Source organism: Xenopus laevis, chromosome 2S (genome assembly GCF_017654675.1).
Source record: "Xenopus laevis strain J_2021 chromosome 2S, Xenopus_laevis_v10.1, whole genome shotgun sequence".
Classification (NCBI taxonomy): domain Eukaryota; kingdom Metazoa; phylum Chordata; class Amphibia; order Anura; family Pipidae; genus Xenopus; species Xenopus laevis.
In genome coordinates, this window is record NC_054374.1 from 68759413 (window position 1) to 68817267 (window position 57855).

Consider the following 57855-nt stretch of genomic DNA (forward strand, 5'->3'; position numbering starts at 1 on the left):
GGTAACTGCCTGGACGATTACTCTTTGAGTGCCTGCTGAACAACAACAACACAGTGATAACTTATTTTTCTTCATGGTGTGCACAGATGTATGGGTCTTTGTGTGATATCTGCTTTGAATACTTCAGATTCTCAGGTAATGCCTTCCTGCAGAAAACATATTATTGACAATTGGCTTCTGGATAGTGAGATCTATTCATAAAATTGGCCTCCATTATAACTCCAATAAACCATTAAATTACAAATTCTTTTGGGTAATATTTCATTGTGCCTAATTTATTCTACTATGTACAGCGCTGTGTGCACTGTCAGTGCTATATTTCATAACAAAAGGTATTGGTTTTATTCAGCACACAACGAAATGCAGGATAATCCAACATCCCTTCAAAAATGTAATGCCTTGTTTCCCCCCTTTCCCACTAGTGTGAAATATTACGACAAGTTCATAGGTTTAGAGGAACAGCTCCTCCGTTAGAAACTGTGTTTATTCGCCAAATAAAATCCCCCAAAATAGGGATTTTCGGCATGTTGCATCATGTTCTTTGGAGGGATATTCTCCAGAAGCTTGCCAAGGCAGCAGAGTCCTAGGCGTCAGTATATAAAGGGTGCAAATATGAGCAAGAAGTAGTGGTCAGAACTTCCCTTGCTTGAGTTTGTCTATGTGGTGAGAGAGCTTCAGGGCAGGACCAAGCTTGAGACCCATGTATTTCATCATAACATCGCTTCTTAAGAGGAGCAAGGCCTTGCCATCAATTTCCTGCATCCATGGAATACAAAATAAAAAATGTTAAGTGCTCAATATTCTAAATGGCAGATAAAAAGAGATAAAAAAAAAAGTTACTAAAGTCGCTAGTAGATCATAATGGTGTTTGTGGCCATATACTGTCAGATTTTGTAATTCAGTAGATTTATATAACATTCAGGACACTACCAGTCAAAGTTTTTGAATACCTCCTTTTTTTTAACATTCTCAGTATAATTTCAACCAGTACACCCTTAAATTGCATAATGTAATTTAAGAATATGTATTTGTTAAGATTCAGTCTGTTTTTGTTTATTTAGGTGATGTTTGTCACTTATTTTATACTTTTCAGAAATTAATTGCCATTCTGAAACCTTCAGAATGCAACTTTTAATTAGGAGAAATTGCTGCTGTTTGAGACAACATTGACCACCATCTACCCAATCAGGAAAAAATGGAGGGGGAGGTGGTTCTGCAGCTGCTGAAGTCTCAAAGTTTGTTACTGGACTACACCATAAAGATAATAAAAAAGCACAATTTACACTGTGGCTAGTGGACACATCTAGAGGAATTTGAAAAATGTTGAATTGTTAATTGTCCAACTGTGTTGCATTTATAAATAAATATAAAGGGTAAAAACATACATGTTTACGGAAAAGCTCGGCATGGAATCCCAGCTGTGGGTCAGCATCTCTGACAAACTGCATGACATCCTCTGTGTTCCACAAGGATGGGTCACGTGGTGCCCTCCGGCCACTTGAGTACCTCTCTGACTCTGGAGAAAAACAAAAGGAGAATATGTTTCATTGTGCATATTGTGGGGTACCAGTGGTGTTTTTGTACTATAATAAAACCAGGCTCTCACTTGGGGGACAATATGTTCAGGTGGGTTTAGAGTGCAATGATTTGATAGGCAAGAACAAAACAGTATTTTATAGTCTACTGACCAATTTAGTGTGCAGCAGTATTATCGCATTTCACCATGTCTATAGATTATAGTATATTACCAGGTTAAAATCTACTAAATTTATTGTTACCTCCTGAGTTCAGCCGTCGCACAGTTCCCTGGGAAATATTGCTAGGTTGGTGGACGCTTCGATAAGAGGGAGATCGATACTCCCTAGATACCCGGCTAGTGTTGGGGCTATGCGGAGAGTCTGCAGTACCCAGATGCTGCTCCAGAGATCCTGGGAGTCCAGCATCAAGCATGAATGTCTCTCCTGCAATTAGAGTGCCTCATAAGAATGAAAATACAAGTAACTGGGAGGTTGTCCCAATATGCGGGACTGAACTTACCCTCTGATGCATGGCAATCATTCTTTGGTAACTTGGGACACAAAGGGGCGTTATAGGGGGGAGTTTCACTGGGATATCTCTTAGAGCCTCTTCCTGGACCATGGAGACTGCCCTCACAGTTACTCCTTTCTTTAGAGAAAATTTAGAAAGATGAGTTTGTTGTGTTATGCCTGCAGGGAATACTGGGCAATTTGGACATGGTGACACTGGCCATTACGCTTACCTGCCAGATATCGGTCACTGTCACATGAACCTGTTTGCAATGAAGGATTCTGGGTAAACGGTTGGTTTCCAAAAAGATTCTCAGTGCGCAGGTTCCGGCAAAGCTTTTCAAGAAAGCGGAGGACATAACCAATACTGTTCACTGCTGGTAGATTTAGTGTGTGCTGCTCCCTCTCAAACACAGCTAAAACAATAAATACTTCCACATTACTTATTTCAAATTTCTTATTCTAAAAATTTACAAAGTAAAGATGGCTCAGCATGGGGTTATTCCTTATATCATACATTGCATTAACGGCTGACCAAATCGTACTGACCCGAAGACCGGAGTGTACTAGAACTCCTGCTATCTGTGGCCAAAGGTTCCTACACACCCATTCCTTGGACACCAAAGGAGTATTAGCTGGCCACTTTGATACAAAATACTTAAAGTCCCACTATGTCATTTTGGGTAATGTCAAAGAAAAAACATAGCTAAAGACATACAGGGAATATAGATGCTGTAGCAATCTTTTATACAGTTCTATGGATGGTAATAGCCCCTGCAATTTAAGGTTTGTTGTCATGGGTTGTACTGATGGGGACGGAGGGTAAGCTAAATGCATTCCATGAGTCTGTTGCAGATCTGTCCTGCAACTAATTCCAAAAGCTAACAGGGAACCTTTTGGTAAGGCAAGAAGTATTTACATGTCCGCTTATCGCCTTGTTTAAAGAGGTTATTAGTGCTCCTCTTACTAAACCACTGCCCAGTTCACATGCAAATTTGGTCATATGGGAGCAGGGTGCAAATGGATTGCACACTGCAGTATTACATGCAGATGAAAGATGTAGACAATGGTTTTATAGGTCAAAATATAGGTTTTGTTTCTCACCAGATATGACTTCCCCACCATGGCCCTGCTTCAGGAAGCTGAACACAGTCTTTTGATGGTATGCACAGTCTATGCAAGCTTGCACTGCTTGTTGTAACACCACAGAAGCTCGTGCAGGTCCAAAATGATCTGGTAGATGTTGGACCTTCTTACGATCTAGGTGAGGGCCTGAATCTCCATTCTTGTTCAGGTAAATACAGACTGTGAATGAGATTAAATATTTGTGCATTGGTATATTAAACTGGAACCTATATGTTTCCAAATTAAATGTATGCAGCCATTATACAGAAGTGCTAAAGTGCTAAAAGCGTTACTGACATTTTTTAGCCTACATTGTTACCTCAAAATGACTAGATTTACTGAAGTATATGTCTTTCCACTGTACTGTTCATTGGTACACATGAAACTCTGCTTTGAACTCTCTGATGGAATAGTAAATTGATGTGTTACTGATTTGGTGACACATGATGAAGGGCAACAATGGCTAAAGGAAAACACAGTAAATTTTTTTGTGCTAATGTTGCAAACAAATGTATAATTAATGGGGGTCCAAAATAGCCCATGCATTCAGTAATCATATACACCAGTAAGATCATCAGCTAACCAATATTCCTTATCTGTTTACTCTAGAAGAGATACAGAGTGGAATTTTTGAATCATTTTTGGTTCAAGCTAAACTAGCCAATATTATTAGGGCTTTTGTGGCTGCTACTTACACACATAAATGGTAAGGGCAGAGACACACGCTGTTATTTCGGGAGATTATTCGCCCAGCGACAAATCGCTTTTTCTTAGGGTGACTAATCGTTTAGTTTTCTGAAGTCGCCCAAAGTTGCCTCACAAAGAAACTTCAGGCAACTTCGGAAAGCTGAAGCGATCCGAGTGCCATCCCGCTGGCGATTTAGATTCTACCCGATGGGAAGGCAGTTCAGGGAGATTAGTCTCCCGAAGAAGAAGCTGGGCGACTGTAAATTGCAAATCACCAGGCACTTAAGAATTTTGTCAAACTGAAAAATACTATGTAGCAAGCCAGCAGGAGAACACAATGGATCTGATGTTCAAAGATAGGTGTTAGATTGCAGTTATCTATAGTAAGTTATTTATAGTATCCAATGGATAACAAGTTTTGGTCAGATTAGTACAAGTTGGAAAATGTACCGTATCTACGTACGTGTAACTGCACTGGTGCAATTTAACATCTATGTTAGTAGATCAGGACCAATATACTTTGCTTACATGCATTTGCATCAAAGCAAAGTAAACTCACTGAAGGACAGGGAATGCAGAGAAGACTGCTAAAATGAATAGAAAGAGAGGGTGCATGAAAGCCTAGAGGAAGATCTAGAATAAAAAAACAAACTGAAGAAAGTGAAAAACACACACATTCTTATATATAAAATACATTTTCCGTATTCTTCCACTTGGATTTATCTTTCCTTTAGAAATAACTGTAATATTCAGGCCAGTTACACATTTCATGCTAATCACTTAATGTGAATGTGATTGTACAGTGCAGAGCAAGTCCCATACAAGCATGCTGCCCCAAGCGATGCCACTACAGTGTTCCAGGCATATGTGTAGTGTTTTAGTGCTGCACATCTCTGCATACTTTTGTGCCCTCTAGCAGGTGTGGTTCAGTTTGCTTCAAGGGTAAATAAACATGGGTGGTTTTGTTGCTTTTTGACCTGCACTGGAGTACCATGCGTTCCACTGCCCAGCAACAAGTGTTACTTGCACATAATCTGCCTTACTGGCCTGTACCAATGGTAGAGGACAGTGTTGAAAACAGAACTAAAGACTATTTTAGTGCATTCCGAGTTCTGCTCCCTAAGGTACCGACCCATATGGTAGGCTAATATCAATTAACCCTTGCATCGCAGTGTGGCTGCATGCGTAAATCTTCACAGCACATCAAAATGCTTCTTGTGTCAACTGCAGTAAAATTAGTTACAAGAAATATTGGTTTATTTGGATTATTACACGTAAAAGAATGCACTTCTCTTTCTGAAATCCTTTTTGCACAACCTAAGTCATGAATGCACACTCAGCCAGCATCACTGGGAGCCTGGCTCAGTCTCTCTTTGCAGATGAGTTATATGAGCTTGTCAGGTAAGCAGTGCCTGGCTGCAAGGATAGGTATAGCTGCAAGCTTTTTACTTGTGAATGCTTTAATCGGCAGCATTTGAATTTCAGGCTCATTTCTTTGTCAAGTGCACTATGCAAGATGCAAAAAGTACAGTTACATTTTATATTATTTTGGAATGCAAATCCTTGGCAAGAAAGTACTTATTTATATGAAATAATACTGTTTAATTTATCTGAAAAAGGTATTGCACTATGCCCTAATGATTAGAATACGAGAGAAGTAAAAATGCCAGTTGAAAATAATTGTGTGTGTACTTAGTACTGTACTGTTATTACTTATTTATCAATTTTCATTTACTTTATTTAAAGCGCCAACATATTCCCGATTTGTGCACAAAAGGATCATTTACAATAACTGACAAAGTCAAACCAAGGCAGTAGGTAATTGGGTCTGTGCCTGAAAAGAGCTTACAATCTTTCATAAGTCGTACAGGAATAAGTGTTTTCTAAACATAATGGCTTTGCAGATCTTTCCAAGGGAATAACAAGAAACAAGACACGGAAGTTTTAGGGACCTGACTTACCCGCCTCTTTCTTAAGAGAGAAAGAGGAGGGAGCCTCGAAAAAATGCATGTATACTTGCATTTTCTTTGTACGCAAAGAAGGAGTCTGGACTTTTTTGTTAATTATATAATTTGTCCATGGATATGGACTAAGTCTTGGACTGGTAGAGGGCTCCACTATAGTTTGTATGGATATACTATATATATTTCTAAAAGAGAATACTTAATAAGCCAGTGTTTTACGAATGTGAAATCAAAAAAATATTTAACACAAAGTACCTGTTGGTGCCTGCATGGCGGCACATGGAATGGTTGCAGCATCCTGTGGAACTGTGCTGGTGTCTGGCTCTGGGGTGCTGTTGGTGGGGGATGTAGGAATCTGGTTTAGCAAAAGTCGAGGCTTTCTCTGCATAAATGAAATGCAAATAGCAAGTAACTGTAAGTAAACAGCAATGCACATCCCAATGTTACCGGCACGGATTAATGGGATGCCCAAAATTCACTGATTTTCACAGCTTATTGTTAGTGTGTTTGTGAGTGAGTGTGTGTGTGTGTGTAAGTGATTGTGTGTGTAAATGAAAGCGAATGTGTAAGTGAGTGGGTGTGTGTGTTGTATGAATGTATGATATCAAGACTGTATTTGTAAATTTAAGGCATATGCCAGAAAGGAAGAGTAGTAGGTGAATGTATATTTTTTTAGTTGTTTAACAGAAGTGATAGGTTTTAAGCCTTATTTAACAGGAAGACGAGTAGCTGCTACTTGAAGCTGGACAGAAAGTGGATTTGGTATATCATATCAGACAACTTGGCACACACACATGCAATGAACACATATATCTAGTTAGAAGTGTTAGCTATCAACTTTCCTGTGCAATATAAGCCTACCAGAAAGTGGTTATATAGTACATTTACTATAGTAATGTGAACCATATCAACCAGATATCATGACTCAACCTGCATTAGACTTGTAGAGCTTTTTGCAGAGTGGCTGCTACTGGTAATGGGGCTTATAGCAAACTATGCTGTTACTATATAATCTCAATTTAAAAAAAAAAAAAAAAAGTCCCAATTGGCTGATTTTTGGACAAATATCGGTTTGGTAGCCCCATCGTGGTGTTAGATCGGGTCACAGACTCAACTTGTAACTGAATCTGCCTACAAATAATTAGTCACGCTGTATTCTTACATCTGACTTACTTAACCTGTTGATCCAGTAGAAGAGCTAATTACTATGTGATACTTTGCTTCCGTTTATCATTATTCTACATGAACCATAAGCTGAAAATTGGATCTCAAACTGTGATGTGAAAGGTTGGCTCACAATACATGGGTATCTACAGCACTTCTGATGATGAGATATTGAGATATGAGAAACAGCTCAGCAGTACTGAACAATATAAGCAACGCTAACCCCAGAACGGTCATCAGTTCTATATCTGGGGCAATAAGCCTGATGACCAGTGTCTCTACCCTCACATATATCTTTTCCCACAATATAAATATGATACTGCACTTCACAAATTCACTATTTACTAAGATTTTATACATGTAGATTCAATTTTTCATAGCTAATACTTCACAGGCATACATGTTCTCTGGCATTATTAAATGGTTTCTCACCTTACTTCCTGGCTTGGGGCCTCTTTTCTTGGGAAAGCGAAAGGGTTCACAGAGTTTAGAGGATTGGCTGCACAACTGATGGACTAGAGCTTTTGGCAGCTGCCCCTTCTTCCTCCCTGGCTTTCTGCGCTTACGGCCAGGAATAACCGGAAGCAAGTTCTTTGGGCCCCTCATCATTGATGTGGCTATTCCAGCAGCTGGCAATGGGCTCTTGGGAATGACCACTGCGAATAAGGTCAATCAGTGTTAGAATTGTACTGAGGGAAAGCCCACACAGCCCCATGAAATTATGTAAGCCGTTTTGTACCTTTGGTCCCTGGAGGCTGCAAGTTATCACCAGTAAGAGAGCACCATCCCACAGGAAAGATATCGCGGGAATCATATCGACACCAGTAATCAAATGCTCCTCTCCAGCCGTCAAATGTTACAAGAATCTCACTGCCTCTCACTTCTCCTATGGTAGCGGGGCAGATAAAATGAGGATTCTTTCTATCCACAGCCTCCAACTTCATCCCAATTTCAAAGTAATTCTGGGGTGGTGATGGTGGCTCCTGAAACAGAGTGTCATGGTGGTTCATTTAATTCAATACATACACATTGCCATGGAAACTTAGAGTCATTATTACCTTGTGGAATATTTTGGCAGGTGCCATCTCAGCTCCATTTAGAGTCTTTAGAAGGAACATAGGCCATGAGGAGGCATTGAGCCTGAAGCCTATACATTAAATAAAGATGATAAATATATAATAAGTGCACTGTTCCTTATAATGATCCTGAACATTTGTACATGCCAACAAGAAACACAATACATTTGTAAAAGGACACTATTACTCTCTATCAGGAAATATTAATTAGAAGTTGTAACTGCACAACCATAAGGTTTAGTATCTCAGTGTAATAAATTAGGGCTTTTACATTCTATAGCACTAGGCCAATAATATTAAATATTGCTCTATGCTTTTGGTTAAGGGATTGGAGCAAGCATTGCCTATGTTATTACATAAGCCTCTTTGTAGAATCCACAAATGCAGCCTAATTTTACCCTAGAGCTGCAAACAAGGGTGATAAATTTGCAACCCTTTTAAACAAGAAATGTTTCACATATTATGGGCCATATTTGAGGTGCTGGTCTATGGCTGTAGGCAACTGCTTAACCTTGGAGATGTTATAATATCACATTAATTCTACAATGTAACTTGGACTTCAGCAGTAATCTCTATGGACAACATCCCTGGTAGTTCACAGCTGCTTGCATACTGTACAGCTGTCTGCCATTGCTTCTGCATCACTGAAACAATCTATATTAGTTAAGGTCTCTTTCCACAAATTTATAGCGAGTGGTCACAATACAAATATTTCCCTAATTTTCAAGCCTAGTGCCTCATATCTGAACATTTTACAAGTCTGTGTCTGTTCATTTCTAGAAAGGTATGTAAACTTTATTAATATAGCAAAAATAGTTTTGGTAAATCAACATAACAGTAATTACTATATATTGTAACTTTTTAATTTCATTTGCCTCACCTAGTGGGGGCTGTAACATGCCCCCACTCTTCTCACAAGTCCCAATAGGCTGGATCTCAGAAGAGTCCACCAGTCTCCAGAAATCATTCTTGTTGTCACTGCCATCAAGCCGCAGTCTGAGCCTGACTCCTGTGAGACCCACTACAGAGGCAATGCAAGTGGATGTTGTGTTCCTTGGATCTTGGGCCTCCAACTTCATTCCTATTTTATAATCGCTGGAGGGAGGTGAACATGACTAAAATAGGAGAAAATAGCCAATGAATAAGACTGACTTGAAATAAAAGAGATACCGAATTAGTACTTTCTAGTGAGAATTGAACTATTTGGAATACCAATATAGCAAGGAGTGAGCTAACAGACATTGGAGTATTACTGAGCTACTTTCTCCTTCCACTCCATTGCTTCAGCACATTTAGTCTATCACTATTCTATTGAAGGACAGAAGTATGATGTTTTTATTAGGCGTGAGGGACAATACTTTACACTGTACTTATTGTCCATGGTGCCTGTTTCTGCTTTGCACCCAAGTCCCTATTGCTCACCTGCCCGAAGCAGTGAGGGGGTGCAGGTTGGGACCCCGTTTCTTTTAAGTATTTCTCCCAACTGAAGTGACCTGCAAATGAAAATAATGTGTATTAACACTAAGTCTTATACGCAAAATATTCAATGATACTTTAAGATATGTCAAGTTGTCTATGCAGATTTTCATCTATGTCTATGATACATCTCTATAATTTTTTCAAGTCATATAAAAAATGTTTTAAAAAAACATTTCTTACTACACCCCAACACGCATCAGCAAAATTAGCGGTAATCCAGAACACGCCACTTGCTTCAGAGGATGTGGGGAACAGGGATCCTTCTTACACACGTGGTGGTCTTGCCGGGTGGCCCAAGAATTCTGGAAAATGGTAGCTTCTCTGCTCTCCGAGGTTCTACGCAGCACTGTTCAGGCAACCCCACACACATTTCTCTTGAAAATCCAGTCTGTAAATTCTAAACCTTCTCACAAATTAGCTACACATATCCTGACAGCAGCAAGATCTCTTCTAGCAGCACATTGGAAAAGACTGCAATTACCAGGTCGACAACCACTAATAGCCAAAGTAAACTGGACCCGATGGAAATGATCAGAGACAAACTGTTAGATAGGAGCTATGAAGGGGAGCTGGAGTGGTATCCGTGGGCTCAATATCTGGAAGGAATTCAAACTGATTCTAATATCAATGATCCTAGAACTACCTGAGAGGTGCAACAGATGAGAGGATGTCTGGTAACAATAAACTGAAGCTAACGTAACTATGTCATCCTTCTATGTCTTTCCCCTTTCTCCTCCATTCACCCTTTCCCTCGAGATTCCCCCCCGTGTCATCATACTGCCAGCTGCAAAATAATGGCACTGAATATCCTAAGAGGTCACTGGAGGTGACCGATTGTGTAGGGTCATACCTTAAGTACGCATACAATAACCAGACTAGGACATGCATGCAGCTGGATACTTGTTGTTGTAATTTATTGCATTTATTATTTGTTACTTTAAAAACCAATAAAAATTTCAAATATAAAAAAACAAAAAACATTTCTTCTCTGCAGATCTGTATTTAGAAATAGGTTGGTTGCAGAATCACACCATGCAGAAATGCAAAATTATTTCCTACACAACTGACCAAGAATCTTGAGAATACATGCCAGCATATGTTTGCAATCAGCTATGTAACTGCCGACAGCCCCCTAGGGAAAGATTTTAATCTGTATAAATTGCTGGATTAATGGGTTTGCTGCCATAAAATCAAGTGGAGAAGTATCTTACTTTTTAACACCAAGCATATAAATGCATCAAATTGCCCTTCTATAGCAGAAATTACATATTTTGTTGGAATTATTACAAGCTACAGCCAAACAATGGCAATCAAAGGATTCCCAAGCAACCATAGTGTGAGTATAGGCATCTTTATATGTTTAATTTTGCTGTAAAGGGGATCACTGATTGTTTATTTGTCATTTATAGTTCCTGAATTAGACATTCCAATGTGGAGATCCTTTGTCAATTGCAAATGTATATTGTATATTCACAATTATACAAATTAGTGGGAGATGTCATGGCTTTTTAAAATTAATATAATTAATAGGACTTGTGCTGACCATAATTTTTGCATATTGTTAAATAGGAAATATCTATAGTTTTTGTTTTTTTCTTCTCTAAACAGGGCAGGTTTCATCTGAAAATGTAACTTAAGGATAGTGCCGTGTGGGGGCTTAAATCTGGCTGCTGATATACAAAAGTCATATACGGTATTCATTTCATCTCCTGCCTGCACCTTAAGGGCAGAGACACATGCTGCTATTTCGGGAGATTAGTCGCCAGCAACAAATCGCTTCTTCTTTGGGCAACTAATCTCCCCGAACTGCCTTCCAGCCAGCTAGAATGTAAATCACCAGCGGGAGGCACTCAGAATGCTTCGTTTTCCGAAGTCGCCCCAAGTTGCCGCACAAGGAAAATTCGGGCGACTTTGGAAATCCAAAGTGATATGTTTGGCTTGGCGACTAATCTCCCTACGTGCCATGAGCCTTAGGGTAAGGGCACATGGGGACTTCCCTGTGGCTGGCGGAAAGGTAGGGGAAGGCAGTTCGGGGAGATTGTCGCCCAGAAGAAGAGCTGATTAGTCGCCGGGCGACTAAATCTCACCATGTGCCCTTACCATTAGGGTGGTTGCAAACAGGGAGTTTAGTCACCCAGTGACAAATCTTCTCTACTGTGCGCAACTAATCTCCCCGAAATGCCTTCCTGCCGGCAAGAATGTGAATCACTGGTGGGATGGCATAAATATCGCTTCGGAATTCCAAAGCTGCCCAAAGTTTCCTCATGAGGCAACTTTGGGTGACTACCGAAAAAACAAAGCCATATGTATGCCATTTCGGGGAGATCAGTTGCACGCAGCAGAGAAGTTGTCACTGGGCAACTAATCTGCCCGTCTTCACCATTATATATACAGAAGAATCTCAATGGATTGCTGGTTTGTTTGACTTTGCTCTTTAGGATCAGGAAGTAGAATGCGGCTTTTGCTTTATTTTCAAATAAAATAAATATTTTGCCCTGTTTAGAGCAAGAAATAACAAAAACTATAGATGTTTCCTACTTGAAAAAAGTAGACAAAACATATGTACAATACACATACCAGTATCAACAGAAGAACAGCGTCATCAAAAGATGCTGTTCAGGCATGTAGCATGACAGGTATGATAGATATGTATAAATACATATATGCTGAAATATGATTAGTGAATAGTATCCTTATAGTTTACAGCTAATGAAATGTATAATACATGAACGATAAACATTACCTGTATATGGTATGTATTTTCTTGCTGCGTCATTGCTATACATTGCCTACAGTAGCTTAGAATAAAGGCATGAAGAAATTACTATTTTCTGCTGCAAAAATGTAAATGCAAATATATATATACCCTGATTAGTGTGAGTGTCTGATGGCCGTCCATGCCTCCTTCCATCCTTCCAGTCGGTTGCTAAAAAGAACAGAATTAAATATTGATTATTGATTTGATTATTACTTTTGAAATGAAGCATAACAATTTTTTTTTTCAAAGCAAATTACCTTTACATCACTTTTATGCTTTATATAAAAAGTATTACCCTATAACTCAACTGGCTAACAAGGTACAAGATACTTTAACTTTTACAGGTCAGTTTCTAAACCTGTGCACTCCATGCTGCCCACATGTTTAGTCGATGGAGGTCTAACCACTGCTGCTTCTGCTCTAACCACTGCTTAAGCTAGGTAATTAAGAGAATGTCATAGACAGATAGTACATAAACTCACATCCACCTCTTCCTTAAATTACCTCTCAGATGTCCAGGTTTTCGCATGATCCCAGGCTGAGAAACCACCAGAGAATTTACAGATAAACTGAAGACTCCACTGACAGACAAGAAGCAGTTGAATGCTTAGCAAACAGTCAGACAATGGTAATGCCAAAGAACTGGGAAGATTCTGCAGCCAGTCGGATGGCAGCAGTCCAGAGGGAGAGATAACCTGCCTGTTAACAGCATGAGAGAGGTTCTGTTGACCTGTGTAGGCTCTGAGGGCAGCCAGGTGGAAGCTGTGCAGATAAGGTGAGGTTTTCTTTATTGTAGACACTACACAAAAAATGGAAAATGAATAAGTGAGAAACAGTACCTGTACTATTTGGCAATGTTAACATAATAGTTGTTTTATGGAACTATAGAAACCCATGAATGTAAGTGGTTGGGGGATGTGGTCAAGGAGTCTTGACAGTCACGGGAAGACATATTACTATATATTAAAAGTCATATATAATTGTAATTATTGGAGAGTGACATGATCATTTTCATAAATCTGTAACCGTGTTATAATCTAAGAGGGCCCAATGTTTTGGGATCTCTGAACTAGGTGGTTCCTGAAGGCACATAGTGGAATTTACACATGAGACGGATAAGTCCCTTTTCAGAGGGATTGAAATATTCAATCACCATATACATTTATCAACAGATATAACCAATGTACTTTCTATCAGCACTGACATATTCTGATTTCTGATTATTTTGGCACACAAAAACCTTTGCAGGCTATTAAGCTTTAACTGTGTAACCTCTATTATAGTTACATGCGAAGTTACTTCAACTTTACTATGATGTCAAGTTGCATTTCAGCTGTTAAAAATCTATGCCACAGAAGTCCAACTTGTTCCCCGTCTGCTGTCCAATAAAACTACAGCAGACCTTGGGTGTGAATGGATTCTGGGAGTTGTAGTTCAAACATTAAACAATATACAGTTCCTGGCCCATACAGAGAGTAAATCTTACACATGACTGTAGCACTTACAGTAACAAACTGAACAAGTGTAGGAAACAGGAAATGATGAATAAAATATAGCATAGGCAACGTAGAAAAAAAGAAAAGAATTCAACAGCACCCCACACACAAACACTGACAGACACATTACAGAGGATTCCGTAATACACAGAAAGGCACACTTACAGGCCAGACAGGAATGTAGTCAGATAAACATATACATTACAGGAAGTGCAGCCTTACCCAAAGACAGTCCAACAAAATACTAACAAAGGTTTGTCAAAGAGAGAAAGGAAATGCATTGCTACTCAGCAGAGCTTACACTCTAACATAATGACATCTGCCTGTCTTCACTTCCAGCTTCTCTTCCTCTCTGTCTTTTCCTGATCACTGCCTGTGCTCTGTTCCTCCTCCCCCTCTCCCTTCCCCTTAGTCCACAACCCAAACACAAACAAGTATATAACAGCCATTTCACTCCTCCTGCTCTCTTCTCCTTCTTCCACTCCAAAGGCAGCTTGTAACCATCCTCCCTCCCTGCAGGGCCCAGTAGGATGGTCTTAAGAGACCTTTTCTCTCACTCATGCTGCTGACTTTCCTTGCCACAAATCACTACCACTACCGTCCATGCTTTCTCTCACATTGAATTGTCTTTGTTACTTGGCCTGGCATATGCTTACCTCTCTTTTTGTGATTTTTTTTTTCTCCCGGGCTTTAATACAGAAGTGAGGATCTTAGTCTCCGTCCGCCATGATCTTTCATACGCAAACAGACGTAAAAACAGACACCCCCTCCCTCTCTCCACTCCTCCTTCTCCTCTCCTTCTCTTTCTTGTGCCCAAAAGGACACCTAGTGCCTTAACCCCTCCATTACACAGAAATAGGAATGTACGGATACCTCATTGTTTTAAAGATGGTCTCTTACTGAACAATCTGCAGTCCTACAAAGTAAGAGTTGCTCTGTTAGATGATAAAAAGGGACATGGAGAGTTTTCACAGGCTTATCTAATACTGGGTATCATTTACCTTCAAGCATATATACAATTTACAGATCAAGTAATTCTTCCACAAAGACAATATAGTCACAACATTATCCAGCTAAGCTATCAGATATTTTTTTAGAGAATTTTAATAACAAAATGCAAATTAAATTACAAAAACAAACAAGAATAACCTATATACAAAAGTGTTCAGATTTCTTGCATGAAAACAACCATGCCAGAGAGATATCTGTAGAAGACTTTTTGTATAGATGACGGAGGTCCAAGCTGGACTTCTTATCTTTATTGCAAAACTACAGTTCCCAGCAGGCTCTACCAGCTTAGTAGTTGGAGGGTATCATGACAGATTTGAGATTTCTGTACTAACTAGTGATGGGCAAATTTATTCGCCAGGCGTGGATTTGCGGCAAATTTTCACATATCGGCACACGTGAATTTTTTTGTGAAACAGCATTGAAATTCGCTGTGGAAAATTCACCACGACAAAAAAAGAATTGTCACGCATCAAACTTTTCCGGACACCCATTAACTTCAATGTGTTTCGCCAATTTTTCTCCATTTTGTGAACTCTAAGCGTACCTTCCTCTGTGTCTTCCCTGGTCCAAATGAATCAGGCTTAAAGACTTAGCATCACATTAAACACGGTATCCTAACTTCTGAACTTCCATCTACTGATAAATCAAAATTATTAGTGTTCATTTACAAATACTTCAGTGCTTAAAATTGCTTCCCTTAGAACCCATAAACAAACTACTTATGCTGGTAAGGTGCAGTTGTAGGGTGCATGCTGTGTTTGAATAAAGTGCTGTCAAGTGCAAGGGAGTTTAGCCCCTAGCTCCAATGTCATTCTGATTTTTTTTCTACACTACTTTGCAGTACTGGGGTTCTGAGTTCAATTCCACCAAGTGCACTGCTAGGAGTTTATATATTCAGTTTATGATTAGTATCAAGAAAGTATTTCAGTTTTACTCAGCTAATCTGGCAGCAACAGGCTATATTAGCTAGGCATAATTTTTGTATTCAGAACTGATATGGAACCAAATCTGAACTTAATTTGGATATTCAAATTGTAAAAGAATACAACGTTATCCAAATTGCTGCTTTCAGTGGCCCAGAGTTTTAAAATCCATTTACGGATTTGTGACAGGAGCATGACTATGCTGCAAAAGGGTTTTGGAAAACAATTTCTAGCAACACATTATTATATAAACTGAAATCTGTAATACAGAAACACCAGAGACTTTTAGGCTGGAGCCAGGTGACACTGTTTCTCCGCAGGCCAAGAACCCATTCCTCTGTTGTTGCTCAGAGTGCCTGCACCTGAATATATTGGGGCATATTTATCAAAAAGGTGAAGTTAGAGATCTCCACAGTCTGCTAGAGTGAAATTCCTCCAATCTCCATTCATTTATATGGGATTTTGAAAGGAGTATTTATCAAAGGATGAACTTTCACTTTCACCCATTGATTAATACTCTTTTAAAAATCCCATAGAAATGAATGGAGAGTGGAGGAATTTCACTCTACCAGATTGTGGAGATCTGTAACTTCACTCTTTCATAAATATACCCCATTGCCTCAGCTTGGGTGCAGACAGATCCACTGCCCCCTGTCTGCCTCGACATTGCATGTGCCTGCACCCTTATATATTTAGGGTGCAGGCACATTAAGCATTAGAGGAGCAGTGGATTTTCGGCCTGTCTCTCTCTGCAGGCCAATATTTGCATCATCTGGCACTAGCATTAGGGTAATGACACATGGGCCTCTTTAATGAGGCAAAACAATAATAATGGTATATAGCTTAACCCAGAGCAAGTATGTTCCTTAATGGACCTATGCGGCCTAGTGGCTCCCAAAGGGAGTAGTCGGGACCAAGGAGAAGTCGCCAAAGGGTTAAACAGGAGTCGTAGATGAGTCACAGGCAAGGGATCACAAGGCAGGCAGCGAATTGTCAGAATCAGAGTCAGAAAGCAGGAATATTCAAAGGAAATAACACCCAGGTTCATATAGCAACATAAACCTATACTTGGGCAAGGATACAGTGTTTCAGCGCCTTTTTATTTGAATTTGGCGCCAGGTGATGACGTCATCGCGCTTGCGTCACCGCGAAACCACGTGGGCGGCATGGGCGCCGCCATTTTGGATTTTGCACCGCCCGGAGAAGATGCGATTCTGAGCGCTTCCGGCGGCAGCATCAGAGGGGACCCTGACAGTACCCCCCACGGGGGGCCACTGGACCACCAAGTCTGGGTTTCAGGGGAAATTGCCTGTAGAATTCCTTTACTAAGCGAGGGGCATGTACATCTGAGTGTTTCTCCCACGAGCATTCTTCTGGGCCAAAGCCCTTCCACTTGATGAGGAATTGGAGAGATCCCCTGGAGAGTCTGGAATCTTTTCTACCTTATACTCTAGCTGGCCGTGTACGGGGATGGCAGAAGGCGGAACTTGATCAGAAGAGAAGCAGTTGGAAACAACTGGTTTCTCCAGGGATACATGAAATACATTAGGAACTCACATCTCCGGGGGAAGTTGAAGCCGAACGGCCACAGGGTTGATAATCTCAGAGATGGTAAAAGGACCAATGAACTTGGGACCCAACTTGGGAGAAGGAATCTTTAAACGTATGTTTTTAGAAGAGAGCCACACTTTATCTCCAACTTTATACAGTGAAGAAGATCTCCTTCTGCAATCTGCAAAAGTCTTATGCACCAGAGTACTTTTTTCCAAATTAGATTTGGTTGCCGCCCAAATGGCAGACATATGAGCCGCGTGATCATCTGCAGCTGGGACTTCAGATAGTAGAAAGTCCTGTGGAAATGCTTGCAGATGTTGACCATACACCGACAAGAAAGGAGATCTTACGGTGGAAATGTGACTAACATTGTTATGGGCGAATTCCGCCCACGGGAGGAGGTCAGACCAATCATCTTGACAGAGGGAGACATGATTCCTTAGAAACTGCTCAAGAGCTTGGTTCACTCGTTCCGCCGCCCCATTCGTTTGAGGGTGATAGGCAGAAGAGAATTGGAGAGAGATACCCAAAGCTTTGCATAAGGAGCGCCAGAATCTGGATACAAACTGGGATCCTCTGTCAGAGACTATTTCTGCTGGAAAGCCATATAGCCGGAAAATATACTGGATGAAGAGCTGGGATAATTCCACCGCAGAGGGAGGTTTTCGCAGGGGAATGAAATGCGTCATTTTACTAAAGCGGTCAATAACCACCCAGATCACAGTGTTCCCTCTTGAGGGTGGTAACTCAACAATAAAGTCCATTGCTAAGTGAGTCCATGGGCGAGAGGGGATGGGTAGAGGTTGTAATAATCCACAAGGGCGAGAATGGCTAACCTTGGAAGTGGCACAAATGGTGCAGGCAGCCACAAAGTCTTTAACATCTTTACGAATAGTCGGCCACCAAACAAGGCGTGGTAATAACTCTAGAGTCTTTTCTGGACCAGGATGTCCTGCCTGCCGGGAACAATGAGTCTGTTGCAGGATGGGCAGATGAAGCTCAGAGGGTACAAATGCCATCCCAATGGGAGTATCGGCAGGAGCAGAAGACTGGCCAGCCAAGATTTGTTCAGCAAATCGAGGAAACAGTGAAGCAATGATCTTGACAGGAGGAACAATTGGCTCTTGCTTTTCAGAACAACGATCAGCTGGGGAAAAGCTTCGGGAAAGAGCATCAGCTTTACGATTCTTGAAGCCAGGGCGGTAAGTCAGGATAAAGTTGAAGCGGGAAAAGAAGAGAGCCCGCCTTGCCTGTCGAGGATTCAGTCTCTTGAGAGCTTGTATGAACTCTAAATTCTTATGGTCAGTGTAGATCGTGACCGGGATCAAAGAACCTTCAAGGAGGTGACGCTACTCCTCGAGAGCAAGCTTGACTGCCAAGAGTTCACGATTCCCCACATCATAATTCTGCTCTGCAGGAGAGAACTTTTTGGAGAAATAGGCACAAGGGTGAAGTTTCCTGTCAGCAGAATGTCTTTGGGGCAGGATAGCACCAGCTCCAACCTCAGAGGCATCCACCTCAATGAAAAAGGGTAATTCTGGATCAGGATGACGAAGGACCGAGGCAGAAGTGAAGGCATCCTTCAGGGACTGAAATGCTTCTACAGCTGACGGGGGCCATGAGTTGGGTTTACCTCCTTTATGGATAAGGGCAAGAATAGGTGCAATGCGAGAGGAGAATCCCTTAATAAACTGTCGATAATAATTGGCAAATCCAATGAATCTCTGAATCGCCTTGGTACTCAGTGGAAGGGGCCACTCCTGTATTGTGGACACCTTGGCGGGATCCATCTCAAAACCTTCTGGGGAGATGATGTAACCTTGGAAAGGGATCTTGGATACCTCAAAGACACATTTCTCCATCTTGGCAAAGACAGAGTTCTTCCTCAGACGAGAGAGTACCTCCTTAAACTGGGAGTGATGGCTTTCTAGGTCCTTGGAGAAGATCAGGATGTCATCTAGGTACACGACCACGAATTTCCCCAAGAGATCCCGGAAGATGTTGTTCACAAATTCCTGAAAGACGGTGGGGGCATTACAGAGGCCAAAGGGCATTACAAGATATTCGTAGTGCCCATCTCGAGTGTTGAAGGCCGTCTTCCATTCGTCACCCTTACGAATGCGGATGAGGTTGTATGCCCCGCGTAGATCCAACTTCGTGAAGATCTTTGCCCCTTTCAGTTGGTCAAAAAGTTCTGCGATCAAAGGCAAAGGATATCGATTTTTAACAGTAATTTTATTAAGTCCTCGGTAGTCAATACAGGGACGTAGACACCATCCTTCTTCTCCACGAAAAAGAAACCAGCCCCGGCGGAAGGGGTAGAGGGACGAATAAATCCTGCTGGAGATTTTCTTGGATGTAGTCTTTCATGGCGGTAGTCTCTGCTGGAGAGAGAGGATAAGTGCGACCTCTAGGGGGCATGGTTCCTGGAAGGAGGTAGACTGGGCAGTCATAACTACGGTGTGGGGTAAGGAACTGTGCTGACTTTTTACAGAAGACATCCGAGAATTCCTTGTAGAAGGGGGGCAGCGTCTTCAAATCTGTAGTGGAGATGGAGAGGTTTAGCAAGAAGACAGTGCTGTTGACTGAATGGACTCCAACGAGAGATCTGTCCAGAAGACCAATCAATGATGGGGTTATGCAAGCGCAGCCAGGGAAGACCCAAGACGACTGGAACAGAAGGGCAGGAGATAATCAGGAACGATAATTTTTCTTTATGCAAAGTCCCAACCTGCACAGGTAATTCCCCGGTCGTCATGGAGATAAACTCGGACGTTAGAGGCTTGTCGTCAATGGCAGTAACCCGAGGCGGAGAAGACAATGGATATAAGGGAACATCCATATACTTGGCAAAGAGAGCATCCATTAAATTCCCGGCAGCCCCAGAGTCAATGAAAGCAGAGCCGAAAATAGTCTTAGTGTCCAGCCGAATCTGAAAAGGCAGAATAAACCTGTGAGAGTTCTCTTGTGATTGAGAAGTAACGCCCCCAACTCACGTTACCCTGGCTTTACCTTGGGGAAAAGAACCCTTAGGCCTCACAGGACAGGTATTGGCAAAGTGTGATTGTCCACCACAGTACAGACATAGACCCGCCACCCGTCTACGAAGTCTTTCTTGCTCGGAGAGACAAGCTCTTACCAACTTGCATTGGCTCCTCCAGGGGAGTAGTGGAAGACTGCTGGGACGGTGCAGGCAACAGAGGTCTTTGAAAGCGTGGGGCAAGTGTAGGTTGAAATATCTTACTGTGTTCTCTTTCAACTTTTCCCCCTTTAGACGAGTATTCACTTTAACAGTAGGAGTAATTAAATCCTCAAGAGAATCAGGAAGTTCCCTGGAAACCAGGTCTCATTGACAGCGCTTGGTAAATACAGCCTGGGGCATCAAACACAGTGCGGAAGGCTTGCAGGAATGCTTTGATATCAAAAGTTAATGGAGAATTCTTCTCCCAGAGAAATGTTGCCCACTCAAGCGGTTTGCCCTCCAAACGAGACATCACATATCCCACCTTGGCACGTTCACTGGGGTAGTGAGAAGGTTGAAACTCAAATTGGATCTGGTACTGTGTAGCAAAACCTCTGCAGGCGTGTGGATCCCCATTATAACGAGGTGGAGGTGGAATGCGTGGCTCCCCAGCCAGAGAAACAGCAGCCGGAGGAACAGTGGCCGGGGGAGGATTGCCGGCAACTGGAGACACAGGAGGCATATGAGAAAGGAGAGTATCGAGTACTTGCCCGATGCGGAACTGTTGAGCTTCATAATCTTCCATGCGGGACGCCAATCCCCGAAGTGCTCATCCGACATCAGGCGTGGCTTCCTCAGTGGGGTTCATGGCCCAAGTATAATGTCAGGGGGCCTAGTGGCTCCCAAAGGGAGTAGTTGGGACCAAGGAGGAAGCCCAGGAGCAAAAAGTCCAAGTCGTGGTAGCCAAAGGGTTAAACAGGAGTCGTAGATGAGTCACAGGCAAGGGATCACAAGGCAGGCAGCGAAGGGTCAAAAATCCAGAACAGGCAGGAGTCAGAAAGCAGGAATATTCGAAGGAAATAACACCCAGGTTCATATAGCAACATAAACCTATACTTGGGCAAGGATACAGTGTTTCAGGTGCCTTTTTATTTGAATTTGGCGCCGGGTGATGACATCGTCACGCCTGCGTCACTGCGCCGGTGCTGAAACCACGTGGGCGGCATGGGCACCGCCATTTTGGATCTTGCGCCGCCGGGAGAAGACGTGCTTCTGAGCGCTCCCAGCGGCGGCATCAGCAGGGACCCTGACAAGTGCCACCTATTTCAAGTACAAGGATAAGTTTTATAGGCAGAAGCATGGCTGCCCCATTAGATTGCCAGTTTCGCCCATTGTGGCAAACCTGTACATGGAGGAAGTGGAAAGAAAGGCCCTGGATAGCTTCAAAGGAATCACTCCCAGTCATTGGTTCCGATATGTGGATGACACAATGGTTAAAATACACACACAGGAGTTACAGATTTTCACTGAACACATCAGCACAGTGGACAACAACATCAGGTTTACACGCGAAGATGTGCAAAATAACACACTGGCTTTTTTGGGCAGAGACCAGTACCTGCTGTTTGACTCCCACCATCCACTAGATCACAAACTGGGGGTCATCAAAACACCACAGAGCAGACAAGATCCCCACCAGCACAGAGGCTGAAAGAGATTTAACATCTCTGAGGGGCTGTGAAAACATGTGGGCCTTTGTGAAAACAAATAGAAACAATTGGAGTAGGGCAAAACACCCAGTAGATCTGAGCATAATAGCCCCAACCCACAGCAACCCAGTTCAGAACACCTGCTTCTGTGATATCGTCAAAGGCTGACCAAGCATACACCATTAAAAATTAACTTTTAATTGATTTGTTTTTTTCAGGCAGTTACAAGCCCACTGTGGCTTGTAACTGGCCGACTTTAAAAGGCTTTTATATTATCGAGACCATACTCATATACTAACAGAGTCCACCTATCGCAGTTTTTAGTTATGTTTTTTATGGACACGGTCCAGCACTGCGCATTTAAACACAGTGGGTCTGTTTTTTGGTTGTGGTTTGTGAAACTATTCACGGTTGGTGCGTCACATATGTTTTTAAAAAACAAATCAATTAAAAGTTAATTTTTAATGGTGTATGCTTGGTCAGCCTTTGACGATATTACAGAAGCAGGTGTTCTGAACTGGGTTGCTGGGGGTTGGGGCTATTATGCTCAGATCTACTGGGTGTTTTGCCCTACTCCAATTGTTTCTATTTGAATTGACATTTTGTATACAACCTTGCAGATTATACCTAGCTTAATACATTGTATCCACCTGAATGCTTAGCTCTATATTTTGCCCTTTGTGAAAAGAAAGAGAAGCAATAACACCAAGACTACCGGTGAAGGGGGAAAATGACAGAAGAAAGAACTTGGTCCTCCCTATATAGCTGGGGTGTCGGAAAAACTTAGAAGGATTTTTTTTTATAATGCCTTTATTTGCAGCAACAAAAACATATTAATAAACAAAATTGAATGCCATATAGTATTATACTTTTACATAGGGTTACAAATGAAAAGGAGGTAGGCCTACACACAGGGCCGCCATCAGGGGGGGACAGGGGGGACAAGCGTACCGGGCCCGGGCATGAAGGGGGGCCCGGCAGCGCTGCATTTTTTTGAAGATCCGGGCCCCCCTTACGAGCGCCCGAGCCGTACGTCATTCCTCTTGAGTGCCGAATGCGGAAGTGCCGAAAAGCCGAAGCCGATGCGCCGAAAAGACCCGAAGTCACGGAAAAAGCCGAAGTCCCGAAGTCACGAAGCGCCGAAAAGACCTGAAGTCACGAAAACAGCCGAAGCCGAAGTCCTGAAGCAGCGCAAAGACCCGAAGTCACGAAAACAACCGAAATTGAAGTCCTGAAGCGGTGAAAAGACCGAAGTCACGAAAGGAGGCGAAGTTGAAGTACTGAAGCCATGAGTTCAATTCTACTGAACACCAGTTTGTGGTTTTTGGTTTTTTTTAATCCCCTGGCCACCAATGTATTATTTTAATATTCTATAGGCCCCTGCCACCAATCATTTTTTTAAAACTTTTTTTTTGGGGCCCCAATTTTTTTTTTAACTCGTAAGGGGCCCCTTGCCACCATTGTTTTTTTTTGGGGTTTTTTTTAAAAAAAAATTAATTTTCTTTTTGGTGGCCCCAAATTTTTTTAACTTGTAAGGGGGCCCCTGCCACCAGTTTTTTTTTTTTCAAAAAAAAATTATTTTTTTTTAAATTTTTTTTTGGGGCCCCAATTTGTTTTTAACTTGTAAGGGGGCCCCTGCCACCAGTTTTTTTTTTTCAAAAAAATTTTTTTTTTCCAAATTTTTTTTTTGGGGCCCCAATTTGTTTTTAACTTATAAGGGGCCCCTGTCGCCAATGTTTTTTTTTTTTCAAAAAAAAATTAATTTTTTTCAAATTTTTTTTTGGGGCCCCAATTTGTTTTAACTTATAAGGGGCCCCTGCCACCAATGTTTGTTTATTTTTTAGTTTTTTACATTTTTTTTTGTTGGGGCCCCAAGTTTTTTTTTAACTTATAAGGGGGCCCCTGCCACCAATGTTTTTTTAAAAAAAAAAAAAATTAAATTTTTTTTTTTTTGGGGCCCCAATTTTTTTTATAAGGGGGCCCTGACCATCAATAGCTTTTACAACTTGTGTGGGGGGGGGGTTACTTTTTTAGCGCTGATGTCTGTGTGTCTTTTAACTGCGATGTGGGCGGGATATGGGGCGGAGCTTGGTCGTCAGTGTGGGCGGGGCCCAGGGGGCCCCAAAAATTTTGTTGTACGGGGCCCCGTGATTTCTAATGGCGGCCCTGCCTACACACAAGGGTTTCCCCCAGCCTACTGCTACGGTCCTCCATACATGTTACAAATTAAGACACCCTATCTCTACTACCAGGTATTATCTACACTTTTCCATGGGGTTACCTCTGGTTATGTTCAAGGTCCTGTTAAGTGTTAGGCCACCTGAACTGTTACCAATTCCATTGATTTTAAGTTCTTATCATTATGGGATTTCTCCCTGCCAATTCCTCGGACATGTACCATGTGGTGAAACGAAAGATATAATAAATTTCCTGCTGACGTGTGGGAGGTAGAGTTTGTATATATCTTGACCAGGTAGCAAAAAAGGCTGTGACTTGGCATTCCCTGTTTAGGGAAGCCTCCAGCCAGTCTATGCAATAAACAAGGTCTAGCTTTGTAGGCATCATGTCAAGTGGTGGGGGATGATTTATTATCCAATAATGTAATATTGTTTTTCTGCTAACTGCAGAGATTATGTTTGCTAATTTCGTATCTGCCTTTGGGATATTAGTTGTGTCTCCAAAGATAGCGCATAAAGGTGTAAGGTGGACCTGGATGTGTAGCGTAAACTCACAATAAGAAATGACTGCCAAAATTGATTGATTATTGGGCAGGACCATAGACAATGATAAATGTCTGCTTTGTGGGCTTGGCACTTAGATCATCTATCAGAATCAGACCATCCCACCAATTTCCTTAATTCTGGCGAGAAATACCCCCTATGCAGTATATTAAAGAACATAACTTGAAAGTGGCTTGAAATAAGAAATGAAGTAGATTTTAAATGTAAGGTAAATATCTTTTCTCGTGTGAGATCTGGAATTTGGTGTAGCCATTTTCCTATACCTCTTTCAATGTCTTTGTCCGATAGTGAAGGTTTTATAATTTTGTATATAAGTGAAATGGAGTGTGGAGGATTAAAACAAACAGTCCATTGGGTTGTCAGTATGTTGTGTTGGGACGGCCCGAATCAGTGCGTAATGTCTTAATTGTAGGTAAGAGAATGAGTCCCACATTATCTGAGGATATCTTTCTTTGAGATCAGTAAAGGAATACAGATTTGTTGACGTACACATTAGGTGTCTTACCTGCGTGAATCTCTGTTCCGCCCACATGGGTTACCTATAAAAGGTAGGAAAAAATATGCATAAGGAGAAATTGAGCTGGCGAGCTGCTAGCCAGGCTCTAATTGTGGTCAAGAGCAGTAAGTTGTCCTTTGCTGGGGGCGGGAGCTGTTTCTCCTGGTAGTGTAGAAGAAAAGTTATTGAAACGTTTGGTACTAGAGTTTGTTCTAGCTTGGGGAGTGCAAAGAATTCTCTATTGTTAATCCAGTCTGCCGCATGTAGAGTTTGACTTGTGAGGAATGATATTATTAGTATTGATACAGCTTTTATGAATAGGGGCCTGAAATGTCTAAATTTCACTAATCTGACCAAATGAGAGTGGAATACTCGATCAAATGCCTTATCTGCATCTAAATTAACCAATAAAGTTTGGGAATTTAGAAGGATTTTTAATAAACACCACATCCCCATCTGCTTTTAACCTAGCAACACACTGAGGCAGCAACTAGTTCACCCAAAAGACCCAACCCAAAGCACAAGAAAAGTAACATTGTATATGCAGTGCAGTGCAGTAATGAGTGCTCTGAGTTGTATGTGGGAGAAACCAAACAACAGTTACACCTGTGTATGGCGCAGCACAGAAGAGCCAGCTCCTCTGGTGAGGAGGTCATGGAGGGGTGTGTGTATGGATACTGGGTTTCATTTTGAGGGGTTGGACTTGATGGACTTTGTCTCTTTTCAACCCTATTTAACAATGATTACAGTGCAATATCCACAAGCCAAAGTTTATTGACACTGTTACATAACAAAATGACTGAAGTAGAGCTGGTACAATTTTGGATTATTCTTCTGCTTCTGTAATCATGTTAGTGATACCAAATTTGCAGAGATAGGGGGTGCAAGAGTAAAACTTTTAGTGAAGTCTTATGCCTTAAAGGGGACCCGTCACCCAAAAAAATTATTCTAAATCCTATTTTATCACATTAGTCAAGCAAAATGAACTTTAATTACACTATGTAAATTGTTTGAATCTTGTTTCCTTCAGTCTGGGAATTCATAATTATAGCAAGCAGGCAGCAGCCATTTTGTGGACACTGCTTTTAAGGAAAGCTTTGCATCATCTCAGAATCTTGTTTGTGCACCAGAATGGGGGACCTGATATCCATTCCCATGCACTGGTTACACAATTAAATGGTAAAGAGAACGGGGGAATGTGTGGAGAGCAGTGACATCTAGGAAGTGCTGAATGGAAAGTGAAAGTAATTGTCTGCCCCGCCTCTATGCCCATGGCATAGAGGAGGGGCAGACAATATTTGATTGACAGCTGAGATTTTTAAATGAGCTTACAACAGCTATGAATGCTTAAATAAAAAATAGAAATTGGATTTCATGTTTAATTTGAAAAGGACTTTTATTACACAGATTTTTGTGTCTGGGTGACAGGTCCACTTTAAGTGTAATGAAACATGGTGTGTTTTCTCCACCAATGTGTTTCAGCTGAAGCAGAAGTGCCTCATGCCATCCATGCTGCCTCTAAATCGCTTTTATAGGAACTACCTGATACCAATAGTACCATTATATTAAGTAAAATAAGCTCACTAATGGCTCCATATTCTAGTATATTAAAAGGGCATAAAGAGAATTCCATAATATTCCTGCATTTGCTTTCTTAACAGGTTTGTAACAATAAAGCACCAGAAAAAGGATTTTCAGAACTGGACACACAGACTCAAAATGATCTAAATATCCACATATCTTATTTGATCCAAAGGCCTAAATCAACCTTGTAAATATAACGGGACAATTACTTATCTATTTGAGAGCCAGAATACAATAAAATGATGATATACAAAGAAGTCATGAGTAGAGTGGAGTGGTACATCCGCTGCACAGGACTCCAGTTGGCCTAGATGATCTCAGGATTGATTTGTTACAACACTGTGTTCTTAAAAAGTGTTCAGAGGTTCACCTATTAACATTCCATGTACTTCACTCTGAGCTTCTTATTCTATAATATTCGTGAAAGGTAGACTGACACCAATTTCAATTTGCTTACATTTTTTTAAAATTAGCTTTTGAATTATTTATCTTCTTCTTTTGATGTTTTCCATTCATTCAAATGGGGGTCAGTTACCCCATTTTAAAAACAAATGAGAGCTCTGTAAGGCTACACATTTATTGTTCTGGCTACTCATCTTTCTGTTCAGGTCCTCTTCTATTCATATTGCAGTTTCTTATTCAAATCAATACATGGCTGATAGGGTAATTTGGAACCTAGCAACCAGATTGCTAAAATAGCAAACGAGAGAGATCCTTAATAAGAAGCTATATAACTGAAGAAATAATAAAAATAATAATAATACCAAAAGTTAAGTTAAAGGTCAACAACCCCTTTAAACCTATTTGAGTTATTTAGCTTCTAAAATGTTGCCATAGTTGTTATCCACAATGCAGCACTATTTTTATTTATTTATTTTTTTTAATCCCAGTTATGTGCACCTGCTAAATAGCATGCACTGCAACAAATAATTTAGCAGTAGTGTTGATAATGTACGACTTTATAGGTAAATTGCAGACATGTTGCATTGGCTTTTGCTTGCGTTTAAAGAAATGGGAATTGAATCCTCCTGATATATCTATATCTATATATATATCTATCTATATATCTATATATATATCTATATATATATATATATATATATATCTATATATATATATATATATATATATATATATATATATATATATATATATATATATATATATATATATATATATATATACACTGTATGTGTGTGTTTAATCTGTCCTTGCACATACTATATATACCCATCCAACCTGTAATATAATTGTATCAACGTACACTACAGAAACGTCACAGTGATAACAACAATTCTCTGCTTCACGTATTACATCATAGGCTACTTCCTTAGGGTATCGTTCATATATTGCTGCAGTCATAGCTTCCCCTCAAAGTGCTACTCAAGGCTGACCTCCAGCTCCCAACAGTGCACATTAAGGCTGTACTTGCAGAAGCCAAGGTGGATCAGGCAGTGGCATAGGTAGATCTGTCAGACTGGCTCATAATATGTTGGCTGCACGACACGTGCACTTAAAAATCGCATGCGGGAACATATCAACCAGATAGATTCAAAAAGCGAGAGCACTACAGTTTCCAGACATTTTGTGGCTTGCAATGGGGGAAATGTGTCTTACTTGTGAATCCAGGGAATAGATAGAATAAAACCACAGAGTAGAGGTGGAGATAAATTGAAAACGTTACTACGATCAGAGGTAAAATTGATATTTCATCTAGCAACCCGATAACTTTATGGTTTAAATGTTAAATCGGATGTGAGTTGCCATATCTAAGTAATATCCAATTCCTTTCTTGAAGTACCTGGGGCTGTAAAAAAGATGCTATTGTAAAAAAGATGATACTAACAATGTGATACAATTGTTGCTGTTAATAATGAGTTACAAATGTTGCAATCAAGAAATGAGAAGCAGTTTTTTAATAGGAAAGATGTATAAGTAAAGTTTGTCAATTGCATACATATATGTATAAGAACAGCCTAATTTCTGGCTTTTGGTTTTAACCCGAATGGGCAATTGTGTGTAAAAGAAAGTTACGTCAGTAGTGATGTGTCTTTTGGAATGCTTTTTAAACAGTGTCTTTGGTGAAAAGATTTATGCCTATGAGTATGTGTGGCTACACAAACGCGTCTGGAAATGTGCAATAAACGTCATTCACAAAAAAATAACAAGCTCAATTTCAACCTATATATTATAAGGCATTTAGCATATTCAAAATCTTACAGGAATAACCCCACTTTTATATATATTGTTATTTGTTATATTGTTATATTGTTATTTATTTTCCTTAAAAAACAGCCATCAGCCTTTATCCAGATAACGTGCTCACCCTTTAAGGCCGGTGACCTGGGTGTTTAAACCCCAGGTCCTGCGCTCCTGGATTCGCACAATCTTGACACAATTACTGCAAATTAGGGAACAGGCCGCACTCACCAAAATTGACGAGTGGCCCGGGTGCATCGCCCCGAACCCGTAGCTGAAGGTGGTGTACAATCAAATTATGTATGTTGGCAAGCACTTCAGAGTCCACTTGTCGAGTAAAAACTTCAAGTTTATTTCAGTAGATTAAAAACATATCATTAATGATTGATATGTTTTTAATCTACTGAAATAAACGTGAAGTTTTTACTCGACAAGTGGACTGTGAAGTGCTTGCCAACATACATAATTTAAATGTGCAATAAAGCTGTTTTTTTAATCTACCGCCATCCTTGAGTCCGTGACGTGCATGCCGTACAATTGGCTTCCACTGATAATACTCTAATCCTGCTAGCCAAGTTATAACTGGATGACATCTGTGATGTAATGTTACAAAGTCAAGTGACTCAATTATACAGCAAGGTGCAGTGCAAAGGGCAAAATGGCATCCATCCAAATGCTATTTGGGCTATTCCTGTGTCAGTAGGTCTGTAGCTGCCATTATTTGTGCCAAACAGGAGGTTCTGGTGTGGTGGAACCTCAGGGAGAGATAAGGGCACAGAGTGCCACCTTTGATATGAGAGTCAAAGCATATCGGTTCTGATTATGTAAGTTCATCAGTAGCATAATTCATCAGCAGTATAATTGCTTCAATTTCTACTAAACACATATATGTAGGTCTCTATAAAAATACATTGCATAAAACAGCTCATATGCAAAACCCTGCTTCATCTAAATACATCTAAATATGACGTTGGGCCTAAATAGAAAATTGACATTTTAAGAAATTAGGGCCATCCCCTGGGATCCTTTGATTCACAGTGCACAATAACAAAGCAACCCATAGATATTAGGAGCCAATTAACCCTTTAAGCTCCAGCTAAATTTCGCATTTTATTTGCCAGACGTTTTTTGAACATTTTGTGCTCTTTAATTTTAGGAGAATTTCCTGGGGGAATGTTTTTACCTAGGAAAACTATACACTGGTTTTTTTTTGGGAGAACCTGAGCTTTTCCATAGAATCCTGGAACAGTAGGTTGACCCCAGGAAACCATATTTTTTTTGAAACGTATACATTCTGCCAAATCCAAAGCAGTAGCCATGTATTTCTACTCCTAATTACCAAATATCAAAGCTTTTCTGAACTTAGTGGTTTCTATGAAAAATTTTGAAAATTCTAAAAAATAACCTCAAAACTTTCAAGTCAAGTACCAACAAAATAACATCCTTAATATGCCCATTGTGCATAGGATTACCAAAGTATCTGGTGTTTAGAGACCCCAAAATTAAGTTAGAGCATACAGATTGTCCCGGAAGTCACTTCAGCTATGGAATAATCAACACATTTACTGCATATTTTGCGGGGTAAAAGCACAAAGATATATGTTGACCCCCTCAAAATCATATAATTTTTCCACATTCCCCTGAGACCAAAATGGGTAACCATGTCTTTCTACTCAAAGCTCAAGAGTCACAATGCTTTCCCAAATTTGTTGGTTTTGATGGGATACCTGAAAATCGCCTCAAAGTTTCCACTTTCTAGCATCTTATATCCCACTATATAGCACTAGGTTACAAGTATAAATATCATAAATATGAATGCCAGGAGTCCGCTGAACAGTTTCATGTCCATTGTCCATAGGATTACCAAAGTATCTGGTGTTTAGAGACCCCAAAATGTAGTTAGTGCTTACAAATTGTCCAATGAAATCACTTCAGCTACTGAATAGTCAACACATTAACTGCATGTTTTGTGGGGTAAAAATACAAAAATATATGTTTACCCCAAAACATATATATTTTTCAAAAAAAATTTCTCAATTGCACATTTAGGGGCAGATTCACTAAGGGTCGAATTTCGAAGTTAAAAATACTTCGAAATTCGACCCTCGAATTGAAATCCTTCGACTTCGAATATCGAAGTCGAAGGATTTAGCGCTAAACGTTCGTTCGATCGATCGAAGGATTTTTCGTTCGATTGGAACGATTGGAACGATTAAATCCTTCGAATCGAACGATTCGAAGGATTTTAATCCAACGATCGAAGGAAAATCCTTCGATCAAAAAAAGTTTAGCAAGCCTATGGGGACCTTCCCCATAGGCTAACATTGACTTCGGTAGGTTTTATCTGCCGAAGTAGGGGGTCGAAGTTTTTTTTAAAGGGAAAGTACTTCGACTATCAAATGGTCGAATAGTCGAACGATTTTTACTTCGAATCGTTCGATTTCGTTCGAATTCGAACGAATTTAACCAATTCGATGGTCGAAGTACCCAAAAAATACTTCGAAATTCGAATTTTTTTCATTCGAATCCTTCACTCGAAGTTAGTGAATCGGCCCCTAAGTCTCAATGCTTTCCCAAAATTGTCGATTGTGATAAAATATCTGAGAATCGACTCAAAGTCTCTACTTTCTAGCATCTTATCTGCCACATAGGTAAAAAACATCCTTAATATGAACACCAGGGGTCTGCTGAATAGATTGATGCCTATTGTGCATAGGATTACCAAAGTATCTGGCACTAGGTGATCCCAAAATAAAGTATGCACATACAAACTGTCCTGGAAGTAACGCTGGCTACTGAATAATCAATTTACTGCATTTTTTCAGGGTAAAAACACAAAGATATACGTTGACCCCCCCAAAACCATATATTTTTGGAAAAGCTCATTTTCAGCTTTTACAAAATGTGGGTTTTGATGAAATAACTGAAAATCACCTCAAAGCTGCTTCTTTCTAGCATCTCCCACATAGCATTAGGTACTAAGAAAAAAGCATCCCAAACATGAATGCCAGAGGTCTACTTAACACTTTGATGACCAATATGCATAGATTTGCCAAACTGTGTGGTGTACAGAGGCACCCAAATGAAAATATGCATATGAACTTTAACATCTGACACACTGGCTGCTGCAATATAAGCATCCAATATGTGTATTATGTGCCATAAGACCCTGTAACAGTACAGAGGCCCTAGAAAACCATATATTTTCAGAAAGAACATATTCTGACGAATTACAATACAAATACAAACCAAAATTTGTAAATACATTTTTCTACCGCAAACTACGAAACTGCAAAGCTGTGTTGAAACTTGCCACACAGCTTGCATTCTACCCATTATATGCCCCACATTTTTCAATATACCAACAAAAAACATTCTAAATATGAATGCCAAGGTTCTAATGAATAGTTTGATGACCAATATGGATAGATTTACCAAATGTGGTGTATAGAGGCACCCAAATGGATATTTTGAGTCAAAATTTCCATGGGCAAAAACCAGTAACAAAGAACAGGGCAGAATGTAAAATCCAATAAAACGACTAAAGCCTATGCTTTTTTCCCCTAGTGTAATAAGCAGTCAGAATCCCAGTCTGATTATTTTGGGTTGGCCAAATAGGTTTTTACATACAGAAACATGTGAACAATACTTACACAGAACTGAACATGCAGTAAAATAGCTAAAAATGCAACAAAATGGCTAAAATTTTTCAGGCAAAAAAAACCTGTGGAAGCCACAGCAGACTTGTATATTTCATGTATCTGCTGCTATTTAGGGCCCCTGGGTGATTGTGCACCAGGGGCAACTCAATGCCCGCTCCTTCACTCCCCAACCAGGAAGTGCTGCAGATTGTAGAATCTGTGGCACTCAGCGGCTTTTATCTACAGATAAAAAGACGATCTGTGGCACTTAAACGGTTACTGGACAAAGTTCTGTCTTTTTCTTCTACAATTCTTCCTGTTACAGTTAGAGTTGTAGTATTTCTGGTCAGGTAATCTCTGAGGCAGCACACAGACCATCACAAATGGTGGTTCAAGGCAAGAGATGTAAAGGGCAATATTTACTTAAATATATATTACAGTTTGGTAAGATTCTTTACTATGTCACTTAATATGATATAAACTATATGTTGGTTAAGTGTTCATTTTCCTTTAGATAAGTGCTATTGATATGCTACCAACTATTAATCCAAAAATCATTATGTTGTCAATGAATGATTTCATAAACATGCAAACAATCTCCAAATTGTTTCCTGAAACCCTCAAAGTCTAAACTGTTTTTTCTACACACACAAACAAAATATAAACCACAGTTCACTAATACTGTAACCATTAATTCAGGTTGATCAGTAAATGCAGAGCTGATTAAAAAATTACAAAAAGCATGTTTCGGGACAATAGTATGTCCTGTCCTTCCGCAAGTGACTTCACTTGTAGAAAGGCATACTATATTCCCAAAATGTTTGATCCTATACTGTGTGACTTGTGCACCACAATAACATTGGGAACATCCCTCCGCAACTTTACATGTATTATTGTCTATACTGTCTACTTTTATATATATATTGAATACACAACCCACACACTTTTCGTAAGACCTATGAGTGCGAGCTTCTTCTTTTTCAATCTATATATATATAAAGTCTTGCGACTTTCTCAAAGGCTTCACCCTCTCTTTTTCTTTGTTTCCTTCCCTAGTTCTGGCTCTGCTATAATCTTGTGCTTCCTCTAACTCCCTTACACTAGTTTCCTTAGCTGGCCACGGTGAGGCACTCACATTCCATAGATTCTCCAACAAAGAGAGCTAAGCTAATCATTTTCCTTATGGCAATATTTATGGTTGTTTGAAACTTAGCGTGACATACTATTAATTTTTCTTTGGTGTATGTGGATCATCTAGGCTTCTTTTTTTCTGGTTATTAAAAGATATAGAAGTAAAGGTATGGGATACATGACCCGGAAACCCGTTATCCAGAAAGCTCTGAATTACAGGAAGGCTATCTCCCATTGGGGTATATTTATCAAAGAGTGAAGTTAGAGGTTGTCGCAGTTCTCTAGAGTAGAATTCCGCCACTCCATTCATTTATATGGGATTTTTATCAATAGGTGAAAAGTTCATCCTTTGATAAATGCGCCTTCCAAAACTCCATAGAAATTAATGAAGAGTGGCGGGATTTCACTCTAGAGGACTTCTTTGATAAATATACCCCATAGACTCCTTTTTAAGAAAATAATTAAATTATTTTTATTATGATTTGCTTTTTCTCTATAATAATAAAATAGTACAGTTGCTACTATTTCTAGGAAAGACCATGAGCACCTTCTCTGGCAAACTGGTATAGCAATTTAGTTGTGCACAATTATTGACATGGGTCTGGCACACTGAACACACCCATATCTACTGCTTGCGGACCATTTGTGGAGAACTAGTTAAAATGAGTAGATATAGGGTCAGATTTACTAAGGTTCGAATTGTAAATTTGAATTCTCAAAAAACTTTTTTGGTCAAAATTCGAATTTAAAAGCACCAACTCGAATTTGAATTTGAGATTTTTCACAACTCAACCCTGGAAACAGTTCTAATACAAATATTCGTCACCATAAATCTGCAGAGTTCATGTAGAAGTCAATGGGAGAGATCCCTTAAACTATTTGAAGATGTTAATAGTAGTGATGACCCAAATTTTTGCCAAGTTTTGCTACAAAAATGACACCCAGAGACTTCAATGGGAGTTTTTTTTCAGAGTAAAACTCGGTTCAAATTCGATTACATTTTTAGGGTCGAATTGTGAATAAAATCAAATTTATTAGAGTTTAAAAAAAGCACATTACTCTAAAATTTAAACCTTGATAAATAACCCCCATAGTTAATCCTTATTTGAGGCAAAAAATCCAAATGGATTTAATGTTTAAATCATTCTTAGTAGACAAAAGTATGGTAATCCAAATTACAGAAAGACCCTTTATCTAGAAAACCCAGGTCCCGAGAATTCTGGATAATAGGTTCTATACTGTATCTGTACAATATTTGGATGAGGGTAGTGAAGGAGAAGAAATAACCATGACAAATATGGATAACCATGAAAAAAATGAATTAATACCAATACAATAAAAAAAGAAGAAATTTACCTCCAGGTTTCCATGAAAAATGCATTTGCTTTAATACACTATCCCAATTATAAGTATCCTCTGCTTTTCACACTCATACAGTATAAACACCAGTCACCCTTCCCTAAGTTTTCTCCAGTTCTGTCCAACAATTTTCTAACTAATGGGCCAGGAGGCACATCATATAACTGTCAGTTGATATTAATGAGACTGTATTAGGGGGCCAATTACAATACTATACATTTTTTTAAAGAATAATTTTTTTTGGTTAGGCCAGTTACCACAAAAAGCCCCTTTACTTTAGCCCGCCAATCAAGTTCCATGGACTCTGCAGGCAGAAGCTTCTGTATGCACCCTTGTTTTGACACGGCACAGCATAGCTAACAGCGCTGTCATTGTGGTTGACCTAGAACTGTTGGGTTCATACCAGATCCTGACTATTACATTCCTTACAACGGTGTGCCTTTTTAATAAACTGTTGCTCACAGGTTACCGTCTGGATCCTCATGAAAGCGTGAATCATTTTGTAATGTGTCAGCTAATTAGTGAGAATTCACTCTTTCGCTTCCCCCATAAACATACACACTTCCATCTTTCGCCCCCCTTTTTGCCCCGAGGTTCATTCTTCTCCCTCTGTCTGTCCCCCTCTTTCTTCCTCTCCTGATCTGTCCCCCTCCCCGCCTGTTTGCTTCCCTCCCCATTTTTCTCAGCTATCACTAATTACTCTGCCCACGGAAAACAGGATCATCTGGCACAAACCGCGCGAAAAATACTTTCTGAGGAAAGGCGTCAGGAAGACGAGGAGGGAATTAACCCTCTTGACTGCTACCAATATTTTTGACTGCTCTATGAGTCACAGAGCATCACAATGCAATACAGACTGTTCATTATACCTCTATGTCATAATCTGCTTTCTTGTGAACAAGAGGAATCATTACAAAGTGTGTTCAATATAAATCCATGAATAATCCCCACCATTTGGCATACTGTGTTTATTATAAGTAAATACTCTTCATTATTATACCTGCCAGCATGGTATTCCTCTCAAGTGAATGCAGAGGAAAGGCTCAGTGGGCTAATACTCTGAACTCTGAAATAAGGAATCTCTTTTTGTGCCTTTGTCAGCTTCTATGGGGCTTGTTCAAATCACTATTACACCCTGAACCTCAAGGGCTAAAAAATAGTGTAATCTCAACAGGGAAATGACTGCCTGAATCTCAGACACTTCTGCATAAAATGAACAGAATATCATTATAGATAAGAACAGAGCAAAAGGATGGATGCTAGTGTGTGGTAAAGAGAAATGTTACATACACATAAAGGGGAATGTAATTAAAAAATGCAAGTATTATTTAAACTGGCATTTTTGCAAATGTTTAGCACTGCTTGCAATGTAAAAGCATTCGCTGGCGAATATTACATCACTAAGAAAAAAGTAGCGTTAACACCTGCTCTGGAGTTTCGTTAAATATTTTGCCGCAAAATACGCTCTGCTGTTGCAAAATTTTATTATATACACTGCAAGGGGCACATTTACAAAGCTCGAGTGAAGGATTCGAATTAAAAAAACTTCGAATTTCTAAGTGTTTTTTTGGCTACTTCGACCATCGAATGGGCTACTTCGACCTTCGACTATTACTTCGAATCGAACGATTCGAAGTAAAAATCGTTCGACTATTCGACCATTCGATAGTCGAAGTACTGTCTCTTTAAGAAAAACTTCGACCCCCTACTTCGGCAGCTAAAAGCTACCGAAGTCAATGTTAGCCTATGGAGAAGGTCCCCATAGGCTTGCCAGCGTTTTTTTGATCGAAGGATATTCCTTCGATCGTTGGATTAAAATCCTTCGAATCGTTCAATTCAAAGGATTTAATCGTTCGATCGAACGAATAATCCTTCGATCGTTCGATCGTAGGATTAGCGCTAAATCGTTCGACTTCGATATTCGAAGTCGAACGATTTTAGTTCCTAGTCGAATATCGAGGGTTAATTAACCCTCGATATTCGACCCTTAGTAAATCTGCCCCCAAATGTTCACAAAACCCATTTGGTCACAAACTTTGAGAGTAAGTAGTTGAGGTCTGTAAGGAATGCAAATATGGTCGCTAACATTCTCAATGGTCTTTGCAAACATTTTTTATGCTAACAAAACATATTTTATTCCCCCCATAGAGAATAAGGGTAGTATGTGAAATGTATACATGTGTATAAAGGAAATAAAGGACAAATATTAAGGGAAACTAAAATGTAACGTGTAATACAAAATGCAAGGAAATATTTAAAGACAGTAATTAAACTGCACATTAGACAGTACACTTCCAGGCTGTTTACACTCCTGGGATCCCAAGCAAAGCCAGTTCCCCTACACCCCATCCATCCTCAGAAACCCATGATAATAAATACTAGTTTTCAGAACCCCACATTGTTGAGGTTCCACCCATCCACACAACTTCAATGATTAGGACTTGTGCTAAACATTTATTGTTTTAATTAGTTAATATGTATGGATTTTTTTTTATTCTTTACAGTAATGGCAGGGATAAAAGTCAGATTCTACTTACTGTCTCCTCCTTTAGGGTAAGGAGCAGCTCATTATACAGAAGCTTCTCAGTGCATTGCTGATTTTTTTAATTGTGCTCATAGGAACAAGTAGTGCAAGAACTATTATTTATTTTATAATTTAAAATAGGCAATTGTTTTTACAAATAACTTTTAAAGAACTAACAATTTTTAATAAAATCTTATTGGAAAGTTGCTTATAATTGCATTTTCTTTTATAAGGCAAAATAGTATCTTTTGGTTTGACATGTCTTTTAAGATAAATAAAAAGGGGTGGTTTGGAAATCCTACAAAACAGAATTAACCTTCAATTCCAAAAAGAGCTTACATTTGTTTCTACAGGACTAGTCTCAATTGCAAATTTTAAACAGGTGGTGCATGAAGAATTTCCTGGTTGCTCACCCTTTTGGGCAGACTTGGTTCTCCTGGTGTGTGGGCCGCACCTCATTTATGTGTGCAGTGGGCATTCTGTTTCCAGCACTGTAATCTTTTCTTGGTTATCAATTTGGTTCCCTGGCTTTGTTTCTTTGTCTGGTTTTGGCTTCTACCAGTTCTGGCTCTGCTAATTTTCTGTCTGACCCAGCCTTCTGTCTTATTTCTAACTTCAATCCAATACGGTTAGTCCTGACCTCAGCCTGTCTGACCTCCGCTTTTGCCTACTACTGTGTCTCTTTAGTCACCATGGCCTCTCTCCACTCCACTGGTTTTCTGTCCTCATTTTTAGATAGCCTGGAATCAGTGTGGGCTGCTTGTGGGTCACTTTCTATGACTAATCCACCTTCAAGCTTGGCAAGTGGACTGAAGACACAAAACGTTGCAGGGATTTATTCAGATCATTACTGCCCTACATGATGTATGGATTCTGTGTATTTCTGGATGATTAGGCCACCTTTTACCAAATCAGATATAATCTTTAGAGTTGGTTCCTAATTAACGTTGTTGCATACTGGAGACTGCATTGTTTCTTTTTAAACTATGCATATTATAGTTGTTTGGTTTATGGTTTAAAAATAAAATAAATGACTAAGCGTTGGTCTATCAGATGTAAATAATTTAAACATGTACATTGAACAAAATTCCATGAGGCAGGACAATTGTATTTTTAAAAACAATTGTAACATGTCTGGTGTCTTGGGTTTGCAAATAATTGTTCTGTTTGTTTTATACCTTTAGACTCACATCCAGTAGCGATCCTAGAGGGGGGGGCCCTGGCCCGCTCGCATCCCCTGCTCCTCCGGTAGTTCCGCCACTGCTCACATCATGTGCAGCATTTTAAGGTTCTTTTTACCCTGTGGTTCTCCTTGAGAGGCCTTCATACATTTTAGCTAAGGAAAAATTACATATAACCTATGCTGGGGATAAAACAATATTTTACAATCTACACAAACAGGATTGTGGGAGCACTCTGGACCATGGAATGTGCATCAGGCAATCCCCTGTTTTGTATGTTTGTAGTAAAATCAGATCAGTCAGATCATTCACACTTCATCTGTACTTAACTTAATATTTTATTCTGCCTTGGAGTTCTCACCTTTGGGTATTTTAGCAGTTATTCTGCAGGAAAAATGTCCAAACTTCCAAGTCATTGTAGCAACCCCACACACATTCATTTAATGGTGGTCTTAGGTCTTAAAAAAATGGTCTCCCATATAAATGCTACAGTGGGGGGGGGGGGCTGAAATATGGTTTTGTCTGGAGCAAAACCAGATTGGAAATCTGTAGAGTCTGGCAAACAGCAGAGGGTTGTTTTACCACAGAAACTATTTATTGGGCATCTATGTACATGAAAGACCTATTCTAAATCTTAGTCAGGATCTGGTAAGGAGACTCTTTTCCCAAGAAATGCAACCATGCAGGGAGGTGCCAGCATGTGAAAAATATGCTTGGGGGACCACCATATACAATTTACCTTGAAATGATATGGTGGCTTAGCAATTTTATGATCTTAACCTTGTAAATCCCTGTTTCTGAAATGGTATGCACTTGCAAAGATACTAAGGGGGTTATTTATCAAAGTCTGAATTTATCTCAATATTTTCTGCTACAAACTCCGATCAAATCTGCTTGGGTTTATTTATTATTACATTTTTACAGAAAAATAGCTTTGCGGGAAAAAAATCAGATTTTCAATATTTTTTCAGATTTTTTTCATCCGATTTTCACAAAATTCAAGTTTTTTTCTGAATTTTTACCCAGAAACTTCGGGGGAACTGCACAAAACCCAGCGCACATCAAAAAATCATTGTGACTTCTCCCACTGACTTATATGCAACCTAGACAGGTCTGAGATGCCGGATTTTCAGATTCGGACCTTTCCATCCTCAGGGTTTAATAAATTCCAAAAAATTCATTTTTTAAAAGTCAGATTTTATAAAAAAAAACACAAATTTTTCGTAATTTTTGCATTCATTTAGTAAATAACCCCCTAAATTACTAATTACTTTGGGTTTTTTGTATCTAACTAAATCCTACATTTACTTTTTGTTATGAATGAGATGGATTAATTGATGGTGAGTGATTGTTTGGAACAGCAATGATTGATGAAAAGTTGGGACTTGCAGAAGTGTATTTAAAGGCAGCATCTTCAGAATTTTAAAAACTCGGTTCGAGTTTTTTCTCCGAAAAAACTCAAATGTCAGGAAGGCTGCAAACAACTCAAAATGAATCTCTAGACCTCTCCCATTGACTTAAACAGCAATTCCGCAGGTTTTAGGTGGCTAATAGTCAAATTTGAGTTCTTAAAGGACTAGAGTATGATAAATAATAGGTCCCTTACTTTTCAACTTGTTTATTAATGACCTGGAGGTGGGCATAGAAAGTACTGTTTCTATTTTTGCAGATGATACTAAATTGTGCAGAACTATAGGTTCCATGCAGGATGCTGCCACTTTGCAGAGTGATTTGTCTAAGTTGGGAAACTGGGCAGCAAACTGGAAAATGAGGTTCAATGTTGATAAATGCAAGGTTATGCACAAAAGGTTATGCACAAATAATATAAATGCAAGTTATACACTTAATGGCAGTGTGTTGGGAGTTTCCTTAAATGAGAAGGATCTAAGGGTTTTTGTAGATAACAAGTTGTCTAATTCTGGGCAGTGTCATTCTATGGCTACTAAAGCAAATAAAATTCTGTCTTGCATAAAAAAAGGCATTAACTCAAGGAATGAAAACATAATTATGCCTCTTTATAGGTCCCTGGTGAGGCCTCATCTGGAGTATGCAGTGCAGTTTTGGACTCCGGTCCTTAAGAGGGATATAAATGAGCTGGAGAGAGTGCAGAGACTAAGTGCAACTAAATTGGTTAGTGGGATGGAAGACTTAAATTATGAGGGTAGACTGTCAAATTTGGGGTTGTTTTCTCTGGAAAAAAGGCGCTTGCAAGGGGACATGATTACACTTTACAAGTACATTAGAGGACATTATAGACAAATAGCAGGGGACCTTTTTACCCATAAAGAGGAGGTTTTCATTTGGAGGGGTTGAACTTGATGGACTTTGTCTTTTTTCAACCAGATTAAACTATGTAACTATGTAAAATCTCGAAAATCGAAGTAAAATTTTTCTCAAAATTCAAATCGAATTTGAATAACTCCCTAGGTTAATTTGACAGTTTTGACCATAAAAAAATGGAAAAATCGAATTACAAATTTTCACTTTGACCCTTGATAAATCTGACCCTTAGGGGCACATTTACTAAGGGTCGAATTTCAAAGTGCAAAAAACTTCAAAATTCGACCATCGAATAGGGTAGTGCGACGTTGAAGGAATTTTAAAATCGTACGATGAAATCCTTCGAATCAAACGATTACCAAAAATCCTTTGATTTCTCAAAACTCGCCCAAACACTCAAGATAGGTTATAGTAGGTCCCCCATAGGCTAAACAGCAATTCGGCAGGTTTAAGATGGCGAAGTGTCGAAGTCGAACTTTTTTAAAGAGACAGTACTTCGATTTTCGAAGTCGAAGTTTTTCACTTTGAATCGAAGTAGAATTTGGCCTATTTGATGGTCAAACTATCCAAAAGTTGCTTCGAAACTCGAAGTTTTTGAAATTCGAAAATTCGCTTCGACCCTTAGTAAATGTGCCCCTAAGTGTTAAATAAGCGCACACTGAAACAACATTTCAGTGTTATTTTTTGTTTCTACAAAAATAGCACTCGTATAAGCAAGACCACATAGTAAAGACAAAAAGACTATATAACAAGTCACTCTGGAGGTCTGTGGCCATTTTCAAATAAATACGGCACAGCGGTAGTTATAAAGCACATTGCATTTCCTCATTATGTGGAGTAGGTTTGAATTACCTGATATATTCCCTGTTTATCTACTTTGCAAACATATACTGAAACCTCACAACACTCTGGTCATCCCCCCTCCACCTGCACTTACATGAAAAATATTGTGTGTGCATTAGGCCATAATCTTATTGTTTTCTTGAAAAAGATTTTTTGAATAAGAAATATACAATCTAAGGCCCTTGTGCTGTTGATGAATTACTAACCAGCATTCCCTAACAGACAAGTAGTGTAAGAAGAGAGACAAAAATGTAAAGTCTACAGGGCAGGAAAATCTTAGTTTTTGATTTGTGACAGTGTAACTCCCTATATTTTCTAAATTATATTTATATTTTTTTTAAATAAAAAACAATACCAATGGCCAAAATCATTGTCACCTGCCTCATTAGGAGCCTAAAGCAGGCATTGCCATGTTGGCCAGCCTTTCAATAATAAAGATTTCTGATAAGCAAGCCGTTTTAAGATTATTTTTCAAAAGGAGAAAAAAATCCTGCCGTTGTTTTGGACGCCTCACTGAGGATTTCTGAGATTTGTTCTCAGATTCCAAACTGAAACAGAGCCAGAAGCTAATTAAGCAGGAGGAGAAATTATAGAACAGGTGGTGATGTCAAATATTCCTAAAGGAAGAGGGGGGTGGATTATCCCACTATGTGCCTTATTAGAACCCCAAACCAATCCTTTTTCATCTAACTGAGCACTGAGTAGGCGGATGAAAGTTAAAATTTTGTTATCTCCAAGAAAGAAAATCTCACTTCAGCATGAGCCAACAGTTTAGGTCAAATTGTATAAAAGCCAATGCTTTAAAATAAATGGCATCCAGCTTTTGTTCATACAATTGATGCAGATCTATTGGAAAAAAATAATTTCATTTTTGTGTGAGGTTTACAGTACCCGGTACATCTTCTGAAGTAGAGTTGGACAATGTATCCTACAAATATAAAATACAGACATGTAGGTTGTGTTTGATTATGGGGGATCACAAAACTGGTGTACAGTTTTTTTCTGTAGTCATCTATAGCAACCAGAATGCTCGGGACTTGGGGTTTTCCAGATAACGGATCTTTCCGTAATTTGGAAATCTTCGTGCCTTAAGCTTACTATAAAATCATGTGAACATTAAATAAACCCAATAGGTTGGTTTTGCTTCCAATAAAGATTAATTATATCATATTTGGGATCAAGTACAAGGTACTGTTTTATTATTATTTTGAAAAAATTGGATTATTTGGATAAAATGGAGTCTATGGGAGACAACCTTTCAGTAATTCGGAGCTTTCTGGATAACGGATTTCCAGATAACAGATCCCATACCTGTATGAGTAAAATAACTCATGATTAGTACATTTTAAAGATTCCATTGTAGGAATAATTCAGTGCTTAAAGAATTTCAATATGTACAGTGTTGTTATGGATATATTTGGAAACCCTGCCTGCTGGACCATCTGCCCGCATTTAAAAACAGATGATAGGGATTGTAGAGGCACACCAAGTTTATGTCCATTGGCTATTATTCAGAAGATAAGTAAGAAGAGATACCTGAAAGTGCAATTTAATGCATCTGTAAGTCAGCATGATGCACTAAAGTTGCAACGTACAGTGATACTGGTGCAAATACGCAGGTAGTAATCCATGAAAACAGATGTTAGAACCCTTTCAAATTAATGAAGGCGGTGCAAAACTAAAGAAAACTAGTGTCACGTTCGGCACCCTATATCCAGAACCCAAGCTAAGCTCCCTGGTCTCGGCTCTCACTTCTGCCTTTAACCGCCGCCTTTCATCTAGGGAGGAGCCCTCGGCTAATTGGATGCCGTCCAGTCTTAACAGAGAAAGGAGCAAAGCTAACGGTTCTGGACTTGCAAAGGGGCACGATTGTCTCACCAGGATACTGAAGGAAGAATACCACCAGAAACATGCAGGCCGGGCCAGCACAAGCAGTTAGAATAGTCAGAAAGGCCGGAATCAGGATAGAGATCGTAGAATATTCGGAGGACAGGCAAAGGTTTCAGGATTGGAGAGGTCAACGTAGTTTCGGACAGGCATGGTCAGAGTTGGAGAGATCAATGTAGTTTCAGACAGGCAAGGTCAGGATTGGAGAGGTCAGAGTAGAAAGCAGGCAGGCAAGGGTCAAACACAGTAGATCAAACAGGAAACACAAGTAATAAACACCCAGGAACAAGCTAATTGAACCTAACAATGGGCAACTTGCTGAAAACTAAATTCCCCCCCTAAATACTGTTTGAATTTCACGCCACTGCGCGAAACGATCGAATCCTACGGTGGCTTTATGGGCGGTCAGATCGCGGGGCTGCATCAACGAACAGATGCGGCCTCGATCCGACGGGATTTTTAGTCCCATCCGATCGAGATGCCAGATCTCGATCGGAAAAGCCCGTCAGGGGGCCCCATACACAGGCCAATAAGCTGCCGACTCGGTCTGTCGGCAGCTTTTATCGGCCCGTATATGGCCACCTTAAGATTGCACTTTATAACTAGGCTAGATGTGTTTAATTAGGCTCACTCCCCAAGGCTGTCATGGAAAAAACTAATTATACAGGTGTAGTGCTAACAGTATGCTAACATGTCTTGGGCAAGTGGTGGTAAAGCAAACATAAAAAAATAAAGGTGAACTTAGTATAGTGTATTCTTATTATTCTACCTTATTATTTGGGTACTAAAGGCCTGCGGGGTGAAGATTTGATTTTAAGAAGAAAAGGGTGGGGAGAAATTGAACTTACATTTTAACTTAAAATTGTTATGGAAAATGAATCTACAGTAATGCTACTTTCAACTAATTCAACCCTGCAATAAGGAATTCAGTACAGGTATTATGCAGAAAGCACCGAATTACAGGAAGGTCATCTCCCATATACTCCATTTTAATCAAATTATTTAAAAGTTTGAAAAATGATTTCCTTTTTCGCTGTAATAATAACAGTTAATTGTACTTGATCCCAACTAAGGTATTATTTATCCCTATGGTAGACAAAACAATCCTATTGGGTTTAAAGGGGCGATTCACCTTTAAGTTAACTTCTAGTATGTTATAGAATTTCTAATTCTAAGCAACTTTTCAATTGGACTTTATTTCTTATAGTTTTTGAATTATTTGCCTTATTTTCTCCTTACTCCTAAGTCACTGACCCCAACTAAAAACAAATGTTTTTGTTATTGCTACTTTTAATTACTCATGTTTTTATTCAGGTCCTCTCCTATTTATACTCTAGTCTAGGTAATTTGGACCCTAGCAACCAGACTGCAGAAATTGCAAACACGATAAAAAGCTAAACAATTCAACAACCACAAAAAATAAAAAATGAAAACCAATTGCAAATTTTCTCAGAATATCTCTCTCTTAGTCATACTAAAAGTTAATTTCACGATTTTTAGGAGACCTATGTGACGGAGGTCTAAAATACAGAAAGATCCCTTATCCGGAAAAACCCTAAGTCCCAAGCATTTCTGACGACCGGTCTAAAATACAGAAAGATCCTTTATCCGGAGGTCCCAAGCATTCTGGATAATGTTTTTTGGGGTGGGGGGTAGAGACTGATTATATTACTTGACAGCATTCGACTGTGGGCCCTGCTGGGCCAGACCTGCTGCACTCAGCTGGTGCTCCTGACCTTCCCCCTTTGATAGCATAAAAATTTACATGCGTAAGCAGGTACACGCTGGCGGAGGGAGAGGGTGCTTTGCGGCTGGGGAATAATGTGACTGCTTCTTTAAATTAGACATCTACAGATAAATAATATAAACTGCATATATTGTTGATGTTATACGCCAACAGTAAGTTGCTCTGGCCCATTTAACCCTCTTCAGACATGTTAGTCGAAATAAAACATTATTTTTATGCAGTCTTATTCAGGCAGGTTGCCATGGCAACTAGAATGATGGTGACTACATTTAAGGGCAATATCTAACTGTGCATTTATTCTATGATTAACTGACAATTCTACACACAGTTTTTTAATGACTCTGAGTGACTCTTGTACATGCGTTGCTCCAAGTGCTCAAGCACCCAATAGGAAGCTCAGCTGGAGTTCCTTGCTGCTTAATGCAACCTTATCACCATGGTGACTAGTGAGTTGCACATGTGCTCCTAGCTCATCATTCTACTACCCTACTAACAAGTATAGTCAGAACTGCACCACTGCCCCTTTCTCTTAATTACTGAGATTTAAAAGAATGCTGTTTAGCACAGCTAAGCACCTGGTATAGTCAGAATTATCTCTGCTAATTCATATTCTAGTGTAATGATTATTTTTTAACAGTATAGATCATATTGTATAGCATATTATGATAATTTTTAAAAAACTTTTCGTAGCACAGGTGAACTACAGATATACAGTTGTGTTCAGAATAATAGCATTGTGTTTAAAAAAAGTTAAAAGCTCACAATCCTTATAATAGCTTTTATTTCCATAAACACAAATGCATTGGGGACACTGCACATTCTATTCCAAATCAAAACATGAAGAAAAACCATCAAATGTGTGTTATTCCTTTACAGAAAGTGAAGAAAAGGGAATATTAGGCTGTTCCAAAAAATAGCAGTGTCTGAATTCTTCTTTACAAACTCAAACATTCACTGTATAAACGGAAAAATGTCAAGATTTTGCTTTCCTTTGAATCACTGAACTAATATGTATAACCACTTTTTCTGACAACTGCTGCACATCTGTGTTACATGGAGTCCACCAACTTCTGGCACTTGTTACATTCCACAATTCTTCTGCATTTCTTGGTTTTGCCTCAGAAACAGCATTTGTGATGCCACAAGTTTTCTATTGGATTAAGGTCCAGGGACTGGGCTGGCCACTTCATAAAGTCAGTCTTGTTGCTCTGGAACCAAGATGTTGCTTGTTTGCTGCTTTGTTTGGGGTCATTGTCTTGTTGAAACTCCCATTTAAAGGGCATTTTCTCTCCGGCATAAGGCAACAGGACCTTCAAGTATCGAAACTGATCCATGATCCCTGGTATGAGATATCATGATGCTTGTGCCACCATGCTTCACTGTCTTCACAGTGTACTGTGACTTGAATTCAGTGTTTGGGGGTTGTCTGACAAACTGTCTAAAGCCCTTACACCCAAAAAGAACAATCTTGCTTTCATCAGTCCACAAAATGTTGCTCCATTTCTCTTTAGGCCAGTCAATGCTTTATTTGGCAAATTGTAACCTCTTTAGCATGTCTTTTTTTCAACAATGGGACTTTGCACGAGCCTTTTAATCATAGTACTCTGTTCTTCTGAACAATGTCTGGAACAACCCATTTTATTCACTATAATCAGCATGCATAGCCTATGAAGATTTTCATTCATCCAGGTCATGGTATATCTAATATAAGTAATTCTAAAACAACTGGACTTGCTGAGTGATTATTGAACACGTTTCACTACTCATCCGAGCAGCTTCTTCAGTTCAACTGACTGGTGTGCGAATTCCTCGGCATATAAACTCTTCCACAAATCCAATGACAGTGGCACATTTTAACTGTTCAGAGAGATGACATCTAAAATTCACAGAGGTGTAGATTCTGTGTAGTTACTGTGATAGGATTACTATTGCATGACACATTGGTAATTTCTCCTTGAATTGAATCTCCATGACTTTTCACGTAATAACACATGAGATAACTTTTTCTCACTGAATTGAATATGGCCCATTGTTTGAAAATAAGCAAATGCTGATTTCAGTAGCAATAACATTTACATATAATTTTTAAACCAATTACATTTTTAATTCATGCATATTGAAAAGTTCCTTAGAATGATCTTTTCTATTATTAGGCAAAATGTAGTTCTTGGCTTCTAAAATCCAGTTTTTATTAATTTTTTTTTCAATTTGTTTTCCACCAAATTTAAATTCCATATATGCCTATATTTTATAGTGAAACTAAGTAAGTGTTCCATCGCTTATTTATTTATTTTTTTAAATTCTTTTTTATTGCGTAATATAAAGAATATCAAATACACATCAGCATAATTACAAATTACAATATTCTTTTATCACAATATATCACTTTCTTTTATTATTTTTCATTCCCTCCTACCCCTTCATGGAGAAGTTTAAAATAATATGGGAACCTTATATTGCCAGATTTCCAACCGATATGGGTCTAGGTTAATGAGGCTTAAGAACAATTTTTTTTGCATGAGATGTAATATTGCGATGTGCTCTAAACTACATATAAGTGGATACATATGACTCCGCTTCTTGCCCCCCCTCCTTTTTTTTTTTTTTTTGTTTGTTTTGGGTTTAGTTTTGATCCATCGCTTATTTTAAACTATTTTCAGTTAAAACAATTGTACAGTGCTCTGAAATTATCTCAGGAACACTATCTGCACATAAAATGTCAGAATTATGCTGGTAAACTGAAACATATAATATGCAATAATCCTGAGTCATGATTATATATATAAATAAATTATATACATGATATGAAGACATATATTTTTAACTGACCTGATAATTTGGTTTAGGTAATTTAGGGCCGCAAAGTCTCAACACATTATAAACTTTTACTAGCTTTAACAAATATTGTAATTATAATTTAGTCCCAAATATTAGCAGCACAAAGTATAGACACTTTATTATGTGGGTCTACAATTAATGTAAGCAATGCATATGCAATATAACACAAGGGGCAAAAAAATAAAATTGGACATTACAAGGGCAAATAAAAACTTTTGACTCAGTCCTGCCAGATCAAATTGGGAGCTTATTGCCCCATTGATGGAACCCTTGTGACTGCCTGTCTGACTGTTTGGTGGGAAAATAGGCAGGTTTGAAAATACCATTAGGCAAGGACCCGCATCTGCCCAATTAGGTCCCATACATAGATGGCCAAATTAGGCAAAGCTTTGCTTGTATGTTGACCTTTGCTAAATGAGCTAATTATAAATGCATGGCCAGCTAAACACAGGAACGATATTTAGTTGAAAAAAGACAAACTGAACAAACTATTACCTGAGCTCTAGAATAGATCAACTTACTATTGTTTTGGGGCCCTAATTGAATTTTCTATGGGGTTTAGAAACATCTAGTTACACCACTGAATATCAAATATCTTTATGATCGTAATACTAGTTTGTTGTATATTTTCACTTGGCCATTAAACTCTTTTATTGTCTATATACAGTATCTGTCAGTACCACTTATATAACTTAAAGAATTGCTGACACCAGATATTAAACCATTTTAATTGCTATGCTATTTATAATTTTTTAGTATTTGTCTGATGCTTCTACATGACCTATTTGATCCCCAGTCTTCCACTATAAGGGGGCTGTCATATTTGTGCAGCACTAGTCATTTTGCATTAGAAACTCTGACAGGTTCAGAAGGGACAGTCGGGTTGGCAACATAGTCAAACTTAGTAACACTTACAAAAGCAGACCTATCAGTGAATCAACATGACCTATAGGCAACTTTTATTGAACATTATTATTTTGAAGAGAAGTTTTTTTAGAGTCAGTATTTCTTCTAAAACCTCCTTTGTTATGATTCCTGAGAGTCAAATACACTACAACACCCTTTAGACTCACCTTGAAAAATACACCAGCTCTAGGTATTTTTTGACTTACAAAATTCTTCACAAACGAAAACTAGTGACATGATAGTTTTAAATAATCTTATCCACATGCTGACTTCAACTTCCTTCATTGCATATGGAGCTGTTGAAAAAAAAGCTGGCACAATTTAGGATACTTAATTACAAAATTAGATCAAACACAGGTGCCAGTCTCTTTGCCCCTGATGTTAACAGGCTGTAAGCCACATGGTTCTCTGGGCATATCATACATTCCCCCACATACACTTTCAATACTGCTAGAAGCATGGAAAATTACAAAATTATTTTAGTAAATATATTTAGATATATATCCAAACCATTTTGACTCGTTTTATTGTTATTTATAATTTTCTATTTAAGCCCTCTCCAAGCCATATTCCGGTCTCTTTCAGCAACTAGAAATTCCAAACTAAAGATCTTCTGAAAAAACTGTAACAAAAAAACAAAGAATATAAAATAAATACCAATTGAAAAGTATCATTGTATATATCATACTAAAAGTTATTTTAAGGTGAACTACCCCTTAGTTATATATTTTCCCTGTCTTTATAAATGTAGTACATAGTATTCATTTCAAGCCCTTTGGGTTCTTGCCATTTTAGATTTAAGGAATAAGATAAAGTATTATATTTTCATTGCTATGCTTTCAACAGAACAATTTCTACCCAGAACACTGACTGTGCTTTAACTAAACTGATGAGCAGTATCAGCTAATAACCAAAGCCTTTTGTAGAGACTTTAAAATCTTCGTAGAGAATAAAATAAAAATAGACAAAAAAATAAAAACATCTGCCAATGAACAGTAACACCACAAAAAAAACAATTATTTTAAAGGAATGACACTAGAATGTACTGGTGCACTGCACTAGTAAAACCGGGGTGTTTTGCTTCAGAAACACTATAGTTTATATAAACAAACTGCTGTGTAGTTATGGGAGCAGCCATTCAAGCACAAGATACACCGTAGGAAACAGATACGTTCTGAAGAATCCCATTGTATACTACAGAGCTTATCTGTTATCTGCTGTGTATCCTGTGCCTTTTCTCCTTTTTCAGCTTTGAATGGCTGCCCCCATAGCTACACAGCAGCTTGTTTATATAAACTATATTAGTCATTTCTAAAGCAAATACACCAACTGCACCAGTGGAGTGCAATGGTACATTATATTTTCATTACTGTAAAATACTTTCATTTTTACTGTTCCTTTAATTCCAGAAAGCTATATACTCCTTTCTAAAGGAAAATATTAACACATATGTCCATGAACTGAATCTCATGAGACAGTGGTTCATGCAGCAAGACAACGATCCTAAACACACGTCATTCTACCAAACAATGGTTAAAGAAGAATAAACTGAATGTTCTGGTGTGGCAAAGTCAAAGTCCTGACCTTAATCCAACTGAAGTGCTGTGGAAAGACCTAAAGCGAGCATTTCATGTGAGAAAACCCACCAACATCCAAGAGCTGAAGATGTTCTGTATGGAGGAATGGACTAAAACTGTGCAGGACTGATCAAGGTATGCTTCATCTACTTTTAGGACTTGCTTGAAAATCAGATGATGTTTAAGGTCACATTTCATATAAAAAAAATTAGAAATTTTTACTATCGTATTTCATGTACCTCTACTGCTGTAAACCACCACCTTCGATCTTCCCCCCTCCCCAGTTAAAAATATACATAAAACCTGCTACAAAAATAGAAAATAAATGCAAACTGCAAAAGTGCTCAGAGATGTACCTTAACATGTACAGTTCCATTCATTTTTTGGGTTTAGATCCTCTTTAATTGCATTTTCTTGATGGCAAAAAAGACATTGGATATTGTGAGCTGGGAGAGTTTTGCCGTCTTTTACTAGCCTTTTCCTGCTTTGTAGGCCTTATATAGCTTCATTTTCAGATCCTCACTCACAACCTCACAGTTTTAGGGGAGCCCATGCTTGTTGAGTATCAGCGCAAAGTTTGGGGTGTCAGTTCTTATTAAGCTCTTCAGTTGTCAACACATGATAATGCTTAATGGCTATAAAGGCCTAGTGCTGTAATTAGGATCAGAAGTCATGCAAGAACAGTGTTTATCACCGGACTGTGACTGCGTACAACATTTGTAAATACGTTGCTTTTTAATGCATTGATTCCTGCAGTAGTTGCTTACAACTTTTTGCTTACAAAAAAAATTAACTAAATGTGTAATTTGGCAAGGGGTGCCTAAACTTTTGCATCCAACTATATATACTGTTGTGTATATTTTTATATATATATATTGATACCTGAGGCAGCAACGTCAGTTAAGAAGAATAGCAGTGGATCAGACTTCATCACTTGATTCTCTGCCCAGTTGCTACATGAAAGAATATGTTAGCCTCCTGAGAGAAAAGGGGTTAATTGCAGAACTGGCTGACTAATTAAGCGGTTAATTGGATTTGAAGGGAGCGTTGGGGTGTCCTTTCTTGTGTTGTGATTTCATCCTCCCTCCCCCTCTCCCAACTGGATTTGGGCCAGTCTTATTTTTAATCATGAATCAGGAGACTGTGTGTCATATGCAGGGGCTTTTAAAAATAATAAAACGTACCTGCAGGCACTGAGGTTTGGTACTGAGCATATACATATATAATGGGAAAGGAATAGATTTCTTACCCAGCAGTGATACAAAGGGCCAAAAACCACTACAGCCAATGGTCTAAACTTGTAGTCAGCTAAAATCAGAAGGGTCCAAGCCTAAGGGCAGGACTCGTTTTTGCGCAGCGCATCGGATCGCAACAGAATCACCCGTGGAGTCCTGCTCTTAATGGTGAGTGGCAAGTTTAGCATTTAACATTAGGCTTGATAATCTGTTCTTCAATCCACCTTTTGGATCCAGCAGACATACAATTACTAGCATAACACATGGTTGGTAACACCTGTGCCCAGTGACTGACTTTGGACATTACACAAGAGCAGTGAGAACAACAAAGACACTGAAGCACCTATCATAAAGGTATTTAAGAGTATGGGATTCTTTTCAGAGTGAGGGAAAGGCACTATGCTAGACAGTACTTATATGAAAAGATCCAAGCAATGGTGCCTTGTTGCCAAATATACATGGTGATTTGGACTTTGCACCACTTGACAAGCTTGCAGACACACTAGAATAGTAATTCCCAACCAGTGGCTCGTGAGCAGCATGTTGCTCTCCACTCCCATTGTTGTTGCTCCCAGTGGCCTCACAGTAAGTGTCTATTTTGAAATTCTTGCCTTAAATATCAAGTTTTGGAGGCATGAAGAAACAAATTTACTCCAACAGAGTCCCCTGCATCCTAGAAGTATATCACAGCCCGTACTTGGCATCCCCAAGGATTTTTTTTCTTGCTTGTGTGGCTCCCCAGGGACTAGAATGAGGCTCACGGGTAAAAAAAAAGGTTAGGAATCCCAGACTAAAAATAAAACATTTATTCATGATGAATAAATGGCCGTAAATACAGTATACACTACAGAGCATACTTCAGTTAAAAAAAACTGTTTTCAAGAATGTATTAATTCAATGATTAAGGCAAAACTATTTATAATGCCTACCCTCCTTTTAACATATACAATATTTATTTTTTAAAAGGCTTTTATGGCATGTAAAACCAGAATTGGGAAATGCTGGCCTTAGGAGTCCAGCCACATGACAGGGAAGTGAAACATGCAGCTGTTGTTATTATATTTAACTATATATATCTATATCTATATCTCTATATATATATATATATATATATATATATATATATATAGTCAAATACAAGAGTCCTCTGCACTCAACCGATTATCAATATATTTAAGACAGTGACATTTTGTGCATACTGCTACTGAAAAATGCCTTACCCTTTAAACAAAACAGGGATTGTTTGTCCATATATTGCAATATATTTAAGCTGGCCAACTACGTCAATGTCATCCCATATCTGGCCAGTCCTATGCTCAATTTTATCTGATTCATTAAGAATTCTATTGCTTCATTATACATTTTACAAAGGGACTAGGTTTTACCTGCAACTTACTTGCTGCTTTCAAAGTAAACCTCCATACTTGGCTGCCCTTTTATTAGACACCATTTATATATATTGCCCTATATAGTTGTATATCTGCAGTCTGTATACAGTTTCTGATATTTAGCATGTCTACTTTACTTGTTGACAAGACCTGAAAATAATATAAATGGGCACTTTATCTGTGGACCATTATACCACATGGTATATAATATGATACGTCACACATATAGCATACTTAACTTTGTGATTGTGACAATTGTGGTTTCACAAGGGGATGTTTACCTTATGCAAAAATTATTTTTCATATTGTAATGCTTTCATAAAAATCACTCCTTGTTATATTTTATATTAACTTATGTTCTTATCAGTATGTATGCAGAGGCACAGAACAGGTCATAATACAAATTAATCCAGGGACTACTCCGATTGCCATTTTGGAGTCAGGAAGGAGAGGCTTCGAATGGGTTTTTTTTTTTGCCTTCCTCTGGATCAACTAGCAGTTGGGCAGGTTAAAATAGAGTTGAATTTGATGGACGTGTCTTTTTTCAGCCTAATTTACTATGTTACTATGTATTGGAGCTTGTATTTCAAATGAGGGATGGGCTTGTCCCAGAGCCGGGCCAGGCGACGTAGGAAACCTGACCGGTCGTGGCACCAGCTGGTTGAGTGCATGCGCAAACTGCCGATTGCGGTGCTCATGCACGAATCCACATGCGCAAATACACAAGCAAATAAAACAGACAGGCATAGAGAGAGGGGACCGGACATGTGGTAGGAGACTGGCACACCCCAACCTTTGCACCCTAGACATGTGCCTACTCTGCCTACACCTAGTTCCGGCCTAGGTCAACCTAGCTGCTAATTAGTTCCTATCCTACAGTGAAGTGTGATGAGTGATGCCAACTCCCCTGCACAGCCTGAGAAAGGAGGCAGCATGAAGTGGAACAGATGGGCAGGACGGACTAGTAGGGTTTGTACAGAAATATTCAATAAATCAGGCTGAAACACTACTTTTTTCAGCACATTTTTTCTATATTAAAAGAGTGTAATGCACTGTCACATTCTTGTGCAGAAATATATGTATTCCCTAGGGAATATATATGGGGATCAGCGCCTGTGGCAACAGAAATTAGAAACAAAATATAGTGTAATACGTTCAAAAGGGAATGTCACCCTGTGCACTTGGAAAGAAAGGTGTACTCCCCTTTTCCTTGAGCCGCTGTTAATTAAAGAAAGGAAAAAGAAAACTGGATCCACGTGAATATAAAAACGAAAAGGTGACCTTCTTTTAAAAGAAAACAAAAAGTTCGAGTGCGCTCCCTCAGGGCGATTCTGCCAAATATTTCGTGCTCCCCTGTGGTGCCTCTCCTGGGTCCAATAGCGCTCCCCAAGCGTACCTAACGCGTTTCGCTGTTACTGTAGTCAACTTCCTCAGAGGTATAGTTCTTGTGGGTTCCTCTCCTGGGTCCAATAGCGCTCCCCAAGCGTACCTAACGCGTTTCGCTGTTACTGTAGTCAGCTTCCTCAGAGGTATAGTTCTTGTGGGTTCCTAATAGGAACCCACAAGAACTATACCTCTGAGGAAGCTGACTACAGTAACAGCGAAACGCGTTAGGTACGCTTGGGGAGCGCTATTGGACCCAGGAGAGGCACCACAGGGGAGCACGAAATATTTGGCAGAATTGCCCTGAGGGAGCGCACTCGAACTTTTTGTTGGGACTAAATGCGTATTACCCAAGGAGGGTAAATGTGAGTGTACATTTTTATTTGTTTTTAATTATGTTTTAATAAAAGCGATATCACACTATCCTCGGTTCCTATTTCCCATTCGGAGTCAAACAGGAGTGGAGAGCTGGATGAGGAACCAAAAAGGAATTATCTTGATATGCACGATGCCACATTAGTGGTTTGTAAGTAGGCATTCTGTACATAGTATGGAGGCGCTCCACTATTGAATTGCTTTCTTTTAAAGGAAGGTCACCTTTTCGTTTTTATATTCACGTGGATCCAGTTTTCTTTTTCCTTTCTTTAATTAACAGCGGCTCAAGGAAAAGGGGAGTACACCTTTCTTTCCAAGTGCACAGGGTGACATTCCCTTTTGAACGTATTACACTATATTTTGTTTCTTTCTGTTGCCACAGGCGCTGATCCCCATATATATTCCCTAGGGAATACATATATTTCTGCATTGGACTTTTTTTACAGTGGAGGGACTGTGAAGGGATCGGCAAGAAATACTTAAAGGACTGACATTTTTTACTAATTTGCAGTGTAAGCAATATATGTTTTACTGTCACATTCTTGTTTGCAATATGTCTCCTTTAACAACTAATTTTTGCACTTTGGTAAGACTGCAAAAGTGTAACACCCCCTTTAAGCACCCCTTTCAATAACCAAAGACGTCAGAGTTAGAACGGCACTGATTTCTGGAACGGATATCAAAATCAAAAAAATATATGTTTGATTGGCAAATTTTACGAAACAGGGACAATTTAAGAGAAAGGGAAATTATAAATTAGGGACAGTTTGACATTATACTTAAATAGTACCCAAAACCACTTGCAAACTAGTTGGTGCCTGAAGCACAGCACTAGGCATTCGGTGTTTCTATGTTTCAAACCATTTTTTTTACCCACAATGCATTTTAACCACAGATTTACAGCATTACAATTACAATAACCGTAATACCTCAAATGGAAAACAGTGCCACAGTTATAGTCCGTGTAGACTCCTGGGCCCCCCTGCAGCCACAGGGTCTGCTTCCTCTGTAGTTATGCAACTGTAAAGTAGAGACCTCATGGCTTCCTCAAAGGGAGTACAGTCTCTGCAGCCTCCTGCCATTACAGAACGGCAAAAATGGGTTTAATATCTCTGATTTACTCCTGTGCCCAGGTCCGGACTGAGAATTAAAATAGGCCCTGGCATTTCGGGTACACAGTGGCCCAATCAGCCTCCACCAGCTCACTTAATACTGACTTTCTATGGCACCTTATAGCAGCCCCTCTGGCATTTGCCAGAACCCACATATTGCCAGCCCGGGCCTGCCTGTGCCTCATGTGGGCTTCAAGCCAGCAGAATACTGTAAGTTAAATAGATGTGAAACAAACTTTTTTTTTTTCCTATTGTGCTGTTGATACCTTATGGCATGTTCTTATTCTTCACTATACATATTTCATCAAAGGCAACCCTCTTTCAGCTTTCCTTTAGTCTGTCCATCCATCCAATAGTCAATTCTGTTTAAAAATGACAATTGCCATGGATTACTCTAAACAAGTAAGCCATTCTAAATCTCTGCCATCATGACTCATACAAACAATTTGGATGGTATATTTGGTAGCTGTCTACTAGGTGACAATTTTTGTTTTAGAATCCCGGTTTTAGCGGAACAAGGAACATGCAAAAGTCATACCGGTACTTAAGAAAAAATAATAGAAATGCCTTTCAGCATTGAACATAGGTACTGTTCTACATTATTTGGCATGGCTTACTCTTAATAAGGAAGAAAAATAGCACAGTGATCAAATACACCACTTATTGCCACTTATTAAATGAGAGGCATCACCATGTAAAATCTGGCATATTTACAACATAATCTATCAGTAGTTGATACCCTCACTGTATCAACCAGTGATCCCTCTAAGCTTTAATGGCTTTATTGCTACAGTATGGCTATCCGGAAACCCGTTATCCTGAGCTATGAATTAAGGAAAGGCTGTCTCCCATAGACTCCATTCTATCCAAATAATCCCCATTTTTAAAAATTATTGCCCTTTTCTCTGTAATAATAAAACTGTTTCTTGTACTTGATCCAAACTAAGATATAATTAATTCTTATTGGAAGCAAACCCAACCTATTGGGTTTTTAATATCTAATTTTTAGAAGACTTTAGTAGACTTTTCTAGTAGACTTTAAAGATAAAGGTATAAAGATCCAAATTACGGAAAGATCCGTTAACAGGAAAACCCCAGGTCCTGAGCATTCTGGATAATATATGCACCAGCACTCACCAGACTTCAATCAACTCCCGGGGTGCTCCTCATTAAAGACATATATCAAGACAAATATCTTCTACTAAAACAATAGGCAAAAAGTTTGTTCAAGACAAACCCTATTCATTCAGCTCATGTTGAAAATGGGTTTAGGGCTCTTACTGATGAGCGGTTGTAGCTACGCTCCCCTGCGTTCCGTTTTTCAGCGTTCAGCCGCAGGGAAGCGCAGGAATAGACGCATTACGTTTTTTCCAATGGGGCTGTACTCACACAGGCGTGTGTTGGCGCCGAACGCAGGAAAAATGCAGCATGTTGCGTCTCAACCTGCGTTCGGTGCCTACACGCACCTGTGTGAGTACAGCCCCATTGGAAAA

General features: G+C 39.2%; 1 protein-coding gene across 3 annotated transcripts; it reads right to left on the minus strand.

Annotated features, from left to right (window-relative positions):
- Positions 1-254: 254 nt before the first annotated feature.
- On the minus strand, positions 255-14501 carry scmh1.S (Scm polycomb group protein homolog 1 S homeolog). 3 transcript variants are annotated; one of them, XM_018248153.2, is made up of 15 exons: positions 14078-14195; positions 12785-13079; positions 12389-12448; positions 9466-9536; positions 8924-9158; positions 8026-8114; positions 7707-7950; positions 7400-7623; positions 6059-6185; positions 3132-3332; positions 2261-2443; positions 2038-2166; positions 1779-1961; positions 1386-1516; positions 255-756 (listed from the first exon to the last, which is right to left on the minus strand). In XM_018248153.2, the coding sequence occupies exons 2-15, from the start codon at positions 12807-12809 to the stop codon at positions 631-633; spliced, it is 2028 nt and encodes a 675-aa protein (XP_018103642.1). In that variant the 5' UTR covers positions 12810-13079; positions 14078-14195; the 3' UTR covers positions 255-630. The 3 variants fall into 3 exon arrangements, with proteins under 3 accessions (XP_018103642.1, XP_018103643.1, NP_001083196.1); XM_018248154.2 differs by having other exon boundaries at positions 13999-14131; NM_001089727.1 differs by lacking the exon at positions 14078-14195 and adding an exon at positions 14433-14501 and having other exon boundaries at positions 446-756.
- Positions 14502-57855: the final 43354 nt, after the last annotated feature.

Coding starts and splice junctions, on each gene's coding strand:
- scmh1.S (XM_018248153.2), bottom strand. CDS start 12,809: ATGCGAAAACCTGGACATCTGAGAG. Junction 9,159..9,465: donor CCCCTCACTGCTTCGGGCAG/GTGAGCAATAGG, acceptor CTCCTATTTTAG/TCATGTTCACCTCCCTCCAG. Junction 1,517..1,778: donor GCGACGGCTGAACTCAGGAG/GTAACAATAAAT, acceptor GTTTTTCTCCAG/AGTCAGAGAGGTACTCAAGT.